Here is a 72,089-nt window from a genome sequence, read left to right on the forward strand (position 1 = left end):
CCAATACTTTCCACATCGTAGATAGACATGGTGGAGAGTCAGTGAATATCGGTTTCAACCAAATGCACACCAGGATTTTGAGAATCAAGGAATCTCTCATGCCATCCTGCTTCTGGCATGTTCCTGATTGGTGTCACCCTTCAGATTTGTACTGCTTGGGCATTCAAATGATGGTGAAGCGTATATGGTTTTGGAGTGATGCCGGGACTTAGCTATCTTAGGTTTAGTCGGGAGGAAAAACACCATTTCAGACAATAATATTAGCATATGCATACAACTTTTGATCTTCAAACCTCTTTAAAGGCATTAACAAATTAATTTTCCCAGAACTCTCAGGAAGCAGGTAATTATTTTTACAGCTGGAGAGAGCAAATCTGACTATGCAGTTGACCTACAAATGCCACCCAATGAAGCAACACCTGCTAGAGCCTGAGTCGTCTCCAAATGTTGCTTTTGGATCACCGGCAAGTGTCCCCAGAATAATCATGATGAGATTTCATCTTACCAGCGCTTATGGGAAGTATTTATTATAGACCCAGCACTCTTTGTTCTAACTGAATGTAGTGGGGAATCGATAAAGAAGAACACCGTTAGCCACTAAGAACAACCAGGGATACATGGAGAAATGACCAAGTCCAGGCTTGATAAAGGATAGTTTGAGGCTAGAATGTCTTGCCATGCTGGAAAGTTACGGAGCGCTCAGGGACTGACGCAGACATGTCCAAAGGAAAAGGACCTGATGTTTCATATGAATTTCAGGATGACCTTATACATTTCTATAAATATACCATCTGGGTTTTTGATAGAGATACCATTAAATATATAGATCAATTTGGAGAGAGTTGCCATCTTACAATACTGAGTCTCCCAGTCTGTGAACATGGACTGTCTCGCTCTTTATCCAGATCTTTCATTGCTTGGAGCAACGTTTTGGGTTTCCAGTGTACAAGTCTCGGACTTCTCTTGTTAAACCTATACCTAAATGATACTTTTGGTTTAATTGTAAAAGGCATTTTTTTCTTAGTTTAATTTTTGGATTGTGCATTGCTAGCATATAGAAATACAATTGTTTGTTTTTTTTTTTTTTTTTTGTATATTGATCTTGTATTCTGTACCTTTCCTGAACTCACTTATACATTCTAATAGTTTTCCAGTAGATTCTTTAGGATGTTCTACCTGTGGAATCATGCCTTCTTTGAACAAAGACAATTTTCCTCCTTTCTTTATGAGCCAGATGCCTTTAATTTCTTTTTGTTGTTTTTGTTGTTTTAGTGATGTGTGTGAACATCTTTCCCTTGCTCCTTAAAGGCAAAGCATTTAAACTCGCACCATTAATGTGGTATTAGTTGCAAGTTTTTCATGTGTCCTTTTTTTGATTGAGAGTGTTCTCTTACATTCCTAGTTTGATGAGGAATTTTATAATGAATGGGTGCACAATTTTTTCAAATAATTTGCTGTATTCTTTGAGATGATATGAATGTGACAAGGTTTTTTGTCCTTTCTTCTGTTATGAAGGTATATTATGTTAATAGATTTGCAGTTGTTAAACCAACATTGCATTTTTAGGATAAAACATACTAGGCTATGGTTTATAATCATTTTTACATGTTTCTGAATTTTGTTTGCTAATATTTCATTTACACTGGTTTTGCATCTATGTTTATGAGGGATATTGAGCTGTAGTTTTTTGTTATACCTTTATTTGGCTTTGGTATCAGGATAATACTGGTATCATAGAATGAGTTGGGAAGTACTCTTCCCTTTTCTAGTATCCCTTAAGTGTTTGTGAAAGGTTAGCATTATTTCTTCTTTCAAGATTTGATAGAATTCACAGTGAAGGCATGTGAGCCTGGGCTTTTATTTTTGTGGTAAAAAAAATTCTAAGGACTTATTTATTTATTTTAAATGGGGGGGGGCAGAGGGAGAGAGAGAATCCCAGGCAGACTCCCTGCTGAGCACAGAGCCTGACGCAGGGCTCAATCTCAGGACCCTGACATCATGACCTGAGCTGAAATCAAGAGTCGGACGCTTAACCGACTGAGCCACCCAGCACCCTGTGGGACAATTTTAATTGCTAATTCAATTTCTTTACTTGTATAGATCTACTTAGACTTTTAAAATTTACTCTTTTGGTAAATTTTGGTCAATTTTGGTAATTTGTATCTTTGTAGGAACTTGTTCATTTCATCTAAGTTATCTAATTTTGTGTCACAAATGTGTTCATAATATTCCCTTATTAGACTTCTAATTTTTGTAAAGCAGTGGTGATGTCTTAAAATGAAAGAGAATTTCATTTATGATTTTGGTAATTTGCGTCTTCTCTCTTACTTTCTTGACTAGCCTAGCTAAAAGTTTGTCAATTTTGTCGATCTAACTTTTGATTTTGTAGATTTTCTCTATTCTGTTTGCTATCTCACTGAGTTTTACTCTGGTCTTTACTAGTTCTTTCCTTCTACTCTTTTATTTATTTATTTATTTATTTATGCTTTTAACTCGTTCTTTTTCAGATTCTTAAGGTAAAAGTTTGGTTTATCGATTTGAAAACTATCTTTTTCTCAGACATAGATATTTAAAGATACACATTTCCCTCAAAGCACTGTTTACCTGAGTTCCATAAATTCTAATATGATGAGGTTTCAATTTAATCCATTAAACATATCTTTGTATTTCCTTTGTGATTTCTTCCTTGACCCATGTGTTACTTAGAAGGTTTTTGTTTGTTTTGCAAGCTTTTGGTGGTTTTCCAGATTTTGTTCTGTTATGGATCCTTAATTGTGGATCAGAGAAGATATTTTGTATACCAGTTGTTTTATATCTATTGAGAGTTATTTTTATGATAGCTGCTCTAGCCTGAAAAATATTCTGTGTGCACTTAGGAACACTGTATTCTGCAGTCATCTGGTGGAGTGTTCTGCATGTCAGTTAATAGAGTTAGTTGATAATGCAGTCTTCTAGCTAGCTGATTTTCTCTCCAGCTCTTCTATCAATTACTGAGATTGGGGTATATAATTCTCCAACTATTATTGCTAATTTGTCTAATTCCCCTTTCAATTCTGTCAGTTTTTTTTTTTTTCCATGTATTTTGGAGTTCTGTGGTTAGGTTTGTATGCTTTTATTTATTTTTTTTAATCATCCTGATGTATTGAGCCTTTTCTTATTATAAAATACCCCTCTTTGGCTCTAGTAATATTTCTTATTTTAAAGATTTTTTAAATCTGATATTAATGCAGCCACTCCAGTGTTCTTATGGCTACTGTTTGTATGGTTTATCTTTTCCCATCATTTTACTATCTATATTTTTTAGATTTAAGATTTGTCTCTTTTTAAGTGCAATGCTTGTTACTTTTACATTTAATGGAATGGTTGGCATGGTTGGATTCACATCTGCCATTTTGCTACTTGTTTTCTGTTTATCTCATGTTTTTATTTTGTTCCCCTGTTTCTTGTTTATTGCATTTCTTTGGGATAAATATTTTTAGTGTATCCTTTCAATTTCTGTCTTGATTTTTTTCAACTGTATTTTTTAGTCATCTTCTTAGTGGATATGCTAAGGATTACAGTATGCATCTTCTCAAAATCACCTTAAAAATAATAATAATAATAACTTATTTCGGATAAAATATAGTAATCTTGCCTATCTCTATCTCTTGTTCTTCTACTTTCCTTTGTGTTATTATTGTCATATGTATTATGTCTATAGATGTCAAAAATCAACTATATAGGGTTATATTTGTGCTTTATACAATTTTAAAGAATTAAGATAAGAAATAAGAAAAATACATTTGTCAGGTCTTGTGTATTTGTCTACATACTTAAGGGACTAAAATCCAAAATATATATATTAAACAACTCAAAAAAATAGGCAATCCAATTAAAAAATGGGCAGGGCATCTGAATAAACATTTTTCCAAAGGCCACATCCAGATGGCCAACAAGTACCTGAAAAGATGTTCAGCATCACTAATCATCAGGGAAACGCAAATCAAAACCACAGTGAGATATCACCTCACATCTGCTAGAATGGCTCTTATCAAGAAGACAAGAAGTCACAAGTGTTGGAGTGGATGTGTAGACAAGGGAACCCTTGTGCACTGTTGGTGGGAATAGTAAATTGGTGCGGGCACGCTGGAAAACAGTGTGAAGTTTCCTCAAAAAATTAAAAATAGAAATACCATATGATCCAATAATTCCACTTCTGGATATTTATCTGAAGAAAATGAAGACACCAACTCAAAAGGATATGTGCAGCCCCTTGTTAATTACTTACTATAGCCAAGATACCAAAACAAACTGAGTGTCCATCTATGAATAAATAAAGAAATTGTTATATATATGTATATAATGCTATATATATAATATATGAAATATTTTATCTACCTATAATGGCATATTATTCAGCCATAAAAATAATGAAATCTTGCCATCTGCAACAATATGGATGGACCTAGAGGGCATTATGCTAAGTGAAATAAGTTAAACAGAGAAAGACAAATATCATACTATCTCTCTTATATGTGAAATCTAAAAAATAATACCAAAACAAGTTCATAGATAGAAAGAACAGATTGGTGGTTGCCAGAGGTGGCGAGTAGGGGGTGGAAGAAATGGGTGAGCAGTTTCTTTTTTTTTTTCAGTTTAGATAAATCAAATAATTTAAAAAAGAGGAAACAAATGTTATAAGATACTGCATGTGGCATAATCCCATTTATGTAAAACCATTTTTCTACGTATCTATATGTCTACATAAGCATAAATAACTCTGGAAGAATGTTTACAAATGTTTCATGATCATTGCCTTTGGTCGCTGATTTAAATAATTATAAGAACAAAAAAGAAAGAAAAGATAAGTGGTATTATTTTGCTTACCTGGTTGGTAAAGATGTAGCTCTTTTGGAACTTGTGGGAAGGTTAATATTCATCAGGGTGATTGCAAGTTGAAGTCAAAGTACACTGTATATAATACTGTTAGTTTTGAACTGTTCTGAAATAATATCTTCATAGAAAATAGAAAGAGTTGGACTTTATTTGTAATCTTCTCATCATGATAATGCATTTTATTTGATTTATTTGTTTTGATATTTTCAACATATGGATGCATTACCTGCTCTGTAACAAGTAGTACTTATAACTTATTTGAGAACTCTGAGCTCCTCTGAAGTTAAGGAATCCTTATATAAACATTATTATTCACGTACATTATTGTGATAACCTTAAGAACTTTAGGTAATTGAAAAAAAAAAAACTTTTCCAAAAATTTCATGTAGCTTTACGCTTAAGCCTAAAGATGTCAGTTATGTAAATAGAGTTAAATGCTGGAGATGGTCTGTATCTACAGTGCTGTGTGCTCAAGCTGTGGGCTAGCGCTTTTCTTCCAGGAGCAGTTGGATATGTATTATATACGTCACTATGGAATTACTGATGAAAGCAAATACGAGTTTTTGAGAGAAGAGGGTGAGTAGGAAGATAATGATTGGTGAATGAGAATTATTTATGAGTGAGTCATTATTAATAACAAAAAAAAGATAAAAGGGGAACTTTAAAAGGCAGGAAGTATTCAGGAGAAGATGGAGAGATGGACTTGTCCAGTCAGAGACGGAGACGTTAAAGAAAGGCTGAACTCAACTTGAAGCTTATAGCCCTAAATGCCACCCCCCCAAATTCTATTGTATCCAAGAAGCAAGGTTTTACAGCTTAGCCTTTAGATGAGACAATTTACTGCTTTCTTTTGGATAAAGATTACACAAATGATCACATTTGTATAACTCATTTTGGGGGGAATTTATTTTGGCTTATTATTTTCCAAAATTACATAAAGATTCTTCATACAGGTTTAGAGGGATGTACAAAGATTTTTTTAAATTTTAAGAAGTGAGCATGTATGTTTTCAGGATGGTGAGGAGAACTACACATCCAGAGTATAGGGTATATGTTGAAAATGGGTGGGAAACAAAATTCATGGGGCAGGGTAAAGGAATAATGAAGTCAAATAATCCCATGGGTTTTCAAATGTGGGTGTTGAATCTGGAGGCCTGATGAAAAGGGAGAGGGCAGCATGAAGAATCAGTTCCTTAAATTTATTCGGTAAAAGTAGTTTGTAGTAGAAAATGAGCTCAGCAGTAATATAAAGATAGTGAGCCTTAAGTATAAACAAGGAGAAAGAGCAGGAAGTTCAGTGGTCTGGAAATGGGACTGAGAAGTGAGGAGAAAGTCCTCCCTCCTTGCTTCATCTTATCTGAAGAGTAGTGATCCCAAAGGTTCACGAAGAATCCAGGTTTCTTTTTTTTTTTTTTTAATTTTATTTATTTATTTGACAGAGAGAAAGACAGCGGAACACAAGCAGGGGGAGTGGGAGAGGGAGAAGCAGGCTTCCCACTGAGCAGGGAGCCCCATGCGTGGCTTGATCCCAGGGTGCTGGGATCATGACCTGAGCCGAAGGCAGATGCCTAATGACTGAGCCACCCAGGCGCCCCAGAATCCAGGTTTCTGTTAAGAAATGGGAAGAAAAATAGTTTTAGGCTAAAGGGATACATAATGAAGAGGAATTTTAGAAATCACAATGGAAAGTTAATGGCTAAGTGTTTAGTTTATTGGCTATCACTAAAATTTCAATTTTTCCAAATAAATTTAGTTCTTACCCTGACCCATATGAATATAATCAATTAACTCCTTTTCCTGTATTACTTGTCACTTTCTTATTATGTCTCTTTCCTATACATGGGAACCTCACTTAGTCATGGGCTCATATTACTGTTGTCTTTTTCATGAAAATTTTCTCATGTCAAGTTAGAAAAACCTTCTCCAGGCCAAGCCAACAAAGACCACAAAAGTCTTTGGTCTGCCAGAAGTTACTCTCTCCGAGTCCCCCACACATAGGTTTATGGATTGACTATAATGGGAAGCAGAAATCGTCTTATATTAGACAACCATAATAATATTCTGAAAATACTCCCTTAAAAATTTGATTTGTATGTATTTTATAATACTGATTTGGCATATGCTGTGTTTTATGCAAAGCTCCTAGTATATGCCTCCTACCCACAATAAAATAATGATGCTTGCACAATAAAAATAATGGCTGTCCATTAGCACTGGTAACTCATTCCTACCGTCTATAACTCATCTTCATCCATGTAATACATACTATTCAGATACTGTTTAGAACCGTGTCACCCACATAGGTGAATAAATCAGTGTCTAAGTTTGGATAGTTTGTGAAAGGTATGATTTCCAAAGTACAGATGGAAGGAGTGGTTGTTACCAATATGTATAATTTTATATTTTTTCTTTCTTTCTGTTTGTGTCTATGGTCAATTCTTATTATTTGCACTAGAACTGAACATAATCAAGAGATGTGGTCATTATGGTTAGAACACGGATGCACTGTGTCCACCATTTGGAAGATTCGATTTACAAGCTGCTCTCGGTTCCATTTCTGGTTCGTTAAACATGGAAGAGTCATGCACAGCACCAGAAGCCAGCCACGGGCAATAACACATCTCGTATTTCATCTATCCCAGCCTTCCTGCCTGGAATGTAGAGCTCTGCTTTTTTAGCTCCTTAAATATATCACCTCTGGCTCTGTATTTTAGGATGAAATATGGAAAATTTCTCTGGCCCATCTCTCCAATTGAGTGACCCATTCAAATTCCCCCTTTTAACTTACTGACTTGCATTTTCTGCTTGATTCTACTTTGTAAGGACCCTTGAAGAATTGTCCATGGTTTTTGGTGAAACATAACCCTAGCCTTGACTTTGTAGAGGGTATGACAGACTAGCCACCACCTTTCCCTAACTCTGCCAGTCAAAGCAAGGGATTCAGAAAATGGAGACAATCAAGATGATTCAAATATTGTAGTTTGTGTATGGGAGACATGTCTAGCATAGATGTTTTAAATGCACCAGTCCATGGCTCTTGAGATGATAGTCTTTTAAGCCAATTTATGTTCTAAATTCCTTTTCATCCATAGTTGATGAAAATATCATTTATGATTCAAGTTAATAAGGTTTTCCATTGTAACTAGTCAGTTTCACTTAGACTTGTAAATTTAATAGAATCCATCTGTCATATCTAGTCAATCCTGCCATATTTGCCTTCCAGTAGAAACAATAACAAATTTGCCTCCCTTCGCTTCATGAATTTAAAACCAATTGGTCACAGTATCCAAAAATTAGTAATACAAAGCCAGCTAAATTGCAAAGATTAAATAAAGTTGATTCTTGCTCTTGAGACACTCTAAAACTCTTTTCATGAAAACCCTTTTACTTTTTGAAATATATATATATATATTGTGTCCTCAAGCCATGGAAATTCATTTTAATTTTAATATAATCTGTCTAAGAGAAGCAGTACTCAATTTAAGCATTTGGGGGTAGAAGTTGGGGCTAAACATGGGAGACATTCTCTCAAATTATGCCCAGAGCAAGAAGTGTTCATTCCTATCATTAGTTGGTAACATGTAGGTTTTTAATTCACTGCCTTGGAGAGACCTGGGAACAGAAACCAGTGTGGCCCTTAAACTATGGAAAACATTTTTTCTTTTGTAATTGTTTAAGAGAAACAGGGAATGCAATAAACAAACAAACAAACAAAACAAAAAACAAAAAGCCAGATGAGTTGGCTGGCTAAGCATAAGGTGAGGTAGGAAAAGAATAATATCTAGTTCTTTTGGAATATATACTATAAGCAGAAAATGTTTTAGATACCTGTACATGTGCATGCACTCGTGTAATCATACAGCAACCTGTGATGTAAGTATAAATACCATCCCCATTTTATAGTTGTGAAATAAATTCATGGAGATGTGAAAATAATAACATTTATTGAGCATTTATTATATAGCAAGCACCATGAAATTTGCTGCATATGAATTACATCTAGGTCTTGGATAGTTAAATACTGTTATGGTGTCTGTTTTATAGTGATGGTAAGTAAATTGTCCAATGATCACAAAGCAGTAGAGACTGTAACCTCCCATAACAGTGTAGATGTCTTGTGCTTAACCATTTTGATGTACTGCTGGAAGATAGAGAATTGGGCTTAATATTTAATAATAATCCAAAGGTAGGTCAAGTTTATAAGTGAGAAAAATAAAATATGCATAATGTATGACTTATGGAACATGAAAAAGTAGTCTCTGGTTAAAACAAATGCATATTCATATATATTTACTTACACTCAAGTATATATTCTTTCTATTTACCTACTATCAGAAATTTATTTCAATAGAGTCTTATCTCCATCTTTTGTGAAGGACACACTTATATTAAACCTTGAGTGGCAGACACTCGGGATGAGGTATTCGCCAACCAAGAATGAGACCCCGGGATAATTAATCACAAGACTGGTGGCTCTGGGAAGCGAGCATGGCAAGGCCTTGGAAACAGGCACAGAAAGAGAAGAGTGAATAACCCGTGGGTCTTCAGTGGACCTGACAAACCAAAGAGCTTCTAGGACAAAGCCCAAGCCTCCTTTCCTATCGTTAGCCTGGCTGCTAGATGATCAGTTCCCATCTAATTACTTAGCCTATCTCTAGCTCTCCGGGCCATGTGGATTCAATTTTCCTCATATGAGTTTGCCGAGAGCAAAAGCAGAAATCCCAAAGGACTCTTTCTTAAACAAAAGAAGATTTATTACTTTTAACTGAAAGGGTATTTGTTATGGTTGGAATTGTGTGTGTGTCAGCTAGAAGGATGATGGTCCCGGCTGTGCACTGGAAGGTTCTTGAGCAGCTACAAACCACTCTTCCTCCTGTCACAGCATTCCAGTTGTCATAGGTCTAGCATCTGACCTCCAGAGTCTGGCTGGAATAGAAAACCAGAGGCCAGAGCTCTATAGTGAGGTGACACATATACCTATAGGTCCTGACTCTGGCAACCCCAACCTTTTCCAAACCATAGTTTTACAGCTCTGAAAGGCTCACTCTGTTTCCATTGCTAAGTCCTGGCATGCAAATATTTGTTCCTTCAGTCCCCGGGAAAGAAGTAGACAATGGGTAAGCCAACTCTTGGCTGGATTTCAGGTGGCAGGGCAAGTCTGGGATTGGATGTCCCTGCTATGGACCAAAGTGTGTCCTCCTCAAATTCATAAGTTAAAGCCCTGACTTCCAATGTGACAATTGTGGATATAAGGCTTTTACGAGGTAATTAAGGTTAAATGAGGTCATAAGGATGGGGTCCTAATCCAATAGGAAAGGTGGCCTTATAAGAAAAGGAAGGGGGAGAGAGTTCTCTCCAGAGGCACACACCAAGAAAAGGCCATGTGAGGACATAGTGATAAGGGGACCATCAAGAAGCCAGAAAGAGGGCTTCACCAGAAACTGAGCCACAGTGACACCTTGATTAAATCTGAAGTCCTGGAATGAATGAGCTCACTCAGGAGAGCGGACAGTGAGGCAGAAAGAAAAGCAGTAGGAAAAAATAATAGATCTGAAGGAGCAGACAATGATGGATGTTGTCAAGTAGGTCATAGGCCAGGTCAGATAAAGACTGGAAATTAACCAACCCATGTTGTTGGTTAATGACCTTGACAAAGCATTTTCAGTGGAGTTTTGGGGACAAAAACCTGAATGCAATGGATTCAAGAGACAATAGGATGAAGGAATTAGAAATGACAAGTACAGATAAAAGTTTAAGTATTATTATAGAGGGGAACAGAGAAATGGCACAGTCATTGGAAAGGAGAAGTGGGGTCAAGAGGTTTTTGTTTCCTTTTTTTTTTTTTTGGAATAGGGGAAGGAAAAGTGAGTTTCTATGCTAATGGTAGAAAGAAAAATGTGAGAGCAATATCCTTATTTTTGTAATAATTTGGCTTTTGCTAGAAGCACAGAAATTTTCATCCATATTAACAGAAAAGCAGGGTCTGAGGGCTTAAGGAACAGATGGGCAAGGGTGGTAGAGACACAGGTACAGAGGTTATACTCTGACCATGTCATTTGCTTCAAAAAATAGGAGGCAAGGTTGTTATTTGAGAGTGAAGAGTGAGCAGATGTGTTGGGGTTTGAGGAGAGAGGATCAGGTCTGATATATTTGGGGAAGGAGGCAGTGGGAAAGCAGATGAGCAGGGGAATGAATGAGTGTCAGGCATCATTAATTGGTTTACTTGAAGATGATGGTCAAGAATTTGTAATGTCACCAGTAAAGTGCTTTTTATTAACATTTATATTTAGCCAGTGTCAACTGCAGGATAATGGCAGTGTAAAAGGGCTCAGTAGTTAAATCAAGTTTTACAAACGATAGCACGTGGGCACATGAGAATATAATGACATTCTTGATAAGATGGTAAAACACGGTTGTTGCCACCGGGGAGGTGTAGACTCTAGGAGCACTCGACTACCAAATCCAGATAAGCACATCATGAGAAAAAGAAACCTGAGGCCAATATTCCTGGTGAACATAGATGCAAAAATCCTCAACAAAGTGCTAGCAAAACAAACTCGACAGCACATTAAAAGGATCATATGCCAGAAATGCTCAACATCACTCATTATTAAGGAAATACAAATCAAAACCACAATGAGATACCACCTCACATTGGTCAGAATGGCTGAAATTAACAAGTCAGGAAACGACAGATTTTGGTGAGGATATGGATAAAGGGGAACCCTCCTTACACTGCTGGTGGGAATGCAAACTGGTGAAGCCACTCTGGAAAACAGTATGGAGGTTCCTCAAAAAGTTAAAAATAGAGCTACCCTATGACCCAGCAATTGTACTACTAGGTATTTATCCAAAGGACACAAAAATAGTGATTCAAAGCGGCACCTGCACCCCAATGTTTATAACAGCAAAGTCCACAATAGCCAAAATATGGAAAGAGCCCAGATGTCCATCGATAGATGAATGGATAAAGAAGGTGTGAGATACACACACACACACACACACACACACACACACACACACGATGGAATATTACTCAGCCAGCAAAAAAAAAAAATGAAATCTTGCCACTTGCAATGGTGTGGTTGGAACTACAGTGGATTATGCTAAGCGAAATAAGTCAGTCAGAGAAGGACAAATACTGTTAAGATTTCACTCATATGTGGAATTTAAGAAACAAAACTGATGAACATAAGGGAAGGGAAGGAAAAATAAAATAAGATAAAAACAGAGAGGGAGACAAACCGTAAGAGATTCTTAACTATAGAGAACAAACTGAGGGTTGCTGGCAGGGAGGCAGGTGGGGGGATGGGGTAGTGATAGACATTAATGAGGGCACTTGATGTAATGAGCGCTGGATGTTATATGCCACTGGTGAATCACTAAATTCTACCCTGAAATTAATAATACACTATATGTTAACTAACTTGAATTTAAATAAAACCAAAAGTTAAAAATTACAAAAAATAAAAGGACAATACACCATGGCCAAGCGGAATTTATCCCTTAGATGCAAGGACAGTTCAACATATGCAAATCAATGTGATACACCACATTAACAGAATAAAGGATAAAAATCACATGATCATCTCAATAGATACAGAAAAAGCATTTGACAAAATTTAACACTCTTTAATGATAAAAATTCTCAGCAAATTAGTTATAAAGGGAACTTACCTCAACACAATAAAGGCAATATGTGAAACACAGCTAATTTCATACTTAATGGTGAAAAGATTTTTCCTCTAAGACCTGGAACAAGGCAAAGATGTCCACTCTTGCCACTTCCATTCAACATTGTTCTGGAAGTCCTAGTCAGAGCACTAGGCAAGAGAAAGAAATAAAAGACAGCTGAATTGGAAAGGAAGAATTAAAATTTTCTCTGTAACAGATGAAATGATCTTTTATTTAGAAAACCCTGAAGACTCTATACACAAAAATCAGTTCGAAGTAATAAGCAAATTCAGTAATGTTATAGGATACAGATCAATATGTAAAAGTCGGTGACATTTCTATCCACTAACAACAAACTATCCAAAAGAAAATCAAGAAAATAATCCCATTTACATTAGCATAAAAAGAATAAATGGAATAAGACTAGAGAACCCAGAAATAAACCCATGTGCATAGAGCCAACTGATCACCAACAAGGTTGCCAAGAACACACCACAGGGAAAAAATAGTCTCTTCTGTAAGTGGTATGGGAGGAAAACTGGATAGCCACATGCAAAAGGATAAAAATTGGACCCTTATCTTCACCATACATAAAAATTAACTAAAAAATGGATTAAAGGGGCACCTGGGTGGCTCAGTTAGTTAAGTGTCCAATGCTTGATTTTGATTCAGGTCATGATCTCGGGGTTGTGAGATTGAGCTTGGCCTTGGGCTCCACTCTGGGCATGGAGCTGGAGCCTGCTTTAAGATTCTTTCTCTCCCTCTTCCTCTGCCCCTTCCCCTCTAGCTCACACGTGCTTTCTCTCACTCTCTCAAAAAAGCATTAAAAAAGGGGGGGATTAAAGATTTAGATGTAAGGGGGCACCTCGGTGGCTCAGTTCGCTGGGCATCTGCCTTTGGCTCGGGTCATGATCCCAGGGTCTTGGGATCAGGCCCCGCGTCAGGATCCCTGCTTGGTGGGGAGTCTGCTTCTCCTTCTGCCCCTCACCCCATTTGTATGCTCTCTCTCTCTCACTCTCTATCAAATAAATAAGTAAAATCTTTAAAAAAAAAAAAAGATTTAAATGTAAGACCTTTAACCATAAAACCCCTAGAAAAAAAACATAGGGAAAATCCTCTTGACATTAGCCTTGCCAGTGATTTCTTGAATATGACACCAAAAGCATGGACCATAAAAGTAAAAATAAACAAATAGGATTACACCAAACTAAAAAGCTTTTGCACAGTAACAATCAACAAAACAAAAAGGCAACCTACAAAATGGGTTACAATATTTACAAACCATAAATTTGATAAGGGTTAACAACCAACATTTATAAGGAACTCCTACAACTCAATAGCAAAAACAAACAAAATAATAATCCTAGTAAAATGGGCTAAGGAATTTAATAGACACTTCTCCCAAAAAAGCATAAAAAATGGTCAATAGACATATGAGAAAAAGTTCAACACCACTAGTTATCAGGGAAATGTAAATCAAAACCACAGTGAGATATCATCTCAAACCTGTTAATGGCTATTATCTATAATAATAATAATAAGAAGAAGAAGAAGAAGGAGGAGAAGAAGAAGAAGAATAAGAAGAAGAAGAAGAAGAAGAAGAAGAAGAAGAAGAAGAAGAAGAAGAAGAAGAAGAAGAAGAAGGAGAAGGAGAAGAAGAAGAAGAAGAAGGAGAAGAAGAAGAAGAAGAAAAAGTAGAAGAAGAAGGAGAAGGAGAAGAAAAAGTAGAAGAAGAAGAAGAAGGAGAAAGAGTATTAGCAAGGATATGGAAGAAAAAGAACCCTTATACACTATTGGTGGGAATGTAAGTTGGTGCAGCCACTCTGAAAAACAGTATGGAGTTTCTCAAACAAATTAAACATAGAACTACCATGTGATCCATCAACCCACTTCTGAACGTATATCCAAATTTATTAAAAGCAGGATTTTGAAGAGATACTTTTATTCCCACATTCATTGCTGCATTATTCACATTAGCCAAGACATGGAAGGATGAATGCATAAACAAAATATGGTATATACATATAATGGAATTTTATTCAGCCTTAAAAAAGAAGGAAATCCTGAAATTTGCAACAACATGAAAGAACTTTGAGGGCATTATGCTATAATGGATTGTCAGACACCAAAGAAAAAATACTACATGATGCCACTTATATGAGGAATCTGAAATAGTTAAACTCATAGAAGCAGAGAATAGAATGGTGGTCGCCAGTGGCTGGGAGGAAAAACCAGGGAGGGGTAGTCAAAGGTACAAAGTTTTAGTTATATAGAATGTACAAGTCCTAGAGATCTACTGTACACATTACTGTCTAATAAATAATACTCTATCATAAACTTTAACATTTGCTAAAAGAGTAGATCTTATTTGAAAAGGTCTTTTTTTTTTTTAAGATTTTATTTATTTGTTTGAGAGAGAGAGAGCACAAGAGGGGGTAGGGTCAGAGGGGAGAAGCAGATTCCCTGCTGAGCAGGGAGCCCGATGTGGGACTCGATCCTGGGACTCGGGATCATGACCTGAGCCGGAGGCAGTCACTTAACCAACTGAGCCACCCAGGCACCCTTATTTGAAAAGTTCTTATCCCACACATACATAATAATAATAAATAAAGAAGGTGGGAGAACATTTTTGGAGGGGATTTGATATGTTCATGGCATAGATTGTGGTGATGGTTTCACAAGTGTATATCTATCTCCAAAGTCAACAAATTGTATATGTTAAGTATGTCCCTACGAATACTATATGTGCTTTCACTGGCCGCTAGTGATCAGTTATTTTAAAGATAGTTTAACATCCTGGATTTTTGGAGGAAATACAAAATAAAAAAGAATAATGTGATATAGGATTCTAGTTACTAATATCACATTTAGAATACAACTGTCCTTTCTCTGTTCTAACAAAAAAATTTTTTTTAAGTAATGAAATTTTTTCTTTACTCACAATTTCTCTAAAGAGTGTTTTATCCCATTTCTTTGTTCCTTTTCCATACACTGTTAATCATTTTCTGTTTACAAATATGTGATTGTTTAAAAATTTCTATCTCCTTTAAGACTTAACAAATAAATTTAACTTTATGAAGTTCTATATTAGTGTGTCAGTTACTATACTGGAGAATTAGTTCATCTAGCAATTTGTTGGAAGAAAATGACATTTCTGGGAATACACTGGATTTTCCAGACAGATTTTTGTGTTCCCATCATAACCCTGTTTATTCTTACTCTGATTGGTTGGAAAGACCACGAATGTCTCTTAATTTACAATGCTGGCTTTCCTTTTGCACTCCCCAGGGTCTCATTTCTTCCAAACAATTCCTTCAGCTGCATATCATTGAGCAATAGAAACACTATGGATAATGGAAAGATCCACAGCAAGGCTGGCTGCTTGCCTCATTTGAGGAAATCATATTGGACCATCCAGCACTGCTGAACCAGATGTCCTCTGCTAATACATTTATAAAACTATGGTCCAGGGAGATCCTATAAGAAAATAAGCTAGAGCCTGGACCAAAAGAAGGAACAAATACTTGACTTACAAATCAAACCCTCTGTAGTTAAGTTTTAAAGATACATAAAAAGAAAACATTTTTAAATTCATGATTTTCTCCAAGACTTTATATAATAATCTCTTCCTTTTCTTGATCTCAGGCATCTTCGTTATAAACCAAATGATCCAACATGAGATTGCCCCCCAAGGCTTCTATTTTCCATTCTTGGTAAAGGTGAAGAAATGGAAATGGCAGTCTGTGATGTCTCTTTAGAGTTAAGAGCCTTATTTAAAAAAATGTTTTCTCTCCTTTTCTCCCTTTTCCCCAGTCAAAGCCAGAAGAGTAAACTGTCTTTAAAACTATTAAAGGGTAATTTTTAAGAGAGGGTATAATCATGACTCTTATACAGTTATAAAATGAGCTCGTGTCAAAGCCAAGTAAAATGTTACAATTGGTCTAAAGGGGATTTCAAAGAGCAGAGGCACATATAGGGAATTGGGAGTTCTAAAATGAATTTACAAATTGATGAAAAACTAGTCTATCCACAGGGTAATCATTAGTTGCATTCCATTTGACACAATTGATTTTCAAGAATTATTTGCAATATCATCAGCTTTCTATAGCTTACAGAGTTGTACAATAGTTCAAAGCCAGTGAAAGACAGACAATTTGGATGGATGAACTAGACACTCAGGTTCTTGTTTTAGCTCATGCAAAGTCTCACATTATTCCCTTTACTAAACTACTCATCCCTGATAACGCACAAAAAAATAGGTATATGAGATTCCTAAGGAAATTCCTCCTGAAAGGTTTTCTACATCTAATTACACTACTCTTTCCCCCAAAGCATTAGATATTGTGGCTCTGTTTTAGTTATGGGGTGATGAGATTTCCTGGGATGTTGAAATTTGGGGTGTATATATACCTATCTTAATTCCTATGCAAAAGAGCAAGAAGTGCCTAAATAATTCAAGATTCTCTGTTTAAAAAAGTACATTTGCAATCATCTAAGTTATGAAAAAGTAATACTTTAAATTTTACTTATTTGAAAGAGGTAAACGCAGGTCTAAGACCCTCTGAACCCAGTCATTCTGGAAATGATTGGATTAAGAGAAGTTGCCAGAGCGGTGGGGGGTGGGAGTGATGGGGTGGCTGGGTGATAGACATTGGGGAGGGTATGTGCTATGGTGAGAGCTGTGAATTGTGTAAGACTGTTGAATCACAGACCTGTACCTCTGAAACAAATAATACATTATATGTTAAAAAAAAAAGAAAGAAGATAGTAGGAAGGGAAAAATGAAGGGGGGAAATCAGAGGGGAAGACGAGCCATGAAAGGCTATGGACTCTGAGAAACAAACTGAGGGTTCTAGAGGGGAGATGATGATGGGTTAGCCTGGTGATGGGTATTAGAGAGGGCACGTATTGAATGGAGCACTGGGTGTTATACACAATGAATCATGGAACACTACATCAAAAACTAATGATGTAATGTATGGTGATTAACATAACATAATAAAATAAAATTTAAAAAGATTAAAAAATTTTAAAAAAGAGAAAAGATACAAAAGTAAAGTAGTATTTACTGAGAACAAAGCTTCAGCTTAGTGCTTCACATATCACATAAATTTAAATCTCAAAAAAAATATATAAAGAAAATATTTTCTTCGTTTCATAGGCTAAGAAACATTAAGTGATTTAACCAAAGTAGGATTGGGATTCAAACCCAGATAGATCTAATTTCCAAAACCCATGTTTCCACCTACCCAGAGATGGGTGGAGAGGTGGTGGCTCAGGGTCAGATAAAAGCTTCTCATAGGTGATGGTAAGATAATTAAATTATAAAATATTCGAGAAAAATAAATTTCTCTTAATGAATTTCTTCTTGAGAAACACACTGCATAAACACAATAAAGGCAGAGGAGCTCTGGGGAGGTGGGGATGGAGACAAACACTCATCTGTTCAGCTTCCTCTCTTTCCCTCTCAGCTATTTCTTTGGGTTTCTAAGGATCCTCAGAAAGTGTTTTTGAATCTTTAGCTCATGCAATTTCACCAAAGAAACATCTCTGCATTGAAACCATATTTTCTGATTCCAAATCCAGTGCTCTGCCCAAGAGCCCATGCTGCCTGAACTGAACATAAGAGTTGAACTTGAACCACTATTTGAATGTCAAGTCCAATGGTGTAACCAAACAGTCATCAGATCTGATTTGGGGGAGACCTGCTCTTTTCCTCATGAACTCATCCATCTGGAGTTAAGAAAGCATCTCCCAGGTGTTTTTCATTTGTTTGTTTTGTTTTTATTTTTGTGGGAAATTCTATCAAAGGTGTAAGAGAGAGAGCTCTATGGACTATACAGCAGAGGAAAGCCAGCCTGAAGCCACAGTTCAATTTGACTAGGGACAAGGAGGCAGAAGACTGGATGAGTGAAGAGGGAGCATAATCCAGGAATAAAGATGTGCTTGACAGGCTAGAACATTTTCCTTTGCTTGACATCAAATTTGCACCCGAGGCTGTGGCATTTGCCACTAGTCATGTAGTGTGCTTCAGAAATCCAAACACCTCCAAACATATGAGCAGTTGCAAAAACATCAGTCGGGATAGGCTAGGTTAAGCTGCAGGAACATAACAATCCCCCAAACCCAGGATTCAACAAAATTGAATTCTGAATTATGCTAGAGCTCTAACACAGATCATCAGAGAGATTCTACTCACCATGGTCCCTCAGGAACCCAAGCTGATGTGCGGTCCATGGAGATATGGACATCTACTATCCACAGCAGTGGAAGGGAAATGTGGCTCATAAAGGTTTGTTCTTATATGATGCACATTACTGAATTCTTTCATTAGCCAAGGCAAATCACATGTATGCTTCAAGGGGTCAGAGAAGTGCTATCCTACTACTGTACCCTGAAGGAGAACCAGAACATCCCAATGACCACACCCAGACCCAAACACAGTAGAATTTTGAATTTGCAAGGTATACAAGTGCATACTTTGTGCATTTTCCCTTGTGCCCCATAATTCTAGTTACTACATATATTATCTTTTATCCCAAAGTTTCCTGTCTTTCTCAGTATCTCTCACTGTACTACAAACTTCTTCCACTATGGCTCCAGTCCCAGTTCCCCAGTTAGTCCTGAAGAAGACTGGCCACCACTCACAGTTATTACTGTGCAGGCACAGCATGACTGAGGGACAAGTTCCCAGGCTGGAAGCTTCCTACTGTTCTGCTCCACCCACCAATTTGGACCCATTTGACTATTGGCACATACTACAACCAGACTGACTTTGCACAATCTTTGGTACACTGACATTTGGATCGGTCCTTCCATCCAAAAGGGAGGTGACCTTAGATCCTCAAATGTCCTAACTCCCTGCATTTCACCACTGGTCTAGTGTTTAGAATTCCTAATGCCCCATGGCCATATATTTAGTTATGATGCCACAAAGCTTCTGACTCTCATGTCTAATAAATCGTGACATAGCCTTTTGCATAAATAGCAAATACAGCTTGCTTTCCTGTTGAGTTGGTGCTGAACTATAAGTATGGGGTGAGTGTCTACCTAACTGATATCTTCGGCATGTCCCCATTTCTTCCCTCCATCCACTGCTTCTTCCTGCTCTCCTCCACAGCTTGTGGGTCCCAATAGCATTATTCACTGGATGAATGGGGAACCATGGAGAGAGGACAGGTGTATGCACCCTTGAAACAGCACTACTCCATTTGAATTGTTTGATTGTTTCCATTACAGATTGCAAAATCCCTTGAAAGAATGTTTGAAGAATTAAAAATCCTCATTCTGTCATTTCCTTATGTTTGTTCAATGTTATTGAGCCCATGTCATCAGTTTACATTAGGACAAATTTATTTTTAAAAGATGAAGCATAAAAATTGATTGATCTCTACATGAAAACAAATGTATTCTTTATAATTCTTTTTTGATTCAAGTATAGCTGACCCAGTTTTTGTAATTATTTTGATTCATTCCTTTAAAGCAGAGATTTTTGTTCCAATAGCCTATGGCCTAGGGCTCATATTGACACCCAAAATGGGAGAAAGAAGAGAAGGGATACAGAAGTCTTCAACTGTGGGGCACCTGGGTGGCTCAGCAAGCGTCTGACTCTTGATTTTGGCTCAGGTCATGATCTCAGGGTTGTGAGATTGAACCCTGTGTTTGGCTCTATGCTCTGCGCTGGGTGTAGAGGCTGCTTAAGATTCTCTCTCTCTCTCTCCCTCGTGCACGTGATGTGCATGTGCTCTTTCTCTCTCTCTCTCAAAAAAGAAGAAGAAGAAGAAGAAGAAGAAGAAGAAGAAGAAGAAGAAAAGAAGAAGAAGAAGAAGAAGAAGAAGAAGTCTTCACCTTTGATAGAATCTTAATCTTGAAATACTGTGAGTTGATTTGGCTTGGAGGCCCACCCCATCCTATCCCCAGCCCCCACTCACCATTTGCCTCTACCTCTATAGAGGTAATTTCTCCCTGCTGGGGTTTCTTACATGGAGGGACACGGCATACAGGACACACTCTGGGATCTAGTCCTAGTTTGATTGTTTACATTTTATGCAAAACTTGGGAAATTACTGACACTCCCTGAACCCTCAGTTTCCACATCTGAAATGGGCATAATATCCCCTGCCTTGTTCATGTTAGCAATAAGTTTACTTTTCTAACACTTAAGATAATAATAGCCAACACTTGGTGGCACTCTGTTAAGGTTAGTTTCATTGAATCTTCACAATACTTTGAGGTTATGATGATGATTGATTCCCTTTTTTAGAGGGGGAATCTGAGATTCTGGATGGTTAAGTGAGTGGATGGTTAAGTAACTGGTGAGTGGCTGAGTGGGAAGAGCCATCCATTATATTCAATCTGACTCTGAACTCCAAACTCTTAACCACTAGGGATTTCTACTCAAATGAACCAACCAATGAGTTCAAAATCAGAAGACAGGCTCCACAAGAGTGAGAGATGGCTTCTCTCTGTAGTGTGCCCTCCATGTCAGGAGAAGGGACCTTGGCCACCAGGCCCAGGGACTGGATGAAGTTGGGGAAATTCCCAACCTAACTCAAGTTGAGAAAATCAAATTCTCTGCTGGGAAGTTCTAATTGCAAAGCTGTGGTTGTTGTCATTCTGGACGTGTTTGAACTGAGAAGGGAGACACCAGAGGTGTTGGTCAGCCATGTGAGGGGAAGCTGGTCTGGAAAGGGAATGAGAAGAGAGCAGATACACAGAGAGAGGCAGAGATGAGACCAGGTGACAAAGGAAAGAAAGGGTGAAGAAAGATGCTGATGGCTTTCTACATCTAGGTACAACTTCTTTTTTTTTTTAAGATTTATTTATTTATTTTAGAGAGAGAGACTGAGCGTCCAAGCAGGGGGAGGGGCAGAGGGAGAGGAAGAGAGAGAATCCTCATGCCGACTCCCTGCTGAACACAGAGCCCAGTGCAGGGCTTGATTCCAGGATCCCAAGATCATGACCTGAGCCAAAATCAAGAATTGGGCACTCAACCAATTGAGCCACCCAGGCGCCTCTAGGTACATCTTCTTTTGAAGGCTATAGTCAGTCACTTCTTGCCTTTCAGTACCATATACTAGCCCAAATTTCTCCTCATTTCATGCTTGCGTTACTGGAGTGATTTCGTGTTACTTTATCCAAAATTTAACATCACCTTCTCAAAACATCCCTATTTCAATCCCCAAACTCATATTCTTAGCCCCTGCTCTACAATTGTTCTCTTTGGTCATTTTGGTCAAGCCTTGACTAATATATATTATATAATAGATAGTGAAGGATAGTAATTTTATTACAAGTGGTTAGATTACTAGCTTGGAATTCAGACAGACCTGGGTATAACCCTTGACTCCATTTCTGACTAGCTGTGTGTTGTTATGGCCATACCCCACTGAATGCTGTGTAACCTTGTCTGACTAGCTGTGTAACCTTGAACGAATTGTCTGTTCTGAGTGTTCTGAGCCCAAATTTCCTAATACATTCAAAGGAAGAATAACGGAAACTCCTTTATAGGGCTGTCAGGAAGAATAAAAGGGAAAATGCCTAACATGGATGGCACAGCATAAAATATTTTCCATAGCTACTAGCCACTAATATGAAGGCTCAGTTTTTAGTTGAAGCTACCTTTCTGGATTTTGGTTCTGCAAGAGTCATGCTCTATATCTATTTGCAAGCACCAGGTAGATGGAGACCACTGAAATTTTATTTCTTGGCCAAATTTCCTGTATTCAAAAACTGATCAGAATTCAGTCATTCTAGGATAAAAAGCTCTGATTGTCCTTTGTCCTTGAAAGCACTATCGCCCTTGTTGGCTTATGCCCAACCAGATTTCTGCACTGGAAGGGCTGCCTTTTGCTTGTAAAAGGAAACGGCTGCTGGGAACTCCTTCAATGCTGTCTTCAAGGCAGATAGCAATAAACATCTGTGAGGAGGGTGTTAATTGCTCTTGATCCTTGTCATTTTCTGCCTCATTACTGAGCCAATGCCAGGTAATGTCAGCAAGCAGACAACAGTGATGTCCTGATATTGGATAATAAAGAGCTTTGGCCTTGGGGTGCTGCATCCCTACTCAAGCTCATTGACAGATTAAAGATCCCCGCACACATTTCAACCACTAGGTTAATATACGTATGGGCAGTACTTCACGGACTTTGTTTATCAACCATCTGCTTAAGAGATAGAAGATGATTTACTGCTTTGAAGGGGTTTATTTAAAAACTGTTTCCCAGAGCCAGAGAAAACTGCTCTAGGGTACAACGCCTGGGACAGATCTCAACTCCTGGCCTGTGTGGCTGCCCCCCACCCCCATCCCCAGTTTACAGACCTCCCCCTTGGCTGGCACAAATGCTGTGAGTATATGCATGGGCAAATTATCAACTGCTGAGGTTATCACTAACTGGCGGTGTAAATTGGGACAAGTTACCTAACTTTCTGAGCTCAGTGCTTCATCCCTAAAATATGGGGTTGGATGATGGTATCTGCTCTTGTGAGGACTGGTGACAAGGATTATGCATGGCTTCAGATAGTTACTAGTGCATGGTAAGTGCTGATAAAGCCTGGTTGTCGCCATGATCACAAGATGGCCGTCATACTGAAAATATAGTGGGGCTTGGAGAGACATTTAGAGGGCATCTGGTCCTTGCAGCTGGCAGGTAGTAATGACTATCTTTTCAATCTTTTGGCTTGTTCTACCTTCTTGCTTTCTGCTGCCTCATAATCTGTATCTTCGTTAGGTCTTGTAAGAGGCACCCTCCCAACTGAAGCTGCACCCATGACTTATGTTGCTTGAATCTGATGCTTGATTCAAAGGCTTATTCTGTTCTGAATTTTCAAACACAGTTGGTCCAATCTAAAAACCTAAAACACCCTGTATGAGCCATGATCTTCCAAACCCACTCATACAGGAGTCTGCCAGAGCTGGGGAAGGAGAAGTTGGCTCAGAAAAGCCCATATACAGTTCCTGGCACTCTATACAGAACACCCTGTGTTTGCTCAGCCCTATGGTTAGCTCAGAGAGGCTCTTTGATCATGCTCTTCTTGTTCTAGAAAGCTACTGCTGGATGCAGCTGCCTCACCCGTGTGTGTGTGAGTGCTCGTCCGAGGGGAATTCCAGCCAAAATGGTGGCACTGCCCTTTCTGGAATCCTTTGAATTACATCTATAAGGTAATAATCTTTGTGTTTTAAATTTTCCAATCTCCCTATAAATATATTACTTTCAATCATTTTGGGAATCCAGCCAAAACAATATTTACCAAATCATTTTCAGAAAGCCAATAAGAAAGTCTGAACTACAGCAGCTATGCCTATAATTTTTATTTTTCTGAGTTGAAAACTGATCTCCCTATTTGATTTCAGATGATTATGAATAATTTTGTATATCTAGCAACATATTGCCAACGTTGGCCTTTCTTTCTTAAGCTCATTATTTGCTAATGATTTTCTTGGCCACAAAACTCATAAAATTCCCTTGAGTTACCTTTTTTTTTTTTTTTTTTTGTTTAAGTCTCAGGACATTCGTTCCATTTGTTCAGCATCTGTGCCGGACAACATCTGGAGCTTGAGGAAATTCCACTGCTCGGGGTATGACGCGTAAATGAAATTACTTTTTCATGCACTTCAGAAGAGATTCAAGAGCATCTTTCTGACCAAACAAGCCCTTTTGTTCTCTTCCAGCAAGTGTTTCTCATTAAAAATGTCATCTCCCTAAAAAATTGCCTTATTGCCCTTGCAGCTGGGTCCATTGTTTTCATGGTTTTATGCACACTCTGATTCTCACAGGGAACAGAAAGCAAGAGAAAAATGGAACTTTTCCCCCATTCTGTCTCCATGAAATGCCTTTCTTCCACCCTTTGTATTTGAGTGAGAACTTGTCTTTTATGGGAGCCCTCTATGCTGCTCTCAATATACACTGCTTTGGCAAATTTTCCTCAAACACATCTTGTCAGATTTACTTTTCTTAATTAGATAGTGAATAATGGCAGCTTGCTTCTAGTGATTCCAACTCAGGCTGAAAGGTGGCATTTTTCAGATTATATCCTAGTGATTTATTTTTTGCAAGAAAATGTCTAACATGGCCAGTCTTTAGTGTCTGCTATAAGAACATATACACCAATTTTAGGGAAGGCAAGGGTCAAAGAAATTGAGAACGAGGATAGAAGATGGGATGTGTGTGTGTGTGTGTGTGTGTGTGTGTGTGTGTGTGTGTGTGTGTGTGTAATCATAAGTTCCTTTGGGAGCCACAAAAATGTAGCTTAGAACAATCTTAGAAACAATAATCTAAGTCATGTCCTAAGAGTTGAGGTGTGAATAAATACCTGGTTTTTCTATCTCTGGTTGGAACAAACCGTGAATGTGAAGGGTTCAACTTTTTTTTTTTTTTTTTTTTTTTTTTTTTAATTTTTTTTATTGTTATGTTAATCCCCGTACATTACATCATTAGTTTTAGATATAGTGTTCCATGATTCATTGTTTGTGCATAACACCCAGTGCTCCATGCAGAACGTGCCCTCCTCAATACCCATCACCAGGCTAACCCATCCTCCCAACCCCCTCCCCTCTAGAACCCTCAGTTTGTTTTTCAGAGTCCATCGTCTCTCATGGTTCTTCTCCCCCTCTGATTTCCCCCCTGAAGGGTTCAACTTTTATCCATTTATTTTTCCCACATCCCTAACCCCCTTCCTCTTTACTCAACTTCTCAACTAACATTTATCCCCCAGGTGAGCTGGGGCTTTATACATCAAACTCATTTTCCCCAGTTATTCCATCCACTTTCTATGTATGACATAAAAAGAAAAATAAGAAGAATGGTCTAATTTGAAGAGAGAAAAGACATTTCTGGCACACAAATTGCTTTGTAGTGGGAATTCTTTTGGAATCTGCAGGGTTCCTCTGACTTTTTCAAAGCCTAGAAGGGGTGGATACAGGAGGCTAGTGGACAGAATTGGCTAGCTGTCATGAGCTGGATGTCCAAGCTGATTTTACATGTAATTTCCCAGAATTTTATTTACCAGACAAAAACAAAGTTCACCATTAACACCTGCTCTGTGTGATCTTGTGCAGCAGAACTGCCTATTCCTGAAGCCAATGTCTGTGAGCAATATGGACCGCAGATTCTGCCTTATGTGTGGGGGACTCTGAGTTTCTGATTGAGGCATGCCCCCCCTCATCATTTCGGTCATCAATGCAGCACTATGAGGACCTCCTGGGGCACCCAGTTCAATCCAACAACCATCTACGGAAGGTCTTACAAATGCTTATGCAAACCTATGCCAGCCCTTATCGAAGTACCGTCTCTGTCCTGGGGGTCTTAGAGTCTACATATGGGGCAACTATCTAAATATTTGCACATGTTGTGATCATTGTAAGTCCAGGTCACAAAGACAGCAAAGGCAAAGAGCTTCACCTTAACTGGAAAATCAAGGGAAGCTTTACAATGGAGTTAGTGATTGAGATAGCTTTTGATGTATGAATCAGAATTCTCATGGAAGACAAATTAGGGAAAGGCTTTTATATCAGAGAGGCTAGACTATGAAAGCAGAGGTATGAGAAGTCCCTTTATTTGTTCCTTCACATATTCCTCGCTCTTTTCTTCTACAAATACTAAATTAGCATATACCCTTAGGTAGGCACCATTCTGGATGCTAACAATACGGTGATGAGCATGACAAAGGGCCGGCCTGATGTTCTTCCTAGTAGGAGATACAGATTAATAATACATATGCAAATAAATGTATAATATACAAGTGCTACAGGAAACAGTAAGTCAGAGTAAGGGGAGTGAGAGTAATGGTTAGGAAAAGGAGAATATAGGATGGTAGTTCAAATAACCCTCTTCATCCTATCTCCCTCTGTTTTCCTACTAAAAGCCCAATGTCCAATTAACTGAGCCCAGCAAAGTGCTTGGCCCCTGAAGGGTGCTCAGACACTTAGACCCTAAATGGTCTATTGGAAGTAGCATGGGCTCCAATGTCGGAAAGACTGGGCTACTGTATCTAGTAAACTTTGATGAATCATTTGATTTCTCCTTCAATTTCCTGGCAGTGTTGGGATGATCTCTGACACATCACCTTCTGGAGAGGACCAAATAATAATCATACTCATAACATTTATTGTGCTATTTCCAGGTCCTCAAATTCTTCTAACAGTCTCTGAATGCAGTTTGTTTTTTTAAGATTTTATTTATTTATTTATTTATTTATTTATTTATTTATTTAGAGAGCAGGTGCGCAAGCAGGTGGGTGTGGGGGTGGGCAGAGGGAGAGGGAGAGAGAGAATCTCCCTCAGACTGCACAACGAGCATGGAGCCTGATGCGGGGCTCTATCTCAGGACCCCGAGATCATGATCTGAGCTGAAACCAAGATTCGGTCGAGTAACCAACTGAGACACCCAGGCAGCCCTTTAAATGCAGTTTCTTGTCTGATCATCCAAAGACCCTTCACACGAGGTACAGGTGGAGAAAACTGAGGCACAGAGCAGTTAACTTGCCCAAGTTCACATTTGCCAAATTACTACTGAGCCTAGATTACACCCCAGGTAGCCTGACTCCCTCCTCTTAATCACAACATTCAGTTGACGAAGTAAGAGTGCATATCATATAAGCATCTGGCACATAAGAGACCCTCCACAAGTGCCCTTCCCCTCTGCTCTCTTCTGCTGCTTAACACAAAACATAGTAGAAATGATCAGTTGGCTGCTTATAATGTTGATAATTTCTATTGGTAAATAATGCAAACCATGTGTTTTCCATTCGATACTGATTTAAACTTGGTCAGTTGGAATAACCTTCCAAACCAAGCAAGTAAATATTATTATTAAATGGGTTTTATTCCACATGAATATAGATCAGCATTAGAGGTATATTCATCCAGCTCCAACCTGAAAGCATAGCATACGGAGGACTCTCCCCTCTTCCTTTGATCTTTCATTGAGTCTTTTCCAAGGAGGCATGCTGGAAGGTATGGTGGCTTTGAGATATGTCAAACCAGGTTTCTCTTTCCAAGAACTCTCTTTTCTGTATATTTCTTAAAAGAAAATATTGTGCAAGATTTGGAAGGAGGGAGTGGAGCATCAGCCTTTATTTTAGTTTATACATGATTGGTAACAATTTGTCTCAGTGGTCTGTGACAGTAGCTAGGGCTGTTACTGCTCCATCTTCCACTGAATCCTCCTTCAGCATCTAGGACTGCTGGGTCAGGTGTGCATGCTCAGTTCCATGATGAAGGACCCAGCTTCTGCAGGACACCCACACCAGGGTCGAGGCAAGAACTGACACGGGCTTTGGTCCATCCTCAGGAGCTTGTGCCTGTGGGCTCCAATTTGCCCTTGCTCTCCCCAGCTTCACATCCATCTCCCCTTCCTAAGTGCTTGCCCTGTGAATTTGAAGTCCTGGTATCAGACACAAAGACAACAGTCTTACAAATACTGTCTTACACCATGTAATGATATTTACACGCTTGGTTTGGAAGGCTTTTCCCATTGCCCAAGTTTAAATCAATCAAATGGGAAACATTTGTACAATAGTCTTGCAAAGATCAATCTATCTAATATCTATCTATCTATCATCTATCTATCTTCTATCTATCTATCTATCTATCTATCTATCTATCTATCTATCTATCTATTATAGTTATTCTTCCCCAGTTGAACCCTGACTCTACCGGAGAATAAGGTTTGAAACACCTGGGTTCAGTGATACACTGGTTAATGCTCAGGGACTGTCTCTCCCAAAGCAAACTATAAACAAAAAAGAAATTCTTGGGGCACGTGGGTGGCTCAGTAGGTTGAGCATCTGACTTGGTTTTTGGCTCATGTCATGATCTCAGGGTTGTGAGATGAAGCCTCATGTTGGGCTCCATGCTCAGCGCAGAGCCTGCTTGAGATTCTCTCTCTCCCTCTGCCCCCCCCCCCACCCCTGCACACACACTCTCTCTCTCTAAAAAACAAAAAAATAAATCTTTAAAAAAAAAATTCTGATTTGTGGTGTTTGCCAATTTTCATGATGGAAATACCCCCATCGTGGCGCTTTCAAGCTACCAATGTGATATCACTGGATGCAGACTTGGGAAGTTATGTGCAGTAGCACACCATTATATAATGTTTCCAACCTACAGATAAAATACACATAAATAACCTCAAGAGCTTAGTCAGGCATTGGTCAGGGCCAAATAGTAAATACCGTAGGCTTTGCAGGCCATATGATCTATGCTGTTACTATTCAACTGTGTCGTTTTAGTTAGAAAGCAGCCATAAATAAAACAAATGGTTATGGTTGTGTTTCAATAAGATTTTATTTACAAAAATAGGTGATGGAATAGACTTAGCCAGCAGGCTATATTTTGTTGGCTCCTGGCATAGGTGATAGCAAAATGTAGAAAATAATTAGGGGGCTCCTGGGTGGCTCAGTTAGTTAAGCATCTGCCTTCAGCTCAGGTCATGATCCTAGATTCCTGGGATCTGATACCTCATTGGGCTACCTGCTCCGCGGGGAGTCTGCTTCCCCCTCTCTCTTTGCCTGCCGCTCCCCCTGCTTGTCCTTTTTCTCTCTCTGTGTTAAATAAATAAATACAATTTAAAAAAAAAAAAAGGGAAGAAAAGGAATTAGGAAGTAATGAGTTCTCAGTATTTTTATCTTTGTTCTTAATATGATTTATTTAATTGGGGCGCCTGGGTGGCTCAGCCGTTAAGCGTCTGCCTTCGGCTCAGGTCGTGATCCCAGGGTCCTGGGATCGAGCCCCACATTGGGCTCCCTGCTCTGTGGGAAGCCTGCTTCTCCCTCTCCCACTCCCCCTGCTTGTGTTCCCTCTCTCGCTGTGTCTCTCTCTGTCAAATAAATAAAAAATATATATATGATTTATTTAATTTTAAGCCTATTATAATGCCATTTTAATAATGGTTCTGTTCAACAACCATTAACTCACAGAATTTCTGAACACTTAGCAATCAGTTCTGAGGTCCTTGCAAACCCAGTTCCAGGGTTCTACTGTAGGTCAGCCCATCCCGGCTGTGTGGTCTGGGGCAAATGAGCTCAGTCCTCTCACTTGGGAACCAGGGGTGGAGTCTCTCCAGCTGTGCTCAAAAAGGATGAGACACAATGTTTAGAATGGACTAGCAGCTGGGGTTAAGTAAGTGATGAAGGAGGAGCTACATAAATAATTCATATCTCTCTTCAGTTGTGGCCTCCAGGCCAGTCCGTAAGTGACAGAAGCTGGAAGGAGGGGAGGAGAAAGCACAGGGGATACAACTACAAAATGCTTCCAATCTTTGATTCACCTCATCCTCACATCAAAACTTTGAGTGGATTGTCATCTCTATTTTACAGACGTGAATCAAAAGACGCCGAAAGGTGGAGAGTGTGCAAGATCATTCAACTGTCAGGGCCAGAGCCAAGTTTCATCCAGGTCTTCCTGATTAAAAAAATCCTCTCCCCATTGTGTGGGCGAGTCCCGTCAGGGAAGCCAGCGGTGAGATGTGTTGGTAATAGCAGCTCAGGGGTGATCAACATTCTATTCCAGTAATAAGTTGGGTTGGCGATTGAGTTTGGAGACTCATTGTTCTGAATAGCTATGTTTGCTGGTGCTGCTCGTAGAGGATTTTTTCACTGATAATCAATGGAGGTGGACCTAAATCAGTAGACATATATTAAATATATTCAAGGCACCGAGCTAGGTAATAGGAGTGCTCAGATAAATAACGCGACCCTCTCTTCAAGGAGCTCCCGGCTCAGCCAGGGAGACAGACTGACCAAATAATGAGTACAGTGCACCCTTGATAGTGTGACAGGACCTATGAGTGGTTAGAACATAGTTACTTCCAACCATACGCTCCCATCTCATTCTATCCCCCCCCCACCCTGATCCAACCATTCAAGGTGATCTCATGAACTGACCACCTGATAAATATATTGCAATTCAAAGCAAAACACTTTAAATTTATCCCCCCATCTCTTTAAAGAGGTAGATTCTATTTGTTCTCTGGGACTCTTGGCTTCTGCCTCAAGTTCCTGATTAGTTATTCATACCAACTGGTTTGGGTTCTTCTATGCAGGATGATTGTCATGAGATCTATTCTCGTTCTTTGCATGATAGATTATGTTTCTCTGATGAGTCTCCAGGCAGCACACCATCAACTTTGAGATGACTGTTAACATGTCAGTGGTCTTTCTTACAGCAAAATAAACTCTGGGGTCAGTGACTTCCTTCCCATTAGTCCCATTTTCCATTCGTTTCTGACTTCTTGCCATAGCCCTCAGGGAACAGAAAGGATTAATAACAATTTGCAAGTGAGTCAGGAATTTAAAGAGAGCACAACAAGGTTGACCTGATCCCATTCCCCAGTGTCTGGGGCCTTAGCTAAGAGATGTGAGAATGGCTGGGGTTATGCAAAGGGCGAAGGGCTAGAATTATTTAGAGACTTCCCTACTCACAGGTTGAGGACCTAGGCTGGGACAACTGGAAGACCACACTCAGCTTAAATTTTCGACTGCAGCACCTTCACGTGGTCTCTCTGTATGCCTTGGGCTTCTTGGTAGCAAGGTTCTGAGAGAGTCCATGAGACCCTTCCAGAAGCCGATCTAACCTTGGAGGCCTTGCGGCCATATTCTGTTCTTACAAAGACGTCAGCTGCGAGTCAAGGAGAGGGGAGTTAGACTCAATTTCTGGAGGTCAGGGTTAGTAGGGTGGGTGGGAGTGAGGTCAAATTGCAGAAGAGCTACTGGGATAGAAGATACTGTTCTGGTCATCTTTGGAACATATTCCACACATGCTCCAATGGCATTCTTTCAGCCTCCCTCTGCCTCCACCTACTCATCCTGGAGTAGTTCACCCTGCATCTCCTCCTCTTCTTCCTTCCTGTAATAGCCCCTTTCCCTCTTTTCTCCCATCAGAACTATAGAAATAGCCTCCTAAATGAGACGTCCCAATCTCCGCCCTCTTCCGGGTTGCTCTGCCCTGCAGCCAGAGAGATTTTCCTAAAATGCAAGCCTTACCTTTGACCCTTGGGGTCTTTTCCCACTGCTCTGACGATTCATGTCCCATCTCCTTAGGCTGCCATCCAAGGCGTTTCTTGATCTAGCCTTGCCTACACCTGCCTCTTTTCTCTTACTGTTCCATGAACTCAAAGTAATTCTCTCAACAAGAGGTGTTGGATCACCTTGTCATGCCCTGGTACCTGGAAGAGAGCAAATGTTTGACGAATTGCCACTTTTATTCCATTACCCATATTACTGAATGTGGTCTCAACATGAGGGAGTAATAGAAGCACTCCAAGATACTGTCTTTTTTTGTCAGAGTTTAAAGAACATTGGGGCACCTGGGTGGCTCAGTTGGTTAAGCGTCCAACTCTTGATTTCAGCTCAGGTCATGATCTCAGGGTCCTGAAATCGAGCCCCAGGTCGGGCTCCATGCTCAACAGGGAGTCTGCTTGAGATTCTCTCCATCTGCCCCTCCCCCTACTCTCTCTCTCATTCTCTAAAAATAAATAAATACATCTTAAATAAAAACATTGTAGAATTAAATAAAATGAGGTTGCAATTTGGTTATTTGGGTTAAAGGAGTATTTGAAATGCAATATTGCAGATGGAATTGGATTTTTATTTGCACTCAGCACTAGGTGCAAAAATCATAGAAAATGAGTTAAATTTTGTCTTTATTTTCACTTGAAATATGGAATTCATACACAAAAAGGTTGAACAACCTTATCCCTAGACAACTAGCAGTAGGTAAAGTGGCACTTTGCATTTGGGATTACCAGGTTTGGTGTGGGCAGTATTAAATGTGTGAGGAGTTTTGAACTTGGTGAATGTAGATACCTACCATATACACACTGGCATTCTAATTGTCCATTCATTTGACAACTTCATTAACAAGTATTTACAAAGCACCTGTAATTGGGCAGGATCAATTTTGGACGGTGGGAGTAGGGCAGGGAATAAAAGCCTCCATGTCCTTGTCTACCTTGTGTGTAAGCAGAAATTCAAGCTAGGTCTACCTTTTTATGAGACAGTTATGCAGTTTCTTCTATAAAGATCCAGTTCACTATATAGTCTCAAATACATCATCAAAATTTTATGAAGAAAAAACCCTGTAAGTTTTCAGTATGCCAGATTGTATTTTTTCCACTTACTCCACTTACTCTAGAAGTGTGTAACTTGAGGGCCCTTAGATTTGTCCTTCAGAGGATATTCAGACATGTTTTAGGAAATTGCTTATTTCTGCTTATTTTTGACCTACAAAAGTAATTTCATGTGATGCAACTTATGTGTTGTCCAGAATTTTCTGAGCAAAACTAATTAATAATAGTAACAATGTGAATGTTGTTCCAAGTTTCAGTGACCATTCCCAGAATTCAGCATTAGGCCTGATGGTAAGACTTGATTTTAGGTAAATACAATGTATTGAATTAAGGGAATATCTTGCTGTCCTGCTGAGCCAACAGTAAGAGGCCAGAGAGGCTGGGGCTGGCTTTACTTCTGTCCTATCTAGACAATTCCTATGATCCTGAGATCTCAGAGCATTCCTGTTTCCCTCTTTACACTATCAAAAGAAAAGACACATGAAGAAATAATGATATTATTTAAAGGAACAGCAAAGTTAAAATAGTGACATAGCTCTTCTTGGTTTACAGAGCATTCCACATGAATTATCATTTTATCTAATTGTTACAAACATCCTGTTAAGTGGGCTTTATTTTTCTCATCAAATCGAGAAGCCAGGGCTCAGAGAGGTGACATAGTGTCCAATATTGTCCACCCAGAAAGAGGCAGTGGTGAGATTTGAACCCTGTTCATCAGAGCTTACAATAAAACATGCTCTATGTCCGTGTTCCTCGGGTACCCTGACCTTTTCCGTGAGTGGAGTTCATCTCCTATTCGACATGAGATTTCAAACATGAGTTGGTTAATCTACGGCAGTGGAAACAGTCCAATAGAATAGAAGAAAGATCAAGAGTGTCCTGTTGGATCAGTTGTCCAACAAACTGAGGGTTGCTGGAGAGGAGGGGGGTGGGTTGACAGGGTAACTGGATGACGGGCATTAAAGAGGGCACTTGATGTAATGAGCATTGGGTGTTACATGCAACTGATGAATCACTAAACTCTACCCCTGAAACTAATAATACACTGTATGTTAACTAAATTGAATTTAAATTAAAAAATTAAAAAATAAATAGATTTAAAGTCCAGCTGTGGAAAAAAATAAAAAGTGTCCTGTTAACCTATGGAATAGCATTTCTTAAAAAATATTGGGTAGAACACTGATTTCTATTTTTTAAAGATTTTATTTATTTATTTATTTGAGAGAAAGAGAGAAAGAAAGACAAGACAGAGCATGAGCAGGGGGGAGGAGGCAGAGGGAGAGGGAGAAGCAGACTCCCTCTAGAGCCCAGGACCCTGAGGTCATGATCTGAGCCAAGGGCAGACACCTTACAACCTGAGCCACCCAGGTGCCCCTAGAACACCAATTTCATTAGAAACTCACTCTTTGATCAAAAGAAAATTTTGAAGTTCAGTTCAGTGGAGTTAAACACTTTCGTTTCTTTTAGTGTAGGAGTTGCCAGAGATCTAAGTGAGCTAATATACATTTGAATCTCCAAGGAGGTACCATGAGATATAAATTACACACATCTATTTAACAACAACAACCAACAGATAACTTTTTGAATAAGTAATTTCTTTTTTTTTTTTTTTTTTTTTTAAAGATTTTATTTATTTATCTGAGAGAGAGAATGGGAGACAGAGAGCATGAGAGGGGAAGGGTCAGAGGGAGAAGCAGACCCCCTGCTGAGCAGGGAGCCCGATGTGGGACTCGATCCCGGGACTCCAGAATCATGACCTGAGCCGAAGGCAGTTGCTTAACCAACTGAGCCACCCAGGCACCCTTGAATAAGTAATTTCTAAGACTAGTGTTCCATAGAGTACATTTTGAAAACACTGGATTAGAAAAGTCATCTCTGATTCCAGATAAGTAAGTTATGTCTTTCCTTCACCACGCGGCTTGCTATGCTGGGAGGGAAGGAGCATGCATCTCAGCCAGATTTGGGGTAAAACCTCACCTCCATCATTTACCAACCATGCTCACTTGGGCACAGTATTTAATAGCATCAGGGCTCTGCTACTCCATCTACAAGAACGGGTAACAACTTCAAAAGTATCAAACTGTTGTTGAGAATTGAGCAAAACGGGGAAGACTGAGCACTATTTAGCATAGCTTGGCAGACACTTGGCACTTGGTCAAGCATAATTATTTTTCTCTCTCCTACAACTCAATTTGAGTCTTTGCTTCCCATTCCCGGACTACTGAAGGCAATTTCTGCAGACAACACTTGTCAATGGCCCTCATCCAAGGGAATGTCTCACAAACACGATCTGCAGAGCACGGGATGTAACAATTCTTGTATATGTTGGAATGTCAAGGTTTATTATGTCCCTCTTCCATTCCGCCGTGGCATCATTTTCATTTCCACGTGCCTGCGTGGAGAGTTTCTCACTCTGCAACATCTGACGCCTCCTTCATGCCTCTTTCACTCTTTCAACTGCTTTCCTAGACCATCTGGCTACATATTACAACCCTTCACTGCCAAACCTGAATTCTAATGGAGCAAGAGTGAGAAGTAAGCCTTATTTCATCACTCTGCATTTTGCGAACCACTGGTATCAACAGGGTGTCGTTATGGGACCGTAAGAATACTTTCCCTGTGGGAATAGCTAATGGGCTTTCTGTGAAGTGGCTTCTCCTCCTCTCGACCTCTACCTGAGGATTGCGGTTCCCAGGACATTCAGTGCTTTCTTTTAGACTTTAGCCACGGTAGCCCACTTGAAGACTTCCGCTTCATTAGCAAGGTTGCCATATGAGAGAACTATTTTCTCAAAACTTTTTTTTTTCTTCTCTAGTTAGGTCATGTGCTGCTTTTCTCAAAATGTGAAACACAGTTGACACTTACTACAATCAAATTCTTATTGTTCTCTTCCTCTTTGTGGGAGAAGGGGGAGTGGTAGGAAAGGAAGGGAGAAAGGAAGGCAAAGGGAGAAGGTGCACACGCCTACAGAAATACTTTCTGATCCCGGGCCAGAAGAAAACAGGAGCCATTACTGGACTTAGACCCTCATTCTTCGGCAACAAAGAGAACCGAGCATCCTCACAGGGCATGTCAAGGTCGATGGATTTGACTCCCGTCTGGCTCAGGAGCCACATTGTAGGTGAACAAGCCATTATTTCCAATCTGTTTCTCTTACTTCATTCAAGGTGATGAGGACCTGCTGTGATGTGAAATAACATGGCTGTGTGCAGATATTTTAAGCAGGTAACAGACTGGGGGTCCCCTCAAGGTAAGCAGAAAGAAACAAACAAAGGAAACAAACATGTATTGGGCGTATACAGCTGCATAGGGCAGGTCTGGGCACTCTCGATGTCTTTTCAAAGAGAAGGTCTGATTCAGTTTCATCCTCGCTGCAGCTCTGTGAGATAAATATGAATCTACCCATGAAGAAAAGGAGACTCAGAAAGCCTGCATCATTTTTCCAGGGTCACCCAGCTATGATGGACACAGACAGAGACGGGCTGCAAATCTAGTTCAGTCTGCTTAGGCTTCAGGGTTCTGGACACTAAACAGCTGTTTCCTTCCCACTTTGTATCTTTTGGGGGTCACAGGCCATTATCCCCTGCACCCCTCTCCTTTAGCCTGTCAAATTCCACTTTTGTTTTTTTTTTAATGAGAAATCATTTTTTTTTTTTTTACTGCGTTTCCAAGCACCTGGGTAATTCCTAAAGGTAGGGTTTATAAGACTATGGAAAAGTTGGAAGAGGCTAATCATGTATGTGTGTATGAGAAACAGAGACAGAGAGGGGGTGGGCTCTGGAAGTCAGCTGCCATGTTAACATTCACAGCAGGCATTCCATCTACACACACACACACACACACACACACACACACACATTCATGCTCTGAATATCACATGCATGTACGGCTTATTTACCCTACAGTTCAGTGAAAAACTTTTCCATTATTTAATTTGTTTTGCAAAAGTGAAAGGGAGAGACAGAGAGACAGAGAGACAGAGACAGAGAGAGATTCCCTGCTGTTAATTAGCATGGCTACAAACGCACGTGAAGTAGAAGGGATGGCTAATTCTCCTGGCCTACAATTCAACTTAAATCATAATTCCTAAGATAGATCTCTCCTTTCAATGTTAATGGAAACCAGATGTCTCTTGTTAATAATAATGTATGCTTGCAGGGGGAAAAAAAGAGCAAGAGACACTTTTATTTAAGTTTTGTTTTGTTTATCCAAAATTATTGGTGCTGTCTAGCTAGGGACAATGTACAATTCCAAAATATATTAATATTGAAAATCTACCATTATTCATATAAAACCACTTGCATCATTTACCTCCCTACAAGAACATAATGTAGAATGTGAAAGATACTTTTATTTTTTATTTATGTATTCTATTCATTGTGTATTGGTATGAGTCCTTCCATTCAAGATATGAGATCAATACTACTATTGACATTATTTTCTCTTTTTCTACTTTAAGTGATGCTGTTTCAATCTTTTTCTTTTAAAGATTTTATTTATTTGACAGAGAGAGAGAGAGCGAGAGCAGGAATACAAGCATGGGGAGTGGGAGAGGGAGAAGCAGGATTCCCACAGAGCAGGGAGCCTGATGCGGGGCTTGATCCCAGGACCCTGGGATCATGACCTGAGCCAAAGGCAGACACTTAACGACTGAGCCACCCAGGCGCCCCAATGCTGTTTCAATCTTAATTCAAGTTGTGATACTGACAAATGAGAAGGTACATGAGTTATTAATATGCAAATTATTTAATTGCAAATGAAAATCATGCATTTCAATCTTGTTATTATTTTGGTATTAAAACATTATCCATTATAAACAAGTTCATGTAATGAATAGGTCATTAATTGAAAACTTGAACAATTGAAAGGGGGAGACTATGTTTAAAGGACAATAATTCATTTTTAAATTAACTTATTTGTATGCAAAGCAATGCCAAATAAGGCTTATTCTAAAATAGTTATCTCTTTTGGAAATTTGACAATACATTTGCCATTTGAACAATATTTTTCCCTGCCTTTTTCTTTTCTTTTCTTTTCTTTTTTAAAGATTTTATTTATTTATTTGACAGAGAGAGACACAGCAAGAGAGGGAACACAAGCAGGGGGAGTGGGAGAGGGAAGCAGGCCTCCCGCGGAGCAGGGAGCCCGATGCGGGGCTCCATCCCAGGACCCTGGGATCATGACCTGAGCCGAAGGCAGACGCTTAACGACTGAGCCACCCAGGCGCCCCATCCCTGCCTTTTTCTATTGCTATATGCAGTTGTTCAATTCTCTTCAGTGTAAACTAAGTAGTACCTGCCATGCACATGTATTTGTCAGAAGCATACATTCTTGATTAAAATATGTAACAAGATTTAGAAATAAAGCACGTTAGCCAAATAACCCAATTATGTAAGAGTCCCAACGTACCTATTCACATCTTCCAAACCACCCAGGCTAAAATGGGGGTACAATAGCCAAGATTGGAAACAATCTAAATGTCCACTGATGGATGAATAGATAAAGAAAATGCACTACATACAATCGAATATTATTTGGCCATAAAGAATGAGGAAATCCTGCCATTTGGAACAACAAAGATGTACTGTGAGGGCATTATGCTGAGTGAAATAAGTCAGACAGAGAAACACAAATAGTGTATAGTCTCACTTATATGTGGAATCTGAAAAAACAACTCGTAGAAATAGAGAGTAGATTGATGGTTACCAGGGGAGGGTTGGGGGTGGGGGAAAGGAGTGAAGCTGGTCAAAGGGTTATATTTCCAGATATAAGATAGATAAGTTTTGGGGATGCAATGTACAACATGATGACTACAGTTAGCAATATACAGTTAGTTGTATATTTGAAAGTTGTTAAGAGAGTTGGTCTTAAAAGTTCTCAACACACACATAAGTTGTAACTATATGACATGAAAAGTGTGTTAACCTTATTGTAGTAAACTTTTCACAATATGTGCATATATCAAATTATCACATTGTACACCTGAAACTTACACAATGTTTTTTGGGGGTTTTTTGTTTGTTTGTTTTTTAGATTTTTTTTGTTTACTGAGAGAGAGAGAGAGAGAATGGAGGGAGGGGTGGAGGGAGAGGGAGAGAGAGAATCACAAGCAGACTCCACATTGAGCATGGAGCCCGTCTCGGGGCTCAGTCTCACAACGCTGAGATCATGACCTGAGCCAAAATCAAGAATTGGACGCTTAACTGATTGAGCCCCCCAGGTGCCCCTGAAATTTATACAATGTTATATGTCAATTTTATCTCAGTAAAGCTAGAAAAAAATAAAACAGAATTAGGGAAAATCTTACTGTGTGACCTTAGGCACGTTACTTGACATCACTGTGCCTCAGTATCCTCATCTGTAAAATGAGGAACATTAATAACTATCTCACATGGGTTTTGTGTGAGTTAGATGAGATAATTTGTATAATGTTTTTAACAGCTCTTGGCATATAATAAGAGATTGAAATACTTAGGCTATAATAATTATGATGTTTATTTCTTGCTGGTAGCTGAATTTGTTCTCTGAGTCCCATCTGATAGCTGTAAAATTACAGCAGATGAGATGAAACGAGAATGTGCAGCTACCAGTTATATTTTGGACATCACTAGAGGGAGCCAGAGACAACTGAGCAACCATCGTTCCCAAACCTAACTTCATTATGCATTATCCATATTTGCCAAATACTGATAACATGTCTATGGTGAATACATTGTTATGCAAAATTGTTAGTTGGCTCCAAAGATGTGTACAATATAATTTTAGATCTCAAGAAACTTATAACCTAATTGAAGAAATGAATAATGTACATTAAAAACCCATTAAATAATAAAGTGTGACAATGATATATCGCAGAACAATAGCAAATTGAATCTTCATGGATGGCGCAGACACTCTGCGCTAAAAAATGTCTGAAAATTTGAATCATTATATTGTACACCTGAAACTAATATAACACTCCTTTGATAATTATGCTTCAATAATAATAAAAAAAGAATGAATTATGCAAGAATTTTTAAAAATGTCTGAAAAGGGAGTAATGTGTCCCTTTGAACTGACATAACCTGGAAATGTTTCATGCACTTAATAAGGACCCTGAAGGATGAGCAGGATTTAGAGTTCTGGAATCAGCATTCCAGAAAAGTGGAACAAAGGAATCCAAGGAGGGAAGGTATTAATGTGCCCGTGTCCTTCTGAAGGAAGACTCATGTTTACTTCTTCATGCCTAATTAATCTTCCCAAGTCCTAACTCCACTCCTCCCCATATCAAATGTTGTCAATGATTCCCACTGCTTACTGAATTGAACTAAATGTCCTAGCCTGGCATTGCATGCCTGGCTTCTTTTATCTAGAAATAAGGATGGAAAGATACACTGTGGCTTGCCAATAAAAGAGACTGACAGGTCAGGCATGGGGTCTATCTTAGATGCAGTAGGAACCAGGGAAGGATTTTGAGCAGCTGAGTGGTGTCCCTTAGTATCAATATTAAAATTATATCACACGCACAAAATCAAGTAATGCAAGACCAAGGATTCTTATTAAATTTACTATCTTAAAAACAATGCATCAACCCAACTTTACTAGTTGGTAGGGATTGAAATCACCAGCAAAATACTTGTTTTTAAGCTTCTTTAAAAGTAGAGTAAAAATATGGAAACTAAAAAAAAGAAAAGTCATAGTTGTTTCAGCTGTCTTATCTCTCTTTTCCTCTTGGGGGTTGGGGACCTGCGGAGAAGCTTGATCAGTAGTGGAAGTTACTTTTCCTCCTAGGCCTATCCAGTTTGAGGCATGCCAGTTATAAGAGGCAAGATGCTGCAGGTTTACAAGAAATAAGATTTGGAGGAAAAAAAAAATAATTAAAAAGAAAGTTCTCTCTCTCTCTGTCTTTCAGAAAAATAAAAGCTCAAATACGGTGAGTCATGCTAGCTACTTGGGGAGGAGGGCAATTTTTGAACAGCTTTGTCAATCACTCTAGAGGATAATTGAGTAAAGCCTTATTATGACACTGGCCTTTGAAAAAACAGTCACTTAGAATAAAAAGTTTCATCACAGAGTTAACCTAGCTTGGGGGAAATCCATCATCACTTTCCAGATTATGGGATTTTCTACGTGTATAATGTATCACATAGCTTAGAATATCTAATGTGACTTTAGTTTCATCGATTGTGAAGAAACATCATTTTTTAAATCTTTGTATAATATTAAAGCATGTTTTAATATGTACTAGCCCATTGAACTCCCCACCCAGCTTTTCCTATCTGTTCATGGTACCCAACAGCTACTTTAGAGCAAATACTCTGCTTAAGGAATTAGGTAACTGCAGGAGATTGAAGAAGAGCCAGTCATAGTCCCTGCTCACAAACAAATCAACAGACCAGCCACAGGGATAAGATAAGAAAACGAATATTAATGCTCAGAGGACTGAACAAACATGTAGTGGAAATTCACTAGCAGAAGGCTCTTGTCTCCTTTGGACTGAAACATCACAGAAATATGAAAGTTCGAGTAGATACTGAAGACACAGGACTAGGAGATGAGCAGGTGAAGTATTCAGGACAAGGAATAATATGAACAAATCTTTAGGAAAAATGTAGACTACATTTAGAGCACAATAATACTCTAATTTAGCTGGCCTGGAGAATGTTTTAAAAGAAGGGGGAGGGGAGGGGCGCCTGGATGGTGCAGTCAGTTAAGTGTCCAACTTTTGGTTTTGGCTCAGGTTGTGATATCAGGATCATGAGATCGAGCCTCGTGTTGGACTCTACACTCAACGAGGAACCTGCTTAGGACTCTTTCCCCCTCTCCTTCTGTCCCTCCTCCCCTCTTTTTCTCTAAAATAAAAATGAATAAATCTTTAAAAGAAGGGGTGGCGGGGGACAACAACAATGTCACCAGACAGCTGAACTGGATAAAAGTATACAGGCATGCAATGCCAATTTACTGTATTTGGGTTCAATCCAGTAAGCAGGGGCCATTTATAACACTTGATATGGGGAGTAGCTGACTCAGTCACAACTTAAAAATATTCACTGGTCATAAAATAGCAAATGAGTGAGAAATGGGAAAACCACGGGTAGCAAGGAGACCGGCAGTAGTCCAGTGTTCAGAGAAGCATGAGAAGCCCAGATTTCATTTTGTGGAAATAGAAAAGCTGGCATATTAAAGAGAATTGACAACGTTTTTGATTGCATTAAACAGAGTTCAGATTGGTTGATCTTGGAAAACAGGAGATTTGAAGGTGCTCATACAGAAATAGCAGAGCAGGGAAGAATTGGAAATTGGACTTTGGAGTTATTAGACTGTGTAACTATGCAGATTAAAATAGATGTATCCCGCATTAGGAGAGAAATGTAGACTTGGAACCAAAGAGGAAATTTAGGGCAAGGCTTACATGTTTGGAACTCAACTGAATGCATTGGATAGAAATACTTTATCTTTGGTATAAAAATTATAGGAAGTAAATATTATTTTCAACTTTTGCTAAAATGTTTTTTACTCTACAAATATATTATGAATCTTCTGATTTCTTTTAAGTCCACAGTCATTTGGTACTGATTTATGTCATTTCATTTATTTATGTTATTTCATTAAGAATTTTCAGTTCTTGATAATGTCAACCATTCTATTTTCTGTCCAAGGCAATGGTCAGAATAATGATACTGACCACTATTGATCAGTTCGAATAGCAATTGACAGTAAATGACAAAATTGTTTTGTTAAACAATAGGAGCTTTTCCTGATGTGTCCAAACCCTTCTAGTGACAACTCTCAACTTTAGTCACAGCTTTAGCTGACTCAGCTACTAACTGCTGGAAGCATACATTTGTACATTTTTTGAATGAAATATGGATATGTATCAGAAATCCTAAAAAGAATCCATATCTTTTTTATATTGAAAATACACTTCTAAGAATGTATCCCAGACAATGAAGCACTAACATATTCATCTCAGCAGTGTGTATAGTAAGAAAAATCTAGAGGTTATATAAAATGTTAAATTATTGCAGATAAGTAAATTATGATATATTAATATAACTGACTACTCTATAATCATGAACAATGATGAAGTGCATGCATATTTATTAAAAAGAAAATCCAATCTGTTTGTAACAAATGAAATAGTTCATAAAACCATATGCATAGGGGCACCTGGGTGGCTCAGTTGGTTGAGCATATGACTCTTGGTTTTGGCTCAGGTCATGATCTCAGGGTCCAGAGATGGAGCCCCAAGTTGGGCTCCATGCTCAACAGGGAGCCTGCTTGAAGATTCTCTCCCTCTGCCCCATCCCCCACTCACTCTCTCTCTCTCCTTCTCAAATAAATAAATAATCTTTTAAAAAAGTAAGCTTTTAAAAACTATATGCATAGTATAATCACTTATATATTACATTAGAATATATATATATCTATATAGAGTATTTTTTAACATGCCTATCCATATATTTACTTTTGCACATACCTATCCATTATATTTATCATACATGTATCATATATGATATACATATATATGAAAGAGGATTATTTGCAAAGAAATCTGGAAATACATACATGAAACATTAGTAGTAGTTAGCTTTGGAATAATTTGGGGTATTTTTTTCCCTCATTGACATTCTGTGTATTGAATATGCATTAGGTACATAAAAAGAATCCACAATTCATAAATAGTTAAGCGGATCTAAATTATTGTTTTATTATAAAAGTTTGGCTTATGATAAATGTTAAGTGAGAGGTTGAGGTCAGAATGCAAACTCAAGGGTAGTTTTGGGGTTTTTTTTTAAGATTTTTTATTTCTTTATTTGACAGAGAAAGAGAGCACAAGCAGGGGAAGCAATAGGCAGAGGGACCCTGGGATCATGACCTGAGCCGAAGGCAGACGTTTAACCAATTGAGCCACCCAGGCACCCCTCAAGGGTAGTTTCTGGTGAGAGCCAGGCTGGTCCCCAATCCTGGAAGATTAGGTAAAAGGACAGCCCAAGTCACAGACTCCCAGGCTGAGAGAGTCAGCCAGAGCCCGAGTGACGGTTACAGTGTGGGGCTGGGAATGTGCCCATAGATAGAGAGACATGGTCGAAAGAGTTTGGAAAAAATGTGTCAAAGATCACTCCTTCTAATACAATGTCAAGAACAAGGCTCTTCTCTAAGCCCTCAGCTTCAACTTCCTCAGTGAGTGAGCCATCTGTCTTAACATAACCGCATTTTCAAGTTGTCTGGCAGCTGAAAAAAATGCTTCATCTGTGAAAAGAAGAATAAAACATGAAAGTGGATACTGAAACAATTTAATAAGGTAGAGCAAATAGCAAGAAAAAAAAATCCCAAATAAAAGCAAAAACTTTCTTCACTATTGTGATTACAATTCCAAGTAAAGGCTTAGGAAGTTTTTCTAAGTGAATAATTCTGTGTTCACTAAAGGAAATGTCCTCAGAAGAGAAGTACTCAGAAAAGCAAAATTTTGATGATGGCGATTGACCCAGGGTCACCCCAAGAATGCACTCTCTGGCTTTAGGGAAAAAAATTCCTGGTCAGTATTAGCATTTTTTTCTGTTCACTGTCAACTTTTGGGGGGGCTTTCATATCATCATCATTATTATTAAAAACACATGTCAGAAAAATAAAACTAATATACATCATCAGCCAGTGTCTTTAACAGGAAAGGGCTGGATTTGAACTGCTCAGATGTTTCTGTTAATTGTCAAAAAATACATCTGGCTAATCCTCCTTACATATAGCCTCCTCTTTTTTTCCCTTCCTACTCCAAAGGGAAATTGAGTGATTATTTGGACAATATGCATAAGGACTATGCAGTGTTGGGGCAAGAAGTAACAATAGGAGAGGAATGTTGGAAGTAGAGAACATTACCCACGTCTTCTCTTGTGAAGTGATTGAGAGGCAGACAAAAGCTGGATGGGTCCTGGGAGGAGGAATAGGCACAGAGGAGGCCAGGCAAATGTTTACTCTTCCTTACGGTGCTGAGTTACTGATGCACTTCCCAAACCTCAGTGTCCCATCTTGCTCAGTGGTGGTTAAAATGGTTCAGGTTGTAAGAGAAAATCAATGTTTAAACTAGCTCAAATATTATTTGGGAATTTATTGGCGTTGCAACTGACAAGTCTGGAGATTGGATAAGCATTTTTATCAAGGTTCTAGCTCTCCTTCTCCATGTGCCTCTCAACACTTCCTGCCAGAAAATTTCAGCTTCATCCATGTATCACACTGACGGACATGGAGAGACTACAGGGGTCCCACAATCCCCAGCTATACTTCTGAGCATTTCAAGGACTGGACCACCTTGTAACTAGGCAAAGACTGCCCTAGGCTTTATTTCCTGAACCAATCACTTTGTCAGGGCATGACCTTGATTGGCTTAGACAATTCATGAAGTCTGCTTAGCCCATTCAGACCACCTGTCTTCTACACAACAGGAAAAAGAAGGAACACATGTTGGGGAATCAAGCAATGTCCACTCCTGCGACCTGATGGACTCACTTTTTTTTTTTTTTCCTGTCTGGTGACATGTCTCAGTGGCTTAAAACTGTAAAACTAGGCTGAAGAATTTCTTAAGTTTCTTTTCCCTAAGCTCATGCCTCAGAAAATGCATTTGGCGAAATACTCAGTATATTCATGGTCTTATAGATAGGCTAGCTGAGTGCAAGGAGACCCATGTCAAGACAAAATGTATCAGAGCTAATTTAGACTTTGTGGTGTGGGGGAGCACCCAAGCTTCAAGTGAGACATCCCAAGGTCTATTTTTGCAGTAGCCTCAGGTAAAGGGGAAACACAGGGTGCCAAACGAAGTGAAACCTGGAGACTTAGACAAGGATCCTCTCCAGGTGGTCCAATACATGTCCTGTCCGTTGATCCATCCATTTCAGTCTTCTTTCTCCTTGAGAGTGAGGTGGGACAGGAAACGGAGGAAAACAGGATCCTCCATGATAAAGGCACAGAAATATAGGCCACCATAAGAAAAAATCCATAATTTGAGGCACCTGGGTGGCTCAGTCTGTTGAGTGTCCAACTCTTGATTTCAGCTCAGGTCATGATCTCAGGGTCGTGAGTTCAAGCCCCGAGAAGATTCTCTCTCTCCCCCTCCCTCTCCCTCTGCCCCTCCTCCTACTTCTCTCTCCCTCTCTAAATAATAATAATAATTAATAATAATAATAATAAATAAAAATAAAAATAAAATCCATAATTAGATTACAATACCAAAAATGAGAGGAGGCTCAGATTACAGTGGAGATCCTACCTTTCCTAACTGTACTATAATTCCTTCCTCCCCACTCCTATCTTCCTCCTTCTCATGACATATATCTAATGTCATGTTACTGGAGTGTAAGCTCCTCAAGAGTAGTTCTTTCATACCTCCAAAGTGCCTAGAAGGGTGCCTAGCTTATTATACACACTCAATAAATATTTATTGTTGAATGGTGGATGCATGTCCCAGGCACTGCGTATTCAAACAAAAGAAACCATGAAAACATAAACATAAAGTCCCATTCGTTCTTCCTGTGCTACCCCCTACCCTCCACTCTGCTCTGCATGGAGCCCCAGCTGTCCACATGGGCAGCTTTAACTCCCAGGCAAATCAGCTCATGCAAAGACATGCCTGCCTGACCCCCTAGTATATATGATTTAATCACTTTAGCTCTATGGACAAAACCATATGGAGGTAGATAAATAGGTAGGTGGGTAGGTAAGTAGGTAGATAGGTAGGTAGGTAGGTAGGTAGGTAAAGATTTTTATTCAAAAGTCATTACCAAATAGCCTCTTAGTTGCCTTTGTAAGTTTCCCCAGATCCCCTCACACATTGTTGTAGATATTTATCAAGAACAAGGGTCCAGAATGGATATACGAGGTGCACAGTGCCATCACAGACCAGGAACCCAATAAGGCTTGTTCCTCTCTGGACATGCTGTGCATGATACCTGTACCACGAGTTATGGTACCAGATCTGTTATCAACCCACTTAAAGACAGTTTAAGCAAGGAAACCTTGCTCCCCTGTTTCTATAGACTAGTGCATGTGAGAGAGACTAACTGTGTAAGCCATTTGACCCTTATCCTTGACTGAATCAGAGCCTTAAAGGAACGTAAGAATTTCCCCCTCTTTAACTCTTCCCAAATTCCTTTTTGTTGTTGTTGTTCACTATGAGACACAGGTTCCTGAGAATGGATGACAGCTGGGCTGCCTGCTCTTCCTTGGCTCAAAACAAGCCAGAATTTGGCATGAGGGTCGTGTTGGAGCTTTGGGTGAATGAGCCTGGGGAGGAAAGGAGGTGTATGTTCTAGAGCTTTGGGTTTCTGGAGTGTGGGATCACCTTAGAAAGGCTCATGGTAGCTCCAGCCTGCATGAGACTTACTAGGATCCAGCCTGGGGCATAATTCCTTCATCTTCAGAGCCTGGACTCCATTTCTGAAGAGTATGTGATGATCAAGACTTCAGATACTTCTTACAGTGCTTACATAGAAGCAACAGTGCTTTGTGTCTTCAGTTCACTCCCAAAAGGTTAAGTGTGAGTGAGCATTTGTGGCAGAGAGAGAGAAATATGTCTTTCTTGTTATCTCTATCAGTATCACATTTTCAAGCTCATAAGCCATAAACACAGCTTACAAATATATTTCTCAGCCTATTAGTCAAGTCACAATTCAGTCTTATTGTATACAAACACAGTGAGAAAAAAATCAAAATAAAACAAAAATAGGCATTTCTTCTAACTTCTCATTGGCTGTGGCATCCAATAGATTTTATTACAGAATTGCCATCAAACACACAGTGGGTCCTGCATTTGGCTCATTGAGGAGACTCCCTGCTGCCCAGCCTGGAGGCAAAGGCAGTTATGGTTTTAGGTTTTATTTTTACAATCTTACTGGTAAGTTTCCCAACTGCACTCAATCAGTTTTTCATTGTTAATATATTGTGTGGATTCTATCCAATGGTGTGCTGATAAATGTTTAATGACCAACTCTCTGGGGGAAAAAATGTAGACATATATGTACATATGCAAGTTAATTATAATTAGTTATCATAGAATGCTTTTGTTGATTTGGTTCTGACCTCTTGCATCCATAGACAACCTATAATCACTCTGGATGAATGAATGTAGTTTCCACGTGGATGTTGGATGAGGATTCCTTTTACTTTACTGAGAATGGTGAAAGCAAAATAACCAAGATGTATGTCAAAATTCCATTATTCATTCTTTTGCATAATCACATAATATTTTCCAATGCTGGAAAAAATAATTCATTAATTATTTGTGCAATACACAATGTAATGTATGAAGGCTTGACATGTTTTAAGTTGTATTGTTAATAATTTCTCCATCACTTTCTTAAGTGTAGACAAAATAATAAACCGAGCTCCTGCAAGGACATGCCTACTTGACCCTCAGTATATATAATTTGATGTATTTTATGTATTTTTAGCTTTTGCTGATTTCCATGGTGTAAGTATTCTCACCGTGGCTGATTTTAAAGTACCAATTTGCTGTCATTGAAAGTGGAATTGGGAAGAGAAGAAGAGTAACTCACCATGACATAGTGTTATCGGCCTACACGTAAGACAGACACACAAAACCTCAATAGCACAGATAAGAGTAAAATGTAGCAAAATAATTGGGAAGTGATGAGTTTTGAATATTGCTTTTGTTTTAAGATTATTTAATTGTAGGTTCATATATTTTCTTGTTTGATAGTTGCCGTGTTTAACAACAAGCTCAGAAAATTTGTAAAAAATTGGCCATTGGCCCTCATGGTTCCAGCACATCACTGAAGTCCGCCTTTTTGTCTCTAATTTACTTTATTTATTTATAAATAGAATGCATGTGCATGAGCTATGGGGCTGGGAGGGGCAGCAGGAGAGGGAGTGAAAGAATCTCAAGCCGATGCCCTGCTGACCATGGAGCTGGTTGTGGGGCTCGATCCCACAATCCTGAGATCAGGACCTGAGCCAAAATCAAAGGTCTGACGCTTAACGGACTGAGCCACCCGGGGAACCCCACTACACCTCCCTCTAAAGTGTTAGCCTTGATGACATTTTTTTAAAGTTCCTCTGTCTCTTCTTTCTTCATCAAGGGTCATTTCAATCTAGACATTTTATTGTTATTGTCCCTCTGGGCATATTTCTCAATTCTTTCACTCCTTTAGTTGAAACAGTTCACATTTTACCCATCTTCTCTGTCTGTCTGTCTTTCTCTTTTATGATGAGCATTTCCTTTCCCTCCTCCAGTGATTATTAAATATGATAAGGGTCTGAGGTCTGCAAATTATTATTGGATATGGTATGACCAAAAAGTAAGCCTATAAAGCTCAAAATGTTGGTGAGGAAATAAAGTGTCAGAAGGATCAGAATAGCAGAGGGTTCCCAGGCGATGTGTGTGGCCCCTGGCTTCCCCTCATTTCAGCAATCAGTTAGATTTCAGCTTTCTAAAGGGACGATCTATGCCCCTACCCACCTCTGCCCTCCCTCACGCTACCTGGCGCGGTACGAGACCCATCTTGAGCATTTAACACATGCTGTCAGTTAACTTTTGTGCCAGGAGGGCAATTTTCAGCTTTTCCTATCTAAACCTCCGGGCTGATTTTGACTCGCTCTGCTGGATTCTTCCCCACTTCCACAGATGTGTTTGGGGACCCATTGGAGTTGCTTGTCAGAGTCTCCCTGCCAGATTTCAGTTGCCTAAGCCTGAAGGGACTGTTCCAGGCCTCCTGTTTATGATTCCCAAGTCTGCTGACTTTGGCCTCCGAAGGTGGAATCTGCGCTCTGCTGGAAAGTCAATTGGATGGAGCTCGCCTCTCCGGTCCTGTCAACTTTGACCTTGAAGAGTGTGTCCTGGCACCACCAATTAAGTTCCATTTTAAAATTCAAATTCAAGACACCCTGCAGTTCCTGCTGGAGAATTAGGGAGTTTATATGCTAAGATCAGGTATTCCAGTACTGTACCTTGCAAATCCAAGAAATACAAAGTAGCCAGGAGTACAGCATTTGAGCCACAATAAGAGCTGGCACAATTTCTAGGATCTATGGAGAGGAGTGGTAAGCCCTTCATATGTGCCATTGAAATGCCCCTGACAGGCTTCATAATGTGCCTTCACTGATGGCACCAGGACATAGTTCCCAGACTTGACAAGGATTAGTGTTGCTGTTTAAATGTCACTAGGCTACCTTGAGACACTCAAACTACAATACTATAGAATAATGTTGTAGACCCTGGGTTCTCAGTCCTGTGACTAGTCTTTTGGAAAACAGCAAATGAGATGAGAAAAGGCACGTGTGATCAGGGTCATATGGCAGGTGCAGTCCTTTATAAAGGGTCTAGTCTAGTCATCAAGTTTGGATATCCAAGTTTAAGTCCTGCTTGAGGGGGAAAAATATATATATAAAAATATATTAATTATACATATATAATATGTATTATTATGTACTATTATATATAATTATATACTATTATATATAATATAATATGTAATACATACACATACAGACACACAGCACACACACACATCACATACATACATGCACTCACATGTAAATTGTATGCACAGATCAAACTATTTAGTATTTTCACCCAAATAATAGAACCTAGCACTGATCAAAATTTACAGACCACTCATCCAATGGAAAAGTTTGTTTTGCTAGCAATCACTATGATTATTACCTTGCAAATACTAAAATACAAATGGTACTAGTATAAGGCATAAACATTTCAACTAGGCTGTGGACATTATCGTGTATGGATGTTACGGATGAGACAGAGCCATCTGTACAAAATTCAAGACTTCAGTATCAAAGCATCATGGAAAAACATCGGTTGGAACATAAATTTCTTAAGACCTGGATGATTGTAACTAATTTATAAAAATTTGTAGCTTTCCTTTTTTATGTGGAGGGGATTATCCAATGAAGAAAGATGGAAATTAAGTGATAAAACACCATCTCTGTGCCTTTGACGTTTCAGAGGAACAAAGATATTTTCTGGATTTTGCCAATTCCATCCGGCAACTTACAACCAAGTATTGAGCAGCAGAGTTCTGAGGATCTCTCTGGGCCTGGCACCGCACGCTGGACTATGGACAACAGAGATCCCCCCTCCTTTGCTGCCTTGGGGATATGGAGGCTCAGGTGCTCCATAGAGAATGAGAATTGGTACAGATAACCAAAGTGTCACCAGCTTCCCAAGCCATGAGACTTGGCGATGTTCTAGGCTTTTATTTGTTGGAGACAAAATGCTTCCTGTTCTCTATGAGCAAAGAGACAGAGGTCTTTGTGCTTCAGCATAGATGTCTGCCGGGGGGCGGTGGGTGGGGGCTCTTCGCCTTGCTGGCAGCTCTACTAACAAACCTGACAAATAAGGTGAGGCATTCTGACCTAGTCCCTAAAATTCAGAAATACTTCAAGAGTTTGATGTTTCTTTTGTAGCTTTTAAATCAGATGGGGTTTTGTTTTTGTTTTTGATTTTCTTTTGTTTGGTTGGGGTTTTTTTTGCTTATTTATTTCGTTTAGTCTTAGAAACCATCTAAAACAGTCTGGGCAGACTGTTATATGCTCTATGAACACATTAAGAGTTACTCAGGTTAGGATCTCTATAAAGAGAATTATACAAATATAAGTGTAGAAATAAGACAGAAAAGAGGGCCTAATCTGCAGTTTATGCGGATGGGACTTCTTCTAAAAAAAAAAAAATAGATTTGAAAATGAGATAGGTGGGAATAAGGAGGAAAATTGGTCCAAAAGAATATGTCAATGATCTAACAGATTTTAGATATCTTCTGTATTGTGATTACTATAAAAGAGCCAAGATTGGGCTCACTAGAGAAATTGAAAATACCTGTTTTCCCAAGAAAATTTCTGCATCTCAACTCTTTTTCTCCTAACTAATGTGGCTAATTCTTCCAAATTGTGAGGCTAAATTGCTTTTTTATTTCGGGAAGGAGACATTCCCACCATTAGCACCATTGTTTGATTCTCTCCAAAACTTTAACATTCTTATAAGCAATAGCAACACTTTTTCTTTGATATTGGATTCAAATAATGTCTGTTTTTAAGAAATACATCACAGCCAACCAGATATCAACAACCATCAATAAAATATTGAATTATGGAAGAAAAGTAAGAGAATTATGTCATGAGTGATGCAAACTATGTTTTTGAGGTAACAAATGATATCTTATAAACTAATTAATAGGGGCACCTGGGTGGCTCAGCCGTTAAGCGTCTGCCTTTGGCTCAGGTCATGATCCCAGGGTCCTGGGATCGAGCCCTGCATCGGGCTCCCTGCTCAGCGGGAAGCCTGCTTCTCCCTCTCCCACTCCCCCTGCTTGTGTTCCCTCTCTCGCTGTGTCTCTCTCTGTCAAATAAATAAATAAAATCTTTAAAAAAAAAAATAAACTACTTAATAGAACAGAAAAAAATCATGACTGAAGCATTATTATAAGCTGATCTATCCCCAAATGTTCATCTAGGTTGGTGAAAATGTATGTTTTCTATTTTGATCATTGTTTTGGAAAAATAACATAATTAATATAGCATAGGCTTTATAATTTGCATAATTGACTTTATATTCCTTTATTAGTTCTATAAGATCTTCCAGAGTTACCCTGTTTTCTCTCTTGAAAACTGAGTGGGTATGGGCTTGTCCATATCTGAGTTCCTAATGTCTATGGGTAATGACAAGGCTGTGTCAGAAATACAACTCATTCAAGAATGCATGGAACAATCCCCAGAATAGATCACATATTAGGCCACAAAACAAATCTCAGCAAATTCAGAAAGACTGAAGTCATACCTTGCATCTTTTTTGACCACAATGCTATGAAACTAGAAATCAACCATGAGAAAAAATCTGGAAAGAAGACAAATACATGGAAGTTAAATAACATGCTACCGAAGATGAATGGGTCAACCAGGAAATCAAAAAAGAAATAAAAAATACATGGAGACAAATGAAAATGAAAACACAATGGTCCACAATCTTTGGGATGCAGTAAAAGCTATTCTACAAGAGAAGTTTAAAGCAATACAGACCTACCTCAAAGAGCAAGAAAAATCTCAAATAAACAACCTTACCTTACACCTAAATGATTTAGAAAAAGAAGAACAAACAAAACTCAAAACCAGTAGAAGGAAGGAAATAATACAGACTAGAACAGAAATAAATGAAATAGAAACTAAGGAAAAAACAAAAAACAATAGAACAGATCAATGAAGTCAGGAACTGGTTCTTTGAAAGGAACAACAAAATTGATAAATCTTTAGCCAAGTTCATGAAAAAGAAAATAAAAAAGAGAAAGGACTCAAATAAACAAAATCAGAAATGAAAGAGGAAAAATAACAATTAACACCTTAGAAATACAAAGGACTGTAAAAGAATATTACGAAAAATTATATGCCAACAAGTTGGACAACCTATGAGAAATGGATAAATTCCTTGATTCCAAAAATGAATCAAGAAGAAGTAGAAAATTTGACTGACCAATTACTAGCAAAGAAATTGAATCAGTAATCAAAAAACTCCCAACGAACACAAGTCAAAGACCAGATGACTTCACAGGTGAATTCTACCCAGCATTTAAAGAAGAGTTAATACTTATTCTTCTCAAACTAATCCAAAAAATAGAAGAGGGAGGAAAACTTCCAAACTCATTCTGTGAGGCCAGCATTACTCTGATACCAATACCAGAAAAGACACTACAAAAAAAGAGAGAGAGAGAGAGAACTTATAGGCCAATATCTTTGATGAACATAGATGCAGAAATCCTTAACAAAATATTAACAAAGCAGATCCAACAATATATTTAAAAAAACATAATCAAGTGGGATTTATTCCTGGGATGCAAGTGTGGCTCAATATTCACAAACCAATCAACGTAATACAGGATACACATGATATGTGATACACACCAACAAGAGAAAGGATAAAAACCACATAATCATTTCAATAGATAGAGAAAAAAGCACTTCCCAAAGTACAACATCCATTCCTGATAAAAACTCTCAACAAAGTAGGTTTAGAGGGAAACTACCTCAACATAATGCAGGCCATATGTGAAAAACCCACAGCTAACATCACACTCTGGTGAAAAACTAAAAGCTTTTCCCCTAAGATCAGGAACAAGACAAGGAGGTCCTCTCTCACCATTTTTATTCAACACAGTACTGGAAGTTCTAGCCACATCAAGTAGACAAGAAAAAGAAATAAAAGGCATCCAAATCAGCAAGGAAGAAGTAAAACTTTCACTATTTGCAGATTACATGATACTATCTATAGGAAATTCTAAAGATACCACCAAAAAAAACTACCAGAACTGATAAATGAATTCAGTAAAGTTGCAGAATACAAAATACACAGAAATCTGCCACATTCCTATACATTAATAATGAAGTAGCAAAAAGGGAAACTAAGAAAACAATCCCAATTACAACTGCACTGGAAATAATAAAATACATAGGAATAAACTTAACCAAGGAGGTGAAAACTGTACTCTGAAAACTATAAAACACCAAAGGAAGAAATTGAAGACAATGCAAACAAATGGAAAGATATTCCATGCTCATGGATTGGAAGAACAAATACTGTTAAAATAGCCATACGACCCAAAGCAATCTACAGATTTTATAATTCCTATCACAATACCAACAGCATTTTTCACATAACTAGAACAAATAATATTAAAATCTATATGGAACCACAAAAGACGCTGAATAGCCAAAGCAATCTTGGAAAAAAAAAAAAAAGAACAAAACTAGAAGTATCACAATCCCAGATTTCAAGATACACTACAAAACTGTAGTAATCCAAACAATTTTGTACTGGCACAAAAACAGACACATAGATCAAAAGAACAGAATAGAGAGCCCAGAAATAAATCCGTGATTATATGGTCAATTAATCTATGACAAAAGAGGCAAGAATATATAATGAGAGAAAGACAGTCTCTTCAACAATAGTGTTGAGAAAACTGGACAGCTACATGCAAAAGAATGAATCTGGACCACTTTCTTACACCATACACAGAAATAAACTCCAGATGGATTAAGGACCTGAATGTGAGACATGAAACCATAAAAATCCTAGAAGAGAGCACAGGCAGTAGGTTTTTTTTTTTTACATTACCTGGAGCAACATTTTTCTAGATATGCCTCCTGAGGCAAGGGAAAGAAAAGCAAAAATAAAATATTGGGACTACATCAAAATAAAAAGCTTCTGCACAGCAATGGAAACAATCAACAAAACTAAAAGACAACCTACCAAATGGGAGAAGATATTTTCAAATGATATATATATGACAAGTGGTTAGTATCCAAAATATATAAAAAAATGTATACACCTTAACACCAAAAAACCCCCAAATAATCCAATTAAAAAGTGGGCAGAAGACATGAACATTTTTTCTAAAGAAGACATCCAGTTGGCCAACAGACTCATGAAAAGATGCTCAACATCACTCATTAGAGAAAGGCAAATCAAAACCACAATATCACCTCACACCTCTCAGAATGGCTAAAATCAAAACACAAGAAAAAACAGGTGTTGACAAGAATGTGAAGAAAAACAAGTTCTTGTGCACTGTTGGTGGGAATGCAAACTGATGCAGCCACTGTGCAAAACAGCATGGAGTTTCCTTAAAAAATTAAAAATAAGATTATGATATGATCCAGTAATTACACTACTAGGTATTTACCCAAAGAATATGAAAACACTAATTTGAAAAAAATATATGCACCCCTATGTTTATTGCAGCATTTTTTACAATAGCCAAAATATGGAAGCAACCCAAATGTCATAGATACATGAATGGATAAAGAAGATGTTGTGTATATATACAGTGGAATATCACTGAGCCATAGAAAAGAATGAGATCTTGCCATTTGCTACAACATGGATGGATCTAGAGGGTATAATGCTAAGTCCAATAAGTCAGTCAGAGAAATACAAATAACATATGATTTCACTCATATGTGGAATTTAAGAAACAAAACAAAGGATCAAATTAAAAAAAAAAGAGAGACAGACAAAAAAACACTCTTAACTATAGAGCACAAATTGATGTTTCCCAGAGGGGAGGTGAGTGGGAGAATGGGTGAAATAGGTGAGGGGAATTAAGAGGACACGTATCATGATGAGCCCTGAATGATGCATAGAATTGTTGAATCACTATATTGTACACCTGAAACTAATATAACATGTACATTAATTATACTGGAATTAAACAAAACAAAGAAAATTAAAATGAAAAAGTATACAAAATACATCTCAATGTAGAGTCCTCATGTTCTTTCCAGGAATAGAATAAAAGTGCCAGTTGGAATGCACCCATTCATTCAATTATTTCCAGTGTCTACAATGAAATGTGCTGTGTTCACCTGATAATTAATGTATAAAAGTTCATTTTATGGAATTTTTTAAGTGTTGACAATTATTTTGAGTATTTAAAAATTATTCATCATCACACTTTGATAATCATGTCAACTTTGTATTTTTTTCTATCCAGTTTTCTTTGAAAACAATTCAGGATCATCAAATACATACGTACACTTCTGTGTCCTGTCTCTTTTAATAACATTTCATCACCACTGTTTCCAATATTACTAAATAATATTCTTTTAAAATATGAATTTTAATGTCAGCATTACATTTCATTATTTGAACCCATCACAATATTTGTGATCATTCTTCATTTTTTGAGCAGTTACTTTCTCCCCATTTTTACTAATAAATAAAAATTGTAATGAACATTTTTGAGCACAGTTCTTTGGGTTTTTTTACTTATTCTAATTGAAAGGAGAAATAGTGGATCAAAAATTACAAACTTTTGGAACACCTGGGTGGCTCAGTTGGTTAAGCATCTAACTCTTGATTTTGGCTCAGGTCATGATCTCAGGGTCGTGAGACTGAGCCCTGTGTCTTAGCGAGGAGCCTACTCAAGATTCTCTCTCTCCTTCTCCCTCTGCCCCTCCCTGCTCACATACTCTCTCTCTAAAAAAAAATTACAAAATTTTGGGGTGCCTGGATGGCTCAGATGGTTGAGCATCTGACTCCTGATTTCAGCTCAGATCATGATCTCAGAGTCATGGGATTCAGCCCCACCTCTGGCTTCCATGCTCAGTACTGAGTCTGCTGAAGATTCTCTCTCTCCTTCTTCCTCTGTCCTCCACCCTGCCCCTCCACTGTGCTCTCATTCTCTAAATAAATAAATAAATAAATAAATAAATAAATAAATCTTTTTAAAAATTGCAAACTTTTTTGAGACTCTTAATATATATTTCTAAATTACCTCCTAGAAAACCTGTACCAATTTATACTCTTACTAGCAGTATTTGGTACGTATTTGTCATAACACCATCACAAAAATAAAGCACTTCTTAATTTCTACTCATTTATTATGAACATGACATATCATCATTACTTTTTAATTTACATTTCTTTGATAATCACCGAGTTGAGCTTTTCATTTATATTTACTATTTGTATTTCCACATTTGTGAATTAGGCATGAGTTTACTTATATTAACTTCTGTATCATTTATTTTAATACGTGCTTTTCATATTTTTCATAAGTTTTCCAATGTGTATTTGCCTTTTAGTCTTAAGAAGTTAATCGATGTGTGAAGTTTTCCCTCATAGATTCTCAAGTCCATCAATCATTTTGTTTGTCCCCTTCTTTGGAGTTAGGATCAGAAAGACTTACCTCAGATCCCCATTCGCCTCTATTTTCTTCTACTCCTGATACGGTTTCACTGTTTTACATTTTGCTATTCAGTCTGTCAGATTCACATTTTAGTTGAGGCTATGAGGAAGGACAGTATCTTGATTTGTTTCCAAGAGTACATCAGTTGCCCCAAAAGATTCTATGAAATAATCTTCCCTCTTTTCTCAATTACTTGTGATGGCAGGTTTACTCTGTGTTCTAGTAATATTCACAAATCTATGCATTGAAAGAGCTGTTCACGTACTCTAAATTCAATGTCAGCTTCCTTTTATGCCTCTGTGTTCCTATATTAGTTATTTTACGAGGGTAGCTTTGCAAGATATTTTTATATCTTATATAAAGGCAAATCTATTTTCCTTGCCCTTTTCAGGATTTTTTTTTATTAGCAATTCTCCAGTTATGTGTTCTTCCAGATGTATTTTAAAGACACATTATCAAACTTTTTTCCTCTCACCCTTACCCTTACAAAAATAACATCATGACTTTTATGATATTGAACCTAAAATTAATCTTGGAAAACAAACATCTGTGTACCACTCCTTTCTAGTAATACACTGTATTATTTCTCCAAATCTCCTCCGTCTCTTGGTAGAGTTATATCGTGTCTTTATTGTTGCACTGTCCATGCTGAAGTTGACCTAGGTATCATTTTGTTATCTTTGCTATTAGGAAAGAAATTCTTTTCCAGTATACATAATTTTTAGTTGGTTCTCTTAGTTTTACTAAGAGGGCAAATAAGTAATTTGTGACAATTGATAAATTATCATCATCCTTTACCACTTGTAACTTCTTCTCTGTTCATGGTATATTGCGTTGGCTGGATCTTCCAGAATCAAGTTAATTCATAGTATAGCACTGAGACTAGACCTCCTTGTCAAGAAAGAAATGAGTCCCAAAGCATGTAATGGATAAGGGAAGAGGATTAATGGTTAGATAAACTCTGTATTATATAGCTTCCTGGAAATTCACATGCATTTTAGCATATAAAATCTTCTGAGAATCTCCGCAAATAAGAACTCTGGTGGTGGTGGTGAGTTTTGACCTGTTATTTATTATGTGTTAAATAGCATCCCCAAACCCAATTTTCCATTAAGTCCTTCCTTTATTTTTTAGTGCATATTGACATCTGAAATACTTTGTTCTTTATCATGTTAAAATATTTAACCATTTCTATTTTATTTATTTATTTATTTATTTTAAGATTTTATTTATTTGACAGAGAGAGACACAGCGAGAGAGAGAACACACAAGCAGGGGGAGTGGAAGAGGGAGAAGCAGGCTCCCCGCTGAGCAGGGAGCCCAACGTGGGGCTCAATCCCAGGACTCTGGGATCATGACCTGAGCCAAAGGCAGACGCTTAACGACTGAGCCACCCAGGCACCCCAACCATTTCCATTTTAAATATGCTTAAAAAATAAGAACGGACAGGAATTTGTTCAGACGTTTATTATCATTTGACATATTAATTTATTGTTAATGATAAGTACCTTAAAATATTTAAATTCGTGGAATAAATTATGCTTATCCATAAGTAATTTTTTACTATTTTGTTGAACTTGATATACTGGTATTTTATTTAATATTTTTGTACTTATATTCATGAGTAAAATTAGTCTTTATATTCCATTAGTGGGGCTTTGTAAGTTATTGGTAACAGAGTTTTGCAACTTTTATAAATGAACCAGGAAATTTTCCCTCTTTTTTTTTTTTTTTTTTTTAGTTAGAGAGAGAGAGGGAGGGAGGGGTAGAAGGAGAGGGAGAGAGAGAATATTAAGCAGGCTCCACGTCCAGCTCAGAGCCCAACTCTGGGCTCTATCCCACAACTGACATCATAACCTGAACTGAAATCAAGAGTCTCATGCTCAACCAACAGAGCCACCCAGGCGCCCCTCTATCTCTTTCACACAGTGGAATAGTTTATGTGAATCAAAATTAGCAAGTATGTATATGAGTAGCATGCAGGAGCTCACACAGGAAAGAATCTACTCAGTTGGGATTTTCATGTGGTCCATCTATGAAATGGGTCTCTAATATTTTCCCTTGTCTAGTGCAGTGCTCTCCCTGCTTAATCTGGAAGGCATTTTGAGAGAAATTCTCTTTTAAATTTCAACGGACTAGCAAATATTTACCTGGTATTTTTCTGCTGGTCTGTAGGATAGGACTCACCAAATACAATTGCTTAGCCCTCATACTGGAACAAGGACATTTATTCCTGAGTACCTTTTGAATGCAATCAGTTGTTATTTTTCTGCGAAAGATATGTACAAAAAATATGGCTACACCTGAAAGGGACTGTACAAGACCTGTTCTTCCAGCATCCCCTCTCTCACCTTACTTACATCCATAGATGTCATTCCTACCATCTTCCTGCTCTAACTGTCCACATATCCGGGAACTTGGGTCTCTAAGTGGATGTCAAAACAGAAGTACAAGGAAGGATAGAGAAGGAAAGAAAGCTTGGATTGGCTGCCTCAGAGAATAACTTCTCACTTGGGGCTTATTTCCAGTCCCTTCTGAAAACCCAGTCGATGTCAATAAGATAGGCTCTAGACAACTAGAAACTAACGAGCAGGGCAGAGAAATTCTACCTCGGTGCACACAGGAGGAATGTCAAAACATAATGAGCCAGTTTATGCCATAGAAGCTTGGAGAAGTCCTGGGTTTAATGTACTGGGTGCCTCTGAAGGAAGGTATGGGATTGTTGGTCCAACACAGGAGGACTGAGGAAAGCATATGTAATGAGCAGTGACTTTCCTGTAGCAGCCCCTGGAGTCAGATTGTTACTTCTCCTCTGACCTGTACAAGGTGAAGTCTTAACTCTGAGAGTTGTGATCACGGAGGCCCCAGGCCCAGGAGCATTAGGCATCTGTCATGGGAGCGGGATGTAGAGCTGAGGAGGGGTTTGTGAAGGGCTCTAGAATAGGAAAGGGGGGATTAATAATAAAAGTTTGCCTGCTAAATCCAGCTCCCTCCCCTCTGCTCTGCTCCCAGGATCCCAGGGGACCAGCATATATGCCAATCAAGATGATATAGGCATTATCCTTTCTGGAGAAACTTATTGGGTAAAGAAAAAGACATACTGATACTCACATACAGGATCTCTTAATATAAATAGTGAAAAGGAAATATACAATGAAATCATATAGGACATATTTTAGAAATGAAGCACATGATCATCCAGATTGAAAGGGCCTGTTGAACATCCAGTGCATTCAGTTTAAGACCTTTAAAGTAGGTCTTCATAAAATTCCAAAGCAATGATGATTTCCTCTTAATCTTGAATGTGGAGAGGGTGAAGTCACATATAAAGGATGAGAATCAGAATGTTTACCAATTTCTCAAAAACAACAATGTAAGCTTGAAAACAATAGAGTAATGCCTTCAAACCCTGGGAGAAATGTTTCCCCCAAATTTTATCTTGTCGAAATATTAATAAATATAAGGATAGAAAATGACATATTCAGACATATAAGATCTCAAAAACTTACCATCCATGTGCCACTTCTTAGAAACATGCTGATGGATGTATTCCATGGAAGTAAAGGAGTAAATCAAGAAAGAGAAAGAGAAAATGTAAGACAGAGGAAATAGTGGCTCTATCACAGACAAGATAAAGAAATTTTCTAGGGGCGCCTGGGTGGCTCAGTCAATTAAGCGTCTGCCTTCCACTCTGGTCATGATCTCAGGGTCCTAGGATCTAGCCCCATGTCGGGCTCCCTGCTCAGCGGGGAGCCTGCTTCTCCCTCTCCTTCTGCCTCTCCCACTTCTCATGCTCTCTCTCTCTCTCTCTCTAATAAATAAATAGTATCGAAAGAGAGAAAGGAAGGAAGGAAGAGAGAGAGGAAGGAAGGAAGGAAGGAAGGAAGGAAGGAAGGAAGAAAGAAAGAAAGAAAGAAAGAAAGAAAGAAAGAAAGAAAGAAAGAAAGAAAGAAAGAAAGAAAGAAAAGAAAGAATCTTTCTAGATCAGCCCTGTGCAGTAAGTAGAACTTTCTAAGATAGTGGAAATGTTCCATATCTACACATTTCAGTAGCCTCTGGCCATAAGTGAGAACTTGAAATGTAGTTAGTGCCACTGAGTTTTAATTTCATTTTAAGCAATTTAAATTTAAATAGCCACATGTGGCTAAAGGCTATCATTTTGGAAGAATGCTCTACATGATGGTGAAGAAAACTTTCAAGCTGGTGAAGGAGGGAAGTTTCATGAATGAGAGATTATGCCCTAGAGTGCATCATGTTTCCAGAGATGGCCACAAAATATCTCCCATCCCACTTGCTTATTTGCAATATGGCTTTGCTCTGACTCTGTCAAGAGGTGGGATCTATTTGTATTCCTCTTGGATCTTGGCAGGCCTTATGACTTCTTTGACCAATGACCTTAGGACTTCTAGGTTCAGACATTAAGAAGTTCTGGTACCTTTTGCTTTTGAACAGTGAAGAAAGCTAAACACCACATGAAGAATCCAACTACCTTGAGGACATCATTCTATCAGAAAGCCCCAGCTAACCACATGGAGATCCCTAACAAAGTCCCAATTGTCTCCATGTCCTATTCAGAATTGCTCAGCTCAGCAACCAATGGAACCATGAGAGATGACAAAATAGTAGTTGTAAGCCCTTAGTTTTAGTATTATTTGTTACACAGTGATAGATAACCAAACAGCAGCAAGTCTAGGTGCCCATATTGGAGCGCAAGAGAGAGTTCTGGAAGTAGCATATACATGATGGGACTCATAGATTACCTGGTGTGTCTGACTTCCTGGGGAGTCTGTTGGAGTATTTGGAGGAAGAATTACTAAATAAACATATACCAAATTAAGCAAATCAACTTTTTTTTTTTATTCCAGGAAAGCCAAAATTTTGTACAAGAAAGGAAAATATAATCATAGCATTACCACAGGATTTAGTTTGTGGAGATTAGCTATATTACTATATAATCGTAGTAATGTCCATACAGAATTCGTATTTTGGGAGAATGGGAATGATGAAAGAAGGGAAAGAAATGTATTTATGGGGAGGGAGGATATAAGAATATTTAAATACTCATCTTCTTTAGTGGAAGACAATAAATGATCTCTGAAAATGGAAACATCAAATGTGTTGGTTATGTACCAGTAGAAAAGTCTACAGTTATATGAGGTTGCTCCTGGGGAACATAAATTTGGGTCCATTTGGATGAAATGAACACTACATTTTTTTCGTATAGAATTAATGGATATTTTGAAAGCTGAATGTGTATTCTTAAATAAGGAGGGCACGTATTGGGATGAGCACTGCGTGTTATACGCAACTAATGAATTGTTGAACACTACAACAAAAACTTATGAGGTACTATATGCTGGCTAACTGAACATAATAAAAAAAAGAATATCAAATGGATCAAGGCAATTTACAGTTGTTGGAAAATAGCTAATGGCCATCCTGGTTAGACCACCTTGTCACATCAACTTGGCAGATTTTAGAGAAAATCTTCCTATCACGTAGAACCATAGTCAGTATTCTCAGCTTCAGTTCTGCACCTCTACTTACGTGCTGGTACAAATTTTAATAGAGAAAGAAGAGGGCAAGTCCATGGCCATTAGCTAGAAATGATCACCACCCCGAACTCACAAACTTTCCTTTCATACAATCGCCTCCGATCCAGATCACCTTCAAATGCTGTATGTTGAATTAAGCTATGCTAATTTACAGCATTTCAACCACAAGTCTGCCTAGGGCCACAACATCATGAGCCTCTTGGAAAGAGGTTGAAACAGAGAATGGATGGAGTGGCATATGAGGTCTCAGGGATTGCCTGGCAGATCTAAATTAAAATTTCTAGAGATAGGATCACTTTGATGTATACCAAGGAGTCCTGATCCTGGGGATCCAGAAGGATCTTTGAGGGGGGGTGAAGAACTAGAACAGACTCCTCCAGGCCATGTGGGTTAAACAGCAGTCGATGCCATGGTAGCAGAGGAATTTCTTCATCAGAGCAGAATACAAACAGAGGGTGGTGATTCAGGGCATTGACAAAGAATAGGGAGAAGGGAGACAGTGTCTTTCGTACCAGAGAAGTGAGGAAGCTAGGGTGCTTTATAACACCTCACCAAGAAAACCTCGGTTCAGAGCTGTTCACTAGTATGAGCAAGAAAACTAAAATTCTGATCTGGGATTGAAGAGGAATCCAACTGCTGCACTGTGGAAAGGATGGAGTGGAAAGACCCACTAGGCAGTGTCCAAGGAACGGATGGAAGAAAACATGGCCAGGGGGAACTGGGAATCAGGATAGACTGTGAGTGACGGACATGTATGCAATGACCACATCATCTTCCTCATTGTTCCTGGAACGCAAGTGCATGTTATTCCCAGGCCTTTCTCCTGAAATCCACAAGCTGGGGGAACTCCCTCAGCCCCACCTCCTCCAGGTCCCTGCTCAAATGTCTTCTTCTCCAATAGACCTTCCATGATATCACTTTGTAGGTGCCATTTCTCGTACTTAGAAGACTTTTCTTTCACTGGTTTGACTCCCACAGTCTTCCAGATCCTTCCAGAAATTCCTCTTATTTCTTTGGCACCTCTCTAAAACTGAGTAAGATGCCCTCCTGTATACCCTAATGGTGCTCTGTGCTTATGCCACTGATAACACATATCCCAAAGCTCCTAGCTGCCTGCTTGCATGTCTGACTCTCCCAAGAAATGTTAGGTGCTTGAAGAGAAACTACAATGTTTTATTCTTAGGACCCAGCACATAGAAATCTCTCAGAAATATTTGTTAAACAAAGGCAGTGAACTATGCACACATATTTATTCTTGGACAACGTATGCCCTTTTATTTATGGATTCCCACATTCCCAAGTCATTAGGTATATATCCATGTGGTTCCCAAATGTCACCGCACTATTCCTATCCTGGGAAGCTGAATCCGCAAATCTGATGCCATATGAGATATTCTTAGATCTCCCATAATTTTAAAATAGACAATAAACCAAGGCAACAGTCCTCATTTCCTTAAATTAAACCTTCTTACAAGCCTCTACTCTGCCCTTACTTGTAACCTCAAATACCTTAAAAGAGTGACCCACAGAGACTGACCCTGCATTTCCTCACAATCCTTGCCCGCTTGGTTCTCCCTGGGGGTCTCTGGAAACTTCCTTTCTTGAAGCTCTTCGGGGAGAATAATATTCTCCAAATTACATGGCCCTTTTTCTTAGTCATTTCCTCACACTAGCCTTGATTATTTCATAGGAGGTAAAGAAAAATCCTGAGACCCTTCCCCAAATCTAGAGAGCTGGTGGATTCTAGAGCTGACCCCCTTGCTGCGTGGTGCCCCCTCCGTGCTCTGCAAAATCACACCCACCGCACGCTGTGTATTGTGAAGCTGGCATAGATATTTTGAAACTAGGCAGACCTTTTGCAGTGTTTAGTTTTTGGCAGAATTTATGCTTTTGGCTCGCCGCCCCTGTGAAATGTGTTTAGTTTTAACTGACAGGCCTGTTCAACACCGCAGGTCATAGGTAAACCTGCCTAATCCTGATTGGGTGAAGCCAAATCAAAAGGTGGGCTCCCATTCCCAATTTCCTTTTGCGCTTTTGACTGCCTTAGTATAGGTTAATCCCGGCAAAACATTTCGGTCCTTCTACCTGATTCTCTTTGATAAACACTCCCTGCTTTGTGATGACCCTCTTCCGAAATCCAGGGGTTGGGAGAAGCTATGCGGGGAGCAGTAGAAAAAGAGATTTGTTGGTGCTCTGGGAAATGAGACTGGAGGGCACAGTGAGGAGAAGCGGGGTTGATAGAAGAGATCCTGAGAGACGTCACATGGCATTTCCCCCCTCAGACCTGGGTGGCTTTCGGGAACAATTCGGCAGGTTGACGGGAGAACTGCCAAAAACAACGTGACGCTCTGATATTTGCAAACCAGTGTCACTGGAACACAAGGAGTTTTTGTTTCACTTTTACCCTGAAAGGGATGTACAGTGAGCCATTTTGAGACTGTTTGTTTTCTTGTTTTATCCAGGTCAGTGAATATGACTATGCTTTTCCCTACTATCTCAATCAGAATCTATACCTCTGCCAGGCTGGGAAAGCATATACTCCCTACATCAGAAGTGTGATTCAACCATTATGAACCTCAAAAAGTCCTTGTGGGATGGGTCAGGGAGTTGTAGGATGGCATGGGTATGGGGGTTAATGCTGTTTCACCCATGATGGGAGAATGACCTTGAAGAAACTGTCAAAGTCAAAGGTAACCCACAAAATTTATGATTAGGATCTTGCAGCTCAGAGAAGTTATGACAATATTATGATGAGCTAGCAATGATCATCGGAGAATATTAAGTATGTGGGGGTGTCTTCATTTTCATTTTTTTTGAAAGAAAATAAGTAGAAGGTAAATAATACCAGGAAAGCATAAGTTCCATAGAGTAGGAGTTTGGTCTATGTATTTCATATTGCTCACTGCTAAATAGTTGATTTAGCTTCACACACAGTAGGCACTCAGGAAATATATATCAAGTGAATGAATAAGTAAATTAATTAAAAGTATGTTTTCAGAAGACACTTAAAATGGGACAACTTAGTATCCATGACATGTCTAAAAAACCTGAATTGAACTCTACAAAACATACTTCCTGCTGATACAAGAAATTTTCCCAGATGATTAATCATTTTATTTCTGTGACTATGATTTAAACATTTGTATTATCCTGACGTGCAGTATGAAGGAACACACTGGACTTAAATGCATTAATTCAAACTCAAATTTTATTCATAAATATACATGTATACACAAAAACACACATGTATATATCTTACATATATGTTTATGTATATGTATTTTTCCTCTCTCTATATTAATAAGCAGAAAAGAATACTATTAAGGGACAACACTGGACACAAAAGTCCCTAATGCTATCAAACACGGAAGAGGAAGGGGACGCTGAGCTGTAGACATATGGGACTTGGCTCTGGATTTCAGGGGCAAATGAGGCTGCATATTGGAAAAAAAAAAAAACCCAAACTGTACCTGTGTTAATTTTATTTTTCCTCCATTCTGCTGGCCCTCGCTGGATTTGGGCCATGACCTCTTCTTGCTCACATGTGCACCAATGAGGAAGCTATTGATTATGGACACATGCCCCGGATTATGGGGAGTGTGCATCCCACGAGAGTGTGCATCCCACATCTTTTGGTTCTGGAGAGGCAGGGACAGAAACAGAATATAGAATCCATCAGCCCTTTCATAACAGGCCCATGGTTCAGGCATGGCTTGGAAAGGGCCCGGGCATTGGCAGGCGCTCCAGGCGAATTTTCCAGCAACAGTGTGGCTCCATTTGCCTCCTTCAACAGGTCTTCAGTTGGCTATATTAGTTCATCAACTTCAGACTTTGAATTGGCACAAATGCATTGTGCAGATGGGGCAGTCACATCGACGGGCCTGGAACTAATTAAAAACTGGAATATTTTAGATCAGGAGGAGGAAGTGTGGCCAGATTTGCTGGGATAGCGCAAGTGAGCTGAAAGAGCAAATTGACCCAGCCCTATGAGAAAAGTCACTGCTGCCTGACCTTAGGTAGCCCCAACTGGGCTTGGCATATCCCCGTGAGAGATAGACCATGCTAGCCTGACAGGTACTGAGCCATCCCAGTGGCTTAAGAAATATTATTATTTAAAAAAAAAATCCTTCCAGTGGCACAATGTTTTGTTAGGAAGAACAAGTGTGCCAAGTTTGTTAGCTTTGGGGAAAAGACACATCCAAGTGAGTGAAGGCCTGTGAAAAGCATTTATGAGGGAAAATTAATGCCTGGTGGAGTGTCAGGGGCTATGTTCAGAGGACTGGACTTTAGGCCTGCTGGAGCGACCTCCCGCCACAGTGCGACACCATCCACACAGCTCCCCTCTGGCCTTCCTTCCCTGGCCTGTACTAATTCACCGTGTCTATCCTCTTTGCTGTCCCCTGCTAACTATACTTGGGATTCTCTTAGACTAAGCAATCAACATTTCTCTGCTCAGATGAAGTCTCATCTTGCTAAGGACCTCACCTTGTCCTGCCTTTAACCGTGTCACTCCAGGTTTTGGAGAACTACTTAGGCCCATTTTCGGCCTTACAGACCAGCTCAGAGCTGAGGGTTGTAAATTCAAAGAAATTCCATAGCTGGTTGGTGTCAGTGTTTTGTTTTTGTAACTTTTTTTTTTTTGACACCTACAATTTATTTAGTTTATACTTAGGTGCCCAACAGTGGGCTACATCATGAAAGACATTATTCCATTTAGTCCCTTCAACAAAAATGTAAAGAAACTGATATTGTTATTCTGGTTCTTTTGTTTTAATTTTTTAACTGTAGTAAAATACACATAACAAAATTTACCATCTTAGCCATTTTTAAGTGTAAGTTTCAGTGGCAGTAAATGCATTCACATTATTATGCAACTATCAACAGCATCCACCTCCAAAACTCTTTTTGTCTTGCAAAACTGAAACTCTGTCCCCATTAAACAACTTCCCATTCTTCCCTCCCCCCAGGACCCGCCAACTGCTGTTCTAGTTTCTATCTTTACGAATGTGAACACTCCAGGTGCCTTGTATAAGTAGAATCACACAATATTTGTCTTTTTGTGACTGGCTTATTTCACCGAGCACAATGTCTCCAAGGTTCATTCATGTTGTAGCCTGTGCCAGAATTTCTTTCTTTTATGGCTCAATAATACCCCATTGTGTACATAAAGCACATTTTATTTATCCATTCTATTTGTTGATGGACACTCAGGTTGCTTCTACTCTTTAGCCACTGCGAACAATGCTGCAATGAACATGAGTGTTCAAATATCTTTTTGAGTCTGTGATTCTGTTTTATAGGTGAGGGATCCATGCCTCAGCATGGAGAGGTTAGTAACTTGCCTCAAGTCACATGATAGTTAAGTGATGGAACCGGGATTTACATGCAAGGGCTCTCGCTGTAGAACATGTCCTTTTCATCTCTGTCCTCTCCAACCTGTCCAAAGGGCAGATGTCTGTCCCCCAGCAATGGGGCTGACGCATGATCTGAAACAGCCCCAAAGACTTCTGCATTAATTACATCTTCATTGTTCTACTAATGAATTTTCCAAATGAATCTTTGATGCGAAATGACACTGCAACATTCCAAAAATGTCAGGGTTAGATAAAAGCAGTAATAATGGTAATAATAAAAGGAACCAGTTATTTGGTCCTTCATATATATAAATTATTATACTGGCTACATAAATATATTGATTCTGATCCAAAGTAATAAAAAGCTTTAGCCATTTTATTCCACTGTATGCTAACCCCAATCACTAGGATAATATTCACAAGGCTCTAACATTGTTAATAGATCCCTTATATATTTTACCATACAAATGACTTACTAATGTCTCCATTTTACAGATGAAGACTCCAAAACATGAAGTATTAGAGTTTAATTTGCCATGTGTCAGACCCCAACACCAACAAACTTCAGAGAATCAGATGCAAACAAAATATCTGTACATATAAGCTGCTATGAATTTTAGATACATAGCTCTGGGGGAGACATCTGGAATGGTCCCTAAACATGAACAATTTGTGAAGGTCTTTGAAGGACAGAGGCTTGTGTAAATGAATTAACGAATGACCTATTGGAAAGAACAATGCATATTTAATATCTAATAAAATCTCATAAATGTCCCCATATCCTGCAAGTCACTGCAGCTGCCTCTGACAAATCAGCTTTTATGTGAAGGATCTGCTCTGGGAAGCTTGTTCAGCAATCCCCTGCTCAGGAAGCCTGGCTCCTTTTCAAAATGTTTCCAGTGTTTCAGCCTCCAACTCAACTCTTCATCCTGGAAAAGTCTGTGTCTCATTCCAGCTTGGTGCTGTGATTTATTTTTGGCGGGTAAAGGGAAGAATTAGTCATACCTACTCTTCTATTTGAGTTTAATGGGAGCATTGTGGCTGGCGGTAAAGATGTTAGTTTATCAGGCCAGTGACTTGTACAGTTTATTGCATGGGCCTCCTTGCTCCTCCGTTCCTTTTGCCTGTGAGTCACTTTACAATAATAATGAAGAGGTGAGGTCCAATGTCTGACAGTGGATCTCCTTGTACTGGGCTTTCAGCATGGCAATAATGTCCATATTGTGAAAAGAAAGATGATGTCAGCTCCTTGGCAGTTGAAAACAAAGGGAGGGCAAGTAAAAATGACCAGGGCCACCCAAAGAACTGCCAATCAATACTATTGACAATGAAGAGGAAAGCGTTCTTTCTCTCGATTATAAAGTATGACTGAGCTAAGCAGTATTGACCTTGGGGTAAGGCATTTCCTAGCATTTAATGAATGGCTGGAAAGCTGATGGACTTTTAGTCAAACTGGCTATTAGCTGCCTGAAAGTGCCTGACCCTGGAAGCCATAATTAGGGCTACAAATACAGAACACATAAGAAAGCCCAAGTCTGGTCCAGACAATGAGCTGTTGTAAGCAAGTGCCAACTCTGGACCAGCAGATTGACCTTACAGAGCAGCTGGGGTTACTCCCCACCACAGAACCATTCCTAATGGACATTACCTCATAAAGACCCAATGCTAGGTACATGTTCCAAAAATAAAAATGGATAGCAGTTGGCAGTTTACAGAACAGAATATGATACACCGTAAATATAACAGGGTACCTTAAAGGTAATGGGTTCAACTGATATCACGAAGACTACAGAGCCAGGGCTGTTCATCAGAAACATAACGTGAGCCATGTATGTAATTTATAAATATCTACTAACCATGCAAAAAAGTAGGTGAAAGGAATTTTAACGGTTTATTTTTTCTTAATCTAATAAATCCAAAATATTAACATTTGTACATGCATTCAAAAAATTCTTGGGATATTTTACTTTCATTTCATATACAAAGTCTTCATGATTCAATGATACACTTAGAGTACATCTTGATTTGGACTAGCCACATTTCAAGTGCTCAAGAACCCCGTATGGTTAGTGGATACCATTTTGGACAGTGCAGGCCTAGGAAATCAGTTTGGTTTAAATAATGCATTCAAACACATAATGGGTAAAATGGTCAAAGGGGTGCATTTTCCTATAACGATCAGTTAAGAGATAACTTAGGAAGAGAATGCTAATAGGTTTTTTTTAAGATTTTATTTATTTATTTGAGAGAGAGCGAAAGAGCATGCACATGGAGGGAGAAGGAGAAGCAGACCCCCCGGCCCTGGCCCCCGAGCAGGGAGCTCAATCCAGGACCTGGAATCATGACCTGAGCGGAAGGCAGACGCTTAAGCGACTGAGCCACCCAGGCTCCCCATGAATGCTAATAGTTTTAATTATATATTTAAGAAGACTTGTAGAAGAATTGTATATTTAAGACAAACTTAATGGTATTTAAGTTTGAAAAAAAATTTCATGGTGACTAACTTTTGCCATGTTCTCTGGTGGTTGTTGATTTAGCTTTACTTACAGAAATGTTTTCGAGGTTGTAGGGGCAAGAAGACTCTGGAATTAAGTTGCAAGGGAAGCAATAGAGCATAGTGGAGATATTCTTTGGAAAGAGTCTGGGCTTTAAGAACAGATAAACCTTCCCCTGACACCTTCCCACTCTGTGACATAGGGCAAACTATTGTACTTTGGAGTTGAGTCTTCTGATCTCTGATGTGTGGATGGTAATGCTCACCTCCTTTTGGCTGTGTGAATTGGATGAGATAATGCATGACGAGTTTGGATGTTGGTACCATCATTACCATCTGCATCAGCATTAGAAAGTACCAGAAAAGTCCTCCACTAATGTGGCTCCCCAGTGAGGTTCAGGGAACACTGTGCTTGCCCCCGCATCTCTCAGGGAGAAGGTGGGAAAATTGTTTTAAGTGGTATAATGGTTGAGTTGAATATGAAAGATGACGACTTGATAAAATTAATTTGCTAGTATTTGCTAGTATTCGGTATGACCGCAGAAAAAAATGTAACCACAAATTCAGTGCAATATTTTATTTATTCATTTTCTAATTCATTCATTCAATGAAAATTTATGATTAGTCACTCTTGAATACCAGGGACATAGCTTTAAACAAGATAGGCAGAGCCTTCTCTTTCACAGAATTTACATTTTTGTACAAAGAGACATGCAGTACATAAGCAAAAATAAATAAATAAATAAATAAAATAAATGCACAATAAGGTTATGTCAGATAGTGAAATTGCCACAGTGAAATTCACACTAAGCAATGAAAGTGATTGGGTCATGGGGTGGAGTGTGGCTGGCTATGGCAGAGAGGTGACATGACTTTAGAGGCTGGTAAGAAATGCTTCTTGGATTGATGGAAAGGATATAAGATGGATCATCCAGGGACAAGTCTGAGATATACATTCCAAGCAGGCAGAACAGCATCTATCCCTATATTTTGACTTCAGTAAAGCAGAATGTCCATGTTCAGATAAGATTGCTATACAAAATGTGAATAACTTCAAGACTTTGTTTCTTACCTGGAGATGACAAGACTTCAAAATTAAGCATAACTCTGCTGTTGAGCAATTCTTAAGTTCAAAATCTGTCTGCAGAGATTTCTGCGATGCTATTTTTTTTACCCATGGAGATCAGGTTAACATTGCTCCTTAGAAGAAAACACTTTTATGATGGCAGGACTTCTGCTTATCACATCCAGTGGCTTTCTCTCCTGGGAAGTCTTTAGATAAACCCTGTGGAATTCTGGCTTTCTGAATCCCTTTCTTGCATTTCAAAATGACCACCCTTCCTTATTTTACAGTGTCTTTCCAAATAGAGTCAAAAGCCATTGATTAAGAT

The sequence above is a fragment of the Halichoerus grypus genome, chromosome 8 (genome assembly GCF_964656455.1).
Source record: "Halichoerus grypus chromosome 8, mHalGry1.hap1.1, whole genome shotgun sequence".
NCBI classification, from domain to species: Eukaryota; Metazoa; Chordata; class Mammalia; order Carnivora; family Phocidae; genus Halichoerus; species Halichoerus grypus.